The sequence below is a fragment of the Budorcas taxicolor genome, chromosome Y (genome assembly GCF_023091745.1).
Source record: "Budorcas taxicolor isolate Tak-1 chromosome Y, Takin1.1, whole genome shotgun sequence".
Lineage (NCBI taxonomy): Eukaryota > Metazoa > Chordata > Mammalia > Artiodactyla > Bovidae > Budorcas > Budorcas taxicolor.
Window position 1 is genome coordinate 10795694 of NC_068936.1, and position 72089 is coordinate 10867782.

The 72089-nt window shown below is 42.2% G+C and overlaps 1 protein-coding gene and 1 pseudogene across 1 annotated transcript; both read right to left on the reverse strand.

The window, feature by feature from the left end:
- Positions 1-28304: 28304 nt before the first annotated feature.
- On the reverse strand, positions 28305-52125 carry LOC128070992 (zinc finger protein 280B-like; annotated as a pseudogene).
- A 1110-nt stretch (positions 52126-53235) lies between these two features.
- On the reverse strand, positions 53236-53724 carry LOC128070993 (heat shock transcription factor, Y-linked-like; the record flags this gene model as incomplete). The annotated part of the gene is made up of 1 exon (XM_052663989.1): positions 53236-53724. A coding segment is annotated over exon 1 (489 nt), but the record flags the coding sequence as incomplete, so codon positions are not given.
- Between the last annotated feature and the right edge of the window lie 18365 nt (positions 53725-72089).

The window sequence follows — 72089 nt, forward strand, 5'->3', positions numbered from 1 at the left end:
TTGAGAGTCTGAAAGGACCACTGATTTTTCTCAACCCTTTTCTAGTATTTGCCAGCCCCAGACCAGCACTGATCTGAATCCTCTTTCTCCCTGTGTCATTCCCCACTCCCACTTCCCCTTCCTCTTCCTACATTTCACCACTCTTGGATGAATAGATATTTGTGATGCTAGCTGTTTTATTTTGTTATTGCTGTTTTCCTGTGAATCACATACATAAGCATACATATTGCCAACAAATTTTGAAAACTCAGCATTGGCCACAGGATTGAAAAAGGTCAGTTTTCATTCCAATCCAAAGAAAGGCCCACTAGTAAAGTAATGCTCAAAATTCTCCAAGCCAGGCTTCAATAGTACATGAACCATGAATTTACAGATGTTCAAGCTGGATTTAGAAAAGGCAGTAGAACCAACCACAGGTCTAATTGCCAAAATCTGTTGGATCATAGAAAAAGCAAGCGAGTTCCAGAAAAACACCTATTTTTGCTTTATTGACTATGCCAAAGCCTTGAACAGTGTGGATGACAACAAACTCTGGAAAATTCTAAAAGAGATGGGAATGCCAGACCACCGGACCTGCCTCTGGAGAAATCTGTATGCAGGTCAGGAAGCAGCACTTAGAACTGGACATGGGACAACAGACTGGTTCCAAACAGAGAAAGGAGCACATCAAGGCTGTATATTGTCCCCATGCTTATTTAAATTATATGCAGAATACATCATGAGAAACTCTGGACTGGATGAAGCACAAGCTGGAATCAAGGAGATTAGCAGGGAGAAATACCAACCACCACAGGTAAAGAGATGACACCATCCTTATGGAAGAAAGTGAAAATGAACTAAAGAGCTTCTTGATGAAAGTGAAAGAGGAGAGTGAAAAAGTTGGCTTAAAACTCAATAATTAGAAAACTAAGATCATGGCATCTGGTCCCATCATTTCATGGCAAATAGATGAGGAAACAGTGGAAACAGCAACAGACTTTATTTTGGGGAGCTCCAAAACAAATGCAGATGGTGACTGCAACCATGAAGTTAAAAGGCACTTGCATCTTCGAAGAAAAGTTATGGCCAACCTAGACAGAATATTAAAAACCAGAGACATTAAAGGTCTGTCTAGTCAAGTTATGTTTTTGTTTTTGTTTTTTCAGTGCTCATGTATGGATGTGAGGCTTGAACTACAAAGAAAGCTGAGCCCTGAAGATTTTGATGCTTTTGAACTGTGGTGTTGGAGAATACTCTTGAGAGTCCCTTGGACTGCAAGGAGATCCAACCAGTCCATCCTGAAGGAAGTCAGTCCTGAATATTCATTGGAAGGACTGATGTTGAAGCTGAAACTCCAATACTTTGGCCACCTGATGCGAGGAGCTGACTCACTGAAAAAGACCCTAATGCTGGGAATGATTGAAGGCAGGAGAAGAAGGGGATGACAGAGAATGAGATGGTTGGATGGTATCACCGTTTCAGTGGACATGAGACTAAGTAAACTCCAGGAGTTGGTGATGGACAGAAAAGCCTGGCGTGCTGGAGACCATGGGGTCGCAGACTCAGACATGACTGAGCAACTAAACAGCAAAAAATCTGGGATCAGACCCAGGTCTCCCACATTGCAGGCAGATTCATTACAAGCTGAGCCACAAGCAAAGCCCAAGAATACTGGAGTGGGTAGCATATCCCTTCTGCAGTGGATCTTTCCCACCCAGGAATCGAACTGGAGTGTCCTGTATTGCAGGCTGATTCTTACCAACTGAGCTGTGAGGGAAGCACCCCCCCCCCCTTTTTTAAATAAGTCAAAAGCATGAAACTTTTTCCAAAATTATATTTTTTGGATATTTTGCATAAAGTAAATCACCATCGTATATTCATTAACAATATGCATAAAAAGGAATTGGGAACACATGATAAAGCACAAACAATTATACTGTACATTAATAATAGAAATAAATGAAAAAAATAATTGTAAGAAATCTTTAGTACACTATTATAATAGTAATTTGGAAAATGAAATGGCAAGTCATTTAAAAGAAGGTGCTTACCAATAATTATTCAAGATGAAGTAGAAACTACAAACATACTTGATAATGAATTCTAGGGATTGTCTGAAAATTTTGCTGCAAAGCCGCTATCTCGATGGTAAATCTAAATATATAAATAAATGCTATTTTCATATTATTGATGCTTTCATAAAACTCAGATAACGAAAGTTGTCTGACAATGCTGTTTACAGATATAGCCTTTGACGAATGCTAATGAATTAGAAACAGGCAATAATCCCTAAAAGTAATAAACGCTACACACCAACCAGCCAAAAAAAAAAAAAAAAGAAGATACTAATAAATACTTATGTTTCACTAGCAACTTTATCGAGAAGGCAATGGCATCCCACTCCAGTACTCTTGCCTGGAAACTCCCATGGACGGAGAAGCCTGGTGGGCTGCAGTCCATGGGGTCGCTGGGAGTCCGACACGACTGAGCGACTTCCCTTTCACTTTTCACTTTCATGCATTGGAGAAGGAAATGGCAACCCACTCCAATGTTCTTGCCTGGAGAATCCCAGCGATGGCAGAGCCCAATGGGCTGCCATCTATGGGGTCGCACAGAGTCGGACACGACTGAAGCGACTTAGCAGCAGCAACAGCAGCAGCAACTTTATGTAGTGTTTCATCTACTTATGAATTTAATTGTTTCATTTCATTATTGCCACAATTTCACAGTTACATTAAGTGACTTATTCTCATCCTTATTATAAAGAATAAAAATAGTTTTTCTTGTCCATTACTTAACTACTGACTTTGACCAGACTTTAGTCAAGTTTTTCTCCTCACAGTGCCCTAAATTTTGACCTGTGCTCAACTTTTGGCAAGCAATTCCATACTAAGGTCAGAACATCCTCCCTAGCAGCTTATACTGAGAATAAGCTGGCAGAAAGAGATATTTCCTATTAGAAAGACCATATTTTACTCCCTGCTCACCCATTTGCTTGTGCCCTTCTAAGCTTCTTACTAGTTTCTCCTATTGCTCATTCCATATCTTTAAAAAAAACTTACTTTAAGAGTTCCTTTTGATTTTAAAATATTTGCAGATTCTGAGATGGAAATGTTCTTCTATTGAATTCTTTTTTTCCCCCACAATTACCTATGTTTAAATTTTAGTACTATTTTTCATCATGTGATATTTTTGTACCAATTTTGATATCTGTTAAATACTGCATTTAAGAAGTTTTGTGTTGATTACTGATTTTTTTTTTTTTTTGATCCAACAATAACATTTTGCACAGGAGGGAATACCACCCCCTAAAGCAAGCCTGCTGTTGCCGCTGCTAAGTCACTTCAGTCGTGTCTGACTCTGTGCAACATCATAGACAGCAGCCCACCAGGCTCCTCCGTCCCTGGGATTCTGCAGGCAAGAACACTAGAATGGGCTGCCATTTCCTTCTCCTCAATTCTCTTTTTAAATAAACTCCTTACTGATGTCTGTTTGTTTTCCAGTTTTCAAGTGCTATGACACAAATGAGTTTTGACATCCTTTATCCTCCTAATAATAGTGAGAAAAAATAGGGGTTCTAACCCAGGATACCTATCTCTCAATTCAAAGGATATAAACATTATTCTTGAGTACAACTACTTCACCCTATTTGGGCAGACAGGACTATGAGATAGATAGTTCTTTATAGGTTGTTCCTGTTTCCTGGAACTTGGGCCTGAGCAGATGACATCAGGAGAGATGGTCAGCTTCTACCCAAGATATCAGAACAAGACCCTCAGTCTGAGAAATTCCCTGTCTTTTTATCCTTGCCATTTTAATTGTCTTTCTTTGCTGATTTTTCATCTCTATCCACTCCACCACCACTTTTGCTGTTCTTAAAACTTTTCCCATTACAACAGTAGCTGTCAATTGCAAGCTTTACGTTATATTAGCTGTTTTAAAACTAATTTTTATCAAAGTATATTTGACAACAATGTTATGTTAACTTCAGGTGTACAGCAATATGAATCATTTACACATATACATCTATCTGCTCTTCTTCAGATCATTTTCCCATAGCCATGACAGGATATTGAACAGAGCTCCTTGTGATATACACTAGTAAGTCATTATGAGTTATATACATATAGTAGTGTTTATATGTCAGCCCAGTCTCTTAATTTATCCCTTTTCCTTTCTTTCCCTCTTGATATGTTACCTCTTTATCTACCTCTGCACATGAACCATTTCTTCTGTAAGAATTCCTCTGTCCCTCCAATGTACTTGACTCCTTCATTTGATTTTTCTATCCACTTTCCTTCGGAAAACCACAGTTTCTCGAAATTCCTATGCTGAATAAAGGGCATCATTTGTCTTGAAAGTTAGTATGGTGTAGATTTAGATTTCCTCTGTGGATTTCAAAAGGAACGTGTATGAACCTCAATAATTTTTAGAATGAGTAATGTATACTTCCACTGTAACATAATCAAAAGGTGTTTCAGGGATCTTGCTGTTTTTGATTATACTACTTTGCCACAAAGCACATGTTCCTTGTCTTGTGTGAATATAGTATACTGAGATGGTCCTAAATATTTATTGTAAACTTTACTTGGAACTTTTTATTGTCTTGCAATTAAAAACCTGGGAACTTTCATCCTCCAAAATGGATAGCATACTACTTCCATCAAAACAGGTCATATGAACTCTAAAATATGAATCCTTTGGAGAACCATTTTAATGAACCCTAGGTAACTCCTAATGAGAAATATTTATGACAACCATGTGTACGTTTCACTTTAAGCTCACTTGTTGGTTTTATATTACTTTTTGACCTTAAGTAATTGTCCTTTTAATTACATTCCTAAGAAGACTTTTCATCAACAATTATTAGTCCAGAATATGCTCTACTGATGATACACCTAATATTTTGAGGATGACAGTATGAAGATAATTCACATTTTCCTAAAGTGAGTCTGGGAATCTCAGGTTAAATCTGGGTTAGCTGAAGTGGGCTAATGACTTCTTAATTAGGGCTTTCCTAATAGCTCAGCTAGTAAAGAATACACTTGCAATTCAGGAAACCCTGGCTCAATTCCTGGGTTGGCAAGATCCCTTGGAGAAGGGATAGAATGGCTTCCCTTGTAGCACATATTGTAAAGAATCCACATGCAATGTGGGAGACCTGGGTTTGATTCCTGTGTTGGGAAGATCTCCTGGAAGAGAGCATGGCAACACACTCCAGTATTGCTGCCTGGAAAATCTCCATGGACAGGGGAGTCTGGTGGGCTACAGTCCATAGGGTTGTGAAGAGTCAAACACAACTGAGCAACTAAGCACATAGGGCTGAATTGAAGTGAGTTTCAACTAAAGTCAGTTCAGAGTTAAAGGGCTCCACCCACGGCTTCGCAGGTAAAGACTTTGCTTAAAATAAAGGATACATGGGGTACAGGTTTGATCCTTGGGCTGGGAAGATCCCCTTGGGGCAGGAAGTGGAAACCCACCCCTGTATTCTTTCCTGGGAAATTCCAAGGACAGAGAAACCTGATGGGCTACTGTTCATGGTGTCACAAAGAGTCGAACATATCTGAGAAACTAAGCACAAAGCACAGGGTTCCTAAATTGGGATGATATCTTCGGAAGTTAAATAGGATTCTAGAGCCAGTAGAGTGTCTAGTGTACCATGAGTTAAGTTTGAGGTTACTAGAACAGTGTTTGATTCCCCTGAAGTGGATTTATGCTCCTCTGAAGTGGTTCTGGAAAATTGTAAATTGCTTCTGGAATCTTCTCACCTGAGTCTGGCCCACTGAGGATCTGAGATCCCTGATGTGTGACTCAATATGTCTGGAAATAAGCTGGTTCCCTAACACAACTTTCTTGTGCTTAACAGTAGCCCTGTGGATCCTGGGTGTGGGCCTAGAATCCCCTGAAGCAGAACTTGGGTCTCCTATGAGGCTCGGTCTTCTAAGTTTGGTCACAGATCTTCTGAGCTGAGTCTGGATACCATAATGTTTTGGAGTTTAAGGAGGTGGTCTTGAATGCTATGAGGTGAACAGAGATTCCTAGGTGTGATTTGAGGCACCATGGAAAGGAATAGGCCTCCAATTGTCTGGTCTTATGATGTTTGATTGTGTCTGAATACCCATACATGGATCTTGCATTTGGAAACTTAGTCTTGCTGATATACGAGTTCCTGAGTTAGACGGAAATGTCTGGAGATCTAGGTCTCCTGATAGGTATGACCTAATGAAATAGGCCTGAGTCCCTATGTCCTGAATTTTAGTCCACTGTATTGGGTTTGAGGCCTCCTGGTGTATTGTGTAGTGGGCTTGAGCTTTATTTTCATCTCTTGATTAGATATGTCATCCCTAGAGTGTTGTCAGGAAGTGCTGAATCTGTGTGCCCTGACATTGGTTTGGGAACTTAATCAGGGTGCTTTGAATTTTGTACTGGGCCTCCCTGGGTATCGTTTGTGGATACCTGCAGTGTTAGAAACCTAAGATGGGCCTGATGTTTCTCTTCTGATCAGAGTCTGGGTGTGCTGCAGTCTTTTAAGATGGTCTGGGATACCATGAAATGAATCCCGTTATCTTGAGTTGAGAGCTGGTCTGCTGAGATGGCTTGGTAGCTTTGGAGTTCTGGATGTGGAACTGAGCATCCTGAGGTGGATATCTCATTTTTAGCCTTTGATCTTGGACTCTGGGCCCTAAAGTATGTCCAAGAACCTCTGAATATAGTATGTGTCTTCTGCTGTGGTTCTGGGATTCAGTGAGTTAGTTAAGAAATCCCTTTAAAATATTCCAGGGTTCCCTATCCTTAGTCATTGTTTAATATATGTCTCTTGACCCAGTTTGAAGCTACATCCTCTAGTATGAACGAGTGGTCCACCAGTGTGCATTTGAGGCACTCTGAGGTGGGTCTGGTACCTCTTGATGTGCCTTATTGTCTTCAGTAATGCTGGTGCTCCTCTTAGAAGGCTCTAATATCTTTTGAGGTGGGCCTCTCATCTTCTAATTACACCAAACTGGAACTCAGGTCCAGAATGTCACATTCATAAACCTAATGGGGAGCTAGGATTCCATGGAGTATTGTCTGGGGAGTCCTGGATTCATGTTAGACTCTTTATGAGGCCTTTTAGCACTAGATTTGGCTATGGTATAAACTTGAGAGATAGGTCTGTGGCTTCCTAAATTGAATCTGGGTTTTCCTGAGCTGAGCCGATTTTCCGTAGGTAAGTTACCGCTTTTCCAAAATGGCTCTGACATCTCTTAAAGTGATTTTATGATCTCCAGAGCTTAGTAGTCCCCAAGATGGCAGTCTAGGGTCCTAGTATACTTGTAGGGCATTGAGGGTGCCTGGTACTCATAGAAATTGAGGCTTTCTGGACTGGGGCTAGATACCATGGTATAATTTTGGGGTTCCATGATTTGAGACTGGGGCTCCCAAATTGTTCCTTGGGCCCACTGTTACATTATTAAAGATATCCGAGCTGAAATCTGGTTCCCAAGGTGACTCTGGGGTCCACAGAGATAATTCTGTGGTCTGAGATGACCCTGGATTTCCTTGGAAAGTCTGGGGTCTCTTGAGCTGAATGTGTATCATGGATCTTCTTCTTCCTGTTTAGTCACTACGCTGGCTCTGACTACTCTTCGTGAGCCCGTGGACTGTAGCCTGCCATGCTCCTCTGTCCATGGGATTTCCTAGGCAAGAATAGTGGGGAGGGTTGTCATTTCCTCTTCCAGGGGATCACTCTAACTCACGGTTCAAACCCCTATCTCCCGTGTCTTCTTCATTGGCAGGTGGATTCTTCCCCTACCAAGTAAAGAATCCAAGGTGAATATTAGATCTTCACAAATTTTACATGCTTATTTCAGAGAAGATTATGGGTACCCTGAACTAAGTTAGACATCTTTTGAGATTGGATGTGATCCAGGCGGCCTGGATATCTCAAACAGAATTGGGGTTCCTAGGTGGCTTTGGATTGCCAGATTTTATTTTAAGTCACCCTAATATGAATGTAGGAGCCCTTGAAATTAATCAAAACTCCTTTAGGTGTGTCTAGGATTCCTCAGGCTTAGGTGGGCTTAGGGTTTCCACAGAAAGGAGGTAGATTCAGTTGAATCTTAGTCCCATAAAGTTGACTAATTTTCCCAGAAGAGTGTATGGACTCCTTAGGACAATGTGACATTCCCTAAGATGTGTTTTGGATAGATCTGGGATTTTTAAACTGAATATTGTTTTCCACAGCTGAATATCAATTCTCTTGTGGTTCGTTAGAGTCACCTATGCAGGCTGTTGATCATCAGAGGTGTTTATGGAAGTTCTGAGCATGTTGTATGTGCTCCTTGAGCTAGATGTGAATCCTGAAAAGTTTGTCATTGGGTTAGTAGGTAGATCTGATGTCTTCTGAGCAAGTTCACTTAAGTTGTGAGAGACTGACTTATCTTTTGGACTAGGGGATCATTAGGTATTGTATGTGAATCTGGGGTATTGTCTAGGAATGCCTAAGTGTAGCTCTCTTTAGTAAGTTTTAAACATTCTGAGAGCTCAGCAACCAAGGATAGGTATCGGTCCATTGTCTTGGATCTGGAACTCTTAAGTTTGAGATGTTATCTTGGGGATGCCTGATCTGTGTCTCTCCCTGAGATGACTGTCAGTCTCCTGAACTCAGTCTCTGTATCACAAGATGGATATGGGGTTCCTAGACTTGGATATAGTGGCCTGAATTTTGGTCTGAATCGCACTGGGTTGTTGTATTAAAAAGTCCTGAGTTGTATACCTGAGAAAATCTTAGGTCTCTTGAGATGAGTGTATTTGCTTCAAGGTCAGTCTAAGGTCTCTGGATGTGACTAGATCTTATGTTAATAGTATTGCATGAGTTCTTCTGAACTCAGTTTGTCTCACTTGAATTGGACTTGGGTCTACTAAGTGGGACTAGAATACCCTTGGATGTGTCTGGGGTTTCATAATATATAATTTTTATTTTATGGTGAGCTTGTCGCAAGTAAGATTAGTGTGAACCAGAACCCTTCAAAATGGATCTGGGGCACGGAGGTGAATTCGGGGTACAGTGAAATAGATTATCTGTAAATGTCTAAGCCTACTTGGGACTACGTACGGTAGGTCAACGGTGGTAAAACTGGGTTCTTCAGAGTATGGGTCCTTGTGGAGGAACTCGTATTTTCTCCACCAGGAATGTTTGGAGTGTTTTCAGGGTATTTCTAAGCAGCATCTGATACTAGGAGTTCAGTTTGAAGTCTGCTAAACTGAGCCAGATTACTTGGCAAGGTCTAATTTGTGCCTGGGAATGTTTGATCCCTGCTGAAAATATTGGTTTATGAAGTGGCTTATCAGAATCCTTTGATTGTTTCTAGAATTGAGTGAATTTGGTCTAATTCCTATGTTGTCAATCTGGGGTTTACTGGGAATGATTAAGTCACTGAGGAAGGTCTAGTCTCTTTGAGTTGAATTTGATTCCTTGAACTGAGTGTGGATATTTTGCCTTAGTATTAGGAGCCCAAAGAGTGTTTAGGGGTCAACCTAGATATTTTCTGGGGATTCCTAAGCATTTCTGTGATTCATATGAGTAAAGAATCTCCAGAAGTTTGTCTGATTTCTGTAGGAAAAGACTCAGTCTTTTATCTAGAAGTTGACTAAAAGTCAACAGAAGTTGACTGTGCTGTATGCTTAGTTGCTCAGCTGTGTCCAACTCTTTGCAATCCCAAGGACTGTAGCCTGCAAGGCTCCTCTGTTCGTGGGATTCTCCAGGCAAGAATACGGGAGTGAGCTGGCAAGAATACTCACTGATGCTGACTACATATTCCAAAATATAAGGAGCTCTTTGCTCCTGGGATAATAAGAGATCTCATACATTGTTTTCTTGGGATGAATGTGTTAAATCTTAGTCCGCTACTGTGAGTCTTGATTTTTAATGGAGGATTTGTCTTCCTTTGATGAGTCTGGTTTCCCTGACCAATCTCTGTTCATGCATTGACTCTCTGTTCTTGTACTGAATCTGATACCCTGAGAGGGATATGGGTCCCTGAGTGATATTTTGCATTCAAAATATGTTATCTGGTAATAATGGAGTAATCTGAGTCAACATTTCTGAATTACCTGATGTTGGCCAGTAGCCCTCTCAAGTGTTTTATCAGAGACCTGAGCTGACTGTTTAAGTCCTGATCAGGTCTAGAGTCCCTGAATGTTACTAGATCCTTTGACATATGTGTGGAGGTCATTAAGACACCTTTGCAGTCCTTTGAAGTAGATTTCTACTCTTGAATTACTATGTGAACATGATTTATGTTAGTATTTAAACCCCAAATTGTGCTTTTTTCTGTGTGTTTTTATTTAGGTATGTCTGAAAGTAAAATGAAAGTGTGAGTTGTTCAGTGATGTCTGACTCTTTTTGACCCCGTGTTCTGGGGCCTACCAGGCTCCCCTGCCCATGGGATTTTCCAAGCAATAAATCTTCTGTATAACAGGATTTCCCACTGGAGTGGGTTGCCATTTCCTCCTCCAGGGAATCTTGCCAACTTAGGGACTGAACCTTCAGGTCTCCTGCATTACAGTTGGATTCTTGACCATCTGCTACCAGGGATCAGAGTTCGGTGGGTGTTCAGTTCACTTCAGTCGCTCAGTCATGTCCGACTCTTTGCGACCCCATGAGTCGCAGCACACCAGACCTCCCTGTCCATCACCAACTCCCGGATTTCACTCAGGCTCACGTCCGTTGAGTCAGTGATGCCATCCAGCCATCTCATCCTCTGTCGTCCCCTTCTCCTCCTGCCCCCAATACCTCCTAGCACCACAGTCTTTTCCAATGAGTCAACACTTCGCATGAGGCGGCCAAAGTACTAGAGTTTCAGCTTTAGCATCACTCCTTCCAAAGAAATGCCAGGGCTGACCTTCTTCAGAATGGACTGGTTGGATCTCCCTGCAGTCCAAGGGACACTCTCAAGAGTTTTCTCCGACACCACAGTTCAAAAGCTCAGTTCTTTGGCACTCAGATTTCTTCACAGTCCAATGCGCACATCCATACATGACCACTGGAAAAACCAGAGCCTTGACTAGATGGACCTTTGTTGGCAAAGTAATGTCTCTGCTTTTCAATATGCTATCTATGTTGGCCATAACTTTTCTTCCAAGGAGTAAGCATCTTTTAATTTCACGGCTGCAGTCACCATCTGCAGTGATTTTGGAGCCCCCCAAAATAAAATCTGACGCTGTTTCCACTGTTTCTCCATCTACAGGTGGGTGTATATCTGTAGAATTAAGTCTAGTTTTCTTATATAGATCTCTGTTCCTTTGATTACTTCAAATTTGTCTTTCTTATATCTTTCTATCACATGGCTCTGGAATGAGAATTCTTGATCCCTTCTAAGGAAGGGCTCATGCTAAAGCTGAAACTCCAATACTTGGACCACCTGATGCAAAGAACTGACTCACTGGAAAAGACCCTGATGCTGAGAAAGATTGAAGGCAGGAGGAGAAGGGGATGACAGGAGATGAGTTGGTTGGATGGCATCACTGACTCAATGGAGATGAGCTTGGGTAAACTCCAGGAGTTGGTGATGGACAGGGAGGCCTGGCACACTGCAGTCCATGCAGTCACAAAGAGTCAGACACGACTGAGTGACTTGAATTGAACTGAACTATGCATAAATGTTTATAATGGCTATATAATCTGTTAAACTTCTCCCTTGATCATTATGTAGTGTCCTTCCATTTCTCTTTTAATGGTTTATATTTTCAACTCTATTTTGTTTAATGTGAGCATTTCTACTCCTGCTTTCTTTGGATTTCCATTTTCATGGAATAACTTTTTCATATGGAAAAGCCCCTCACTTTCAGACTGAATGTATCCCTTTGTCTGAGGTGGCTTTATTGGAGAGTATGTATGTTTGTTTGTTTGTTTGTATGTTGTTGTTTTTAATCCATTCAGCCAGTCATGTCTTTTGGTAGGAGCATTTAATCCATTTACATTTAATGTAATTATAGGCATATGTGAACCTATTGCCATTTTCTTTATAGTTGTGGGTTTATTTTTTGTAAATCTTTTATTTACCTTGTGTTTCCTGATAGAGAAGATCCTTTAGCATTGTTGAAGTGCTTGTTTGCTGGTAGTGAATTCATTCAGCTCTTGCTTGTCTGAGAAGCTTTTGATTTCTCCTTCTAATCTGAATGAAATCTTTGTTGGGTAGGGTAACCTTGGTAATAGGTTTTTCCTTTTCATCATTTTAAGTATGTCCTGTCATTCCCTTCTTGCCTGCAGAGTTTATGTTGAAAGATCAGCTGATATCCTTATGGGGATCCACTTCTTTGTTATTTGTAACTTTTCTCTTGCTGATTTTAATATTTGCTTTTTTGTGTTTAAGTTTTGCTAGCTTGATTAATACATATCTTAGAATGTTTCTCCTTTGGTTTATCCTGCATGGGACTCTCTGGGCTTCCTGGACTTGGATGACTATTTCCTTTCCCAAGTTAGGGAAGTTTTTGACTATAGTAGCTGTCTCAACTATTGTCTTATAGATTTTCTTTTTCTCATCTTCTTCTGGTACCCCTACAATTTGGATGTTGGTGTGCTTAATATTGTCCCAGGTTTGAGATTTTCCTCATTAGTTTTTATTCATTTTTTAAAAAGAGAGATAAGGTTTATTCAGGGAAGAAACACACTCCTTAGACAGAGTATGAGAGATCTCAAAAGGCAAGAGAGGCACCAGGATTTGGGGTTGTAAGTTTTTATAGGGGTGGGAAATTTATTCTGCTTTGCTTTGGTTATTTCCATCACACTATTCCAACTTATTTATCCATCCTTGTACCTCAGTTATTCTGCTATTGATTCCTTCCAAAGTATTTTTAATTTTACTTTTTATGACTATTATATCTGGTTAATTTTAATTCTGCTAGATGACCTACACCTATGTATGGAAATAGCAAAAACAGTGCTAAGAGGGAAGTTTACAGCAATTCAACCTTACTACAAGAAACAAGTGAAATATCAAATGAACAATCCAAACTACACCTGAAGCAACTACAGCAAGAACAAGAAAACTCAAAGTCAGTAGAAGAAAAGGAATCATAGAAGAGAGAGCAGAGGTAAATGAGCAAGAAATGAAGAATGTGGTAGAAAACATCAGTAAAAGTAACAGTTGGTTCTTTGAGGAGATGAACAAAATTGATAATCACTTAGCCAAACTTCGCAAGATAAAGGGGCAGAGATTTCAGACTAATAAAATTCAAATTGGAAAAGTAGAAATCACAACAGTGTATAAATACAGATAATCATAAAAAGCTATTACAAGTAATCATATAATGATACAATAGACAACAAAGAAGAAATAGACAGATTCAAAGAAAAGTACGTGACTGAAGAAACATTTTAGAAAGGGAAAAGAGATTCATGACAAGTGATGATTTCAGCTGTAAGTAAAAATCTCCCAAAGCACAAAAGCTCAGGTTGCGAGAGCTTCATTAGCAAATTCTATCAAATTTTCAGAGAAAAACTAACACCTATTTTTCTAAGACTTTTCCAGTCATGGAGGGAAGAACATTTTCATATCTATTCTACAAGGCCACCATCACCCTGATAGCAAAACCAGACAAAGATCACAAAATAGGAAATTATATCAATACAATTCATAAATATAGATGTAAAAATTCTCAACAATTCTAGCAAACAAACTCCTACAACACATTAAAAGGGTCATACGCAGTATGATACTGGCACAAAGACAGAAATATAGATGAATGGAACACAATGGCAAGTCCAGAGATAAATCCACGCACCCATGGACACCTTATTTTTGACAAAGAAGGCAAGAATATATAATGGAGAAAAGACAGTCTCTTTAACAAGTGGTGCTGGGAAAACTGGTCAACCACTTGTAAAAGAATGAAACTAGAACACTATAAGACCAGAAACTATACAACTCCTAAGGAGAACATAGTCAAAACACTCTCCAACATAAATTACAGCAGAATCCTCTATGACCCACCTCCCAGAATATTGTAAATAAAAACAAAAATAAACAAATAGGGCCTAATTAAAATGAAAAGTTTCTGCACAACAAAGGAAACTATAAGCAAGGTAAAGACAGCCTTCAGAATGGGAGAAAATAATAGCAAATGAAGCAACTGACAGACTTATTAATCTCAAAAATTATACAAGTAACTCTTTCAGCTCGACTTCAGAAAAATAAGTGACCCAGCCAAAAAATGGGCCAAAGAACTAAACAGACATTTCTCCAAAGAAGACATACAGATGGCTAACAAACACATGAAAAGATGCTCAACATCACTCTTTATCAGAGAAATGCAAATCAAAACCACAATGAGGTACCATTTCACGCCAGTCAGAATAGCTGCTATCCAAAAGTCTACAAGCAACAAATGCTGAAGAGGGTGGGCGGAAAAGGGAACCCTCTTACACTGCTGGTGGGAATGCAAACTAGTACAGCCACTATGGAGAACAGTGTGGAGATTCCTTAAAAATTGGACATAGAACTGCCTTATGACCCAGCAATCCCAATGCTGGGCATACACACCAAGAAAACCAGAATTGAAAGAGACATGTGTGTCCCAGTGTTCATTGCAGCACTGTTTATAATAGCCAGGACATGGAAGCAACCTAGATGTCCATCAGCAGACGAATGGATAAGAAAGCTGTGGTACATATACATTCAGCCATTAAAAAGAATACATTTGAATCAGTCCTAATAAGGTGGATGAAACTGGACCCTACTATACAGAGTGAAGTAAGCCAGAAAGAAAAAACACCAATACAGTATGCTAACACACATATATATGGAATTTAGAAAGATGATAACGATAACCCTATACGTGAGACAGCAAAAGAGACACAGATGTATAGAACAGCCTTTTGGACTCTGTGGGAGAGGGAGAGGGTGGGATGCTTTGGGAGAATGGCATTGAAACATGTATAATATCATATGTGAAATGAATCCCCAGTCCAGGTTCAATGCATGATACAGGATGCTCAGGGCTGGTGCACTCACTGGGATGACCCAGAGGGATAGTATGGGGAGGGAGGTGGGAGTGGGGTTCAGGATGGGGAACCCCTGTACTCCCGTGGTGGATTCACGTATGGCGAAACCAATACAATATTGTAATTAGCCTCCAATTACAATAGATAAATTTATATTAAAAATAAATAACTGTCATCACCCACACAAAAGGTAAAAATATAAATAAATAAATAAAAGGATCATATATTATGATCAAGTGGGGTTTATTCCAGGGATACAAGGATTTTTCAACATATGCATATCAAATAATGTGATATAATATACCGTATTAACAAATTGAAATGTAAAAGTCATATGATCTGCTCAGTAGATGCAGAGAAAACTTTCAGTGAAATTCAACATCCAGTTTTGATAATAATTCTCAAAGAGGGAACCAAATTCAACATTTGTTGTTGTTCTGTTACTAAGTCTTATTCAATTCTTTGCAGCTCCAGGGAGTGCAGCACACCAGGATTCCCTGTCCTTCACTATCTCACAGAAACTTGCACAAACTCCTGTCCATTGAGTCAGAGATGCCATCCAACCATCTCATCCTCTGTCACCCACTTCTCTTCCTGCCCTTGATCTTTCCCAGCATCAGGGTCTTTCCAAAGGTATCATTTCTTTATTTAAGGTAGCCAAAGTATTGGAGCTTCAGTTTTAGCATCAGTCCTTCCAATGAATATTTACGGTTTATTTCCTTTAGGATTGACTGGTTTGATATCCTTGATGTCCACAGGACTCTCAAGAGTCTTCTTTAGCTTCACAGTGCAGAATTATCAATTCTTTAGTGCTCAGCAGTTTTATGGCCCAGTTCTTACATCACTGCATGACTTGAAAAAACTATCTCTGACTATATGAACCTAAAGCGATGTCTCCACTTTTTATACACTGTCTAGGTTTCTCATAACTTTTCTTCCAAGGAGAAAACATCTTTTAATTTCATGGCTTCAGTCACCATACACAGTGGTTTTGAAGCACAAGAAAATAAAATCTGTCACTGTTGCCACTGTTTTCTCCACCTACTTGCCATGAACTGATAGGACTTACATGGTCTTGAATGTTGAATTTAAGCCAGCGTTTTCTCTCTCTTCTTTCATCCTCATCAAGAGGTTCTTTAGTTCCTCTCAACTTTCTGGCATTAGAAACCTATAATCTGTTTATCTTAGGTTCTTTATATTTTCCCCAATAATCTTGATTCCAGCTTGTGCTTCATCTTGCCCAGTATTTCACATGATGTTTTCTGCATATAAGTTAAATAAGCAAGGTGACAATATACAGCCTTGATGTATCATTTTCCGATTTTGAAACAGTCTGCGGTTCCCTGTCTGGTTCTAACTGCTGCTTCTTGACCTCCACCCACATTTCTCAGGAGACAGGTAAAGTGGTCTGGTATTCCCATCTCTTTAAGAACGTTCTACATTTTGTTGTGATACAGTCAAAGGCTTTGACATAGTTAATGAAGCAGAAGTAGATTTTTTTCTGAAATTTCTTTGCTTTCTAAATGATCCAGTGAATGCTGGCAATTCAATCTCTGATTCCTCTGCTTTTTCTAAACCCAGTTTGTATGTCTGGAAGTTCTCAGTTCATATTCTGCTGAGGCCTAGCTTGAAGGATTCCAAGCATAAACTTACCAGTGTGTCAAATGAGCACAAGCGCACTGTAGTTCAAACATTCTTTGGCATTGCCTTTCTTTGGAATTAGACAATTGACATTTTCCAGTTCTGTGGCTACTTCTGAGTTTTCCCAAGTTGATGGCATATTGAGTGCAACACTCTAACAGCATCATCTTTTAGGATTTGTAATAGCTCAGTTGGAATTCCATAAACTTGAGTATATATTGTTCTTTGTAATGCTTCCTAAGGTACACCTGACTTAGCACTCCAGGATGTCTGGCTATAGATGAGTGACCACACCATTATGGTTATCCCCATCATTAGGATAGAACTCTTTTGTATAGTTCTTCCTTGTATTCTTGCCAGCTCTTCTAAATTTCTTCTGCTTCTGTTATGTCCTTATCATTTCAGCCCTTTATCATGCCCATCCTTGATGAATGTTCCCTTGATATTGCTAAGTTTCTTAAAGGGATCTCTAGCCTTTCCCATTCTATTGTTTTCCTCAATTTCTTTGCACTGTTCACTTAAGGAGGTTTTCTCATTTCTCCGTGCTTTTCTCTGGAACTCTGCATTCAGTTGGCTATATCGTTCCCTTTCTCCCCAAACGTTCATTTCTCTTCTCCCCTAAGCTATTTGTAAAGTATTCTGAGACAACCATTTTGCCTTCTTGTGTTTCTTTTTCTTAGGGATGGTTTTGGGTCACTGCTTCCTATACAACGTCGTGAAATTCTTTACATGGTCCCTCTGGCACTCTGTTTACCATTTCTAATTACTTGATTAATCACCTCCACTGTGTAGTCGAAAGGTATTTGAGCATCTTACCTGCATGGCCTAGCGGTTTTCCCTACTTTCTTCAATTTAAGCCTTAAATTTTCCAATAACATGGTCATGACCTGAACCACAATCAGTTCCAGATTTTCTTCTGTTAACTGTATAGAGCTTCTCCATCTTAGGCAGCAAATAATGTAGGCAATCTAATTTTGGTTTTGACCATGTGGTGATATAAATGTGTAGAGTCATCTCTTGTGTTCTTGTTTGTTGAGGGTGGTTCTATGACCAGTGTGTTCTCTTGGAAAAAAATTTGTTAGCTTTTGTCCTGCTTCATTTTGTACTCCAAGGCCAAAATTCCCTGCTTACTTCAAGTTTTTCTTGACTTTTACTTTTGCATCCCAATCCCCTATGATGAAAAGAATGTCTCTTTTTGGGGGAGGGGCAGGGTATTAGTCCTAGAATGTCTCATAGGTCTTTATAGGACCATTGGCATTAGTAGTTGGGGAATACACTTGGATTACTATGATACTGAATTTTTTATCTTGTAATTAAACTGAGATCATTTTATCACTTATGAAATCGCAGCCAAATACTGCATTTCAGACTGTTTTGTTAACTCTGAGGCCTACTTAAAGGCTGTTTATAACAAACCTACTGCTAACATGGTGAAAAATTAAAACACTTCATCTGAAATCAGGAACAAGACAAGGGAGTCAACTCTCACCACTCTTATTCCTCATAGTTGTGGAAGTTGTGGTTCTAGCCACAGCAATCAGAAAAGAGAAAGAAACAGAATCCTGATAGTAAAAGAAGTAAAACCCTCTGTTTGCAGATGACATTTTTTCCCTTTTCGCCGCAAACCTAAATGGTGCCACCAGAAAATTAGTAGCACTAATCAATGAATACACTAAAGCAGCAGAATACAAGCGTAATAACACACAAATCAATGCACTGATATACATTCAGAAATCTAAGATCATGGCATCCAGTCCCATCATTTCATGGCAAACAGATGGGGGAAACAGTGGAACTAGTGACTGATTTTATTTTTCTGGGCTCCAAAATCACTGCAGATGGTGATTGCAGCCATGAAATTAAAAGATGCTTACTCCTTGGAGGTAAAGTTATGACCAAGCTAGACAGCATATTAAAAAGCAGAGACATTACTTTGTCCACAAAGGTCCATCTAGTCAAGGCTCTGGTTTTTCCAGTGGTCATGTATGGATGTGAGAGTTGGACTGTGAAGAAGGCTGAGCGCCAAATAATTGATGCTTTAGAACTGTGGTGTTGGAGAAGACTCTTGAGAGTCCCTTGCACTGCAAGGAGATCCAACCAGTCCAACCTAAAGAAAATCAGTCCTCGGTGTTCATTGGAAGGACTGACGCTAAAGCTGAAAGTCCAACACTTTGGCTACCTCATGTGAAGAGTTGACTGATTTGAAAACCCCTGATGCTGGGAATGATTGAAGGCAGGAGGAGAAGGGGACGACAGAGGATGAGAAGGTTGGATGGCGCCACCAACTCAATGGATATTGGTTTGGGTGAACTCCGGGAGTTGGTGATGACCAGGGAGGCCAGGCATGCTGCAGTTCATGGGGTCGCAAAGAGTCAGATACGACTGAGCGACTGAACTGAACTGAACCTCCTGACTAGTGAGCCACAGAAGCCAATGAGTAAGTTCACTGGGGGTGTCTGGGAATGATTTTCCTCCATGATTAGAGAGGAGTACCTTGAGGCCTCTTTCCTCCTTACTTTCCCTTTTCATTTGAATGCTGGCATGTTAGTATGTGGTGTATGGAGCTGTGGGAACTGTTTGAAATCATGAGGCAATGTAGCAGAAGTGAAAAGCCAAAGATGTATAGAAAAGTAGAGCAAAATGATGGAAAGTGATACTTGGTGAATTTTTGGACCAACTGAAACAATCTAAGGTACACCTACTTCTAATCTTGTTAGGTGAGCGACTGTTTAAGTCTTCGTTACAGCTAAAAGATACTGAGCCTCCTCAAGACAGTCACTGGCCTTCAATTATTAACTGAGTGAACAGAGGGTGCTTGATGAATATATATGAATGCCTCCACTTGGGGGGCATTCCGTGGTATATCTGCTGCCCTGTGAGGTTCTGTGTCTACAGGGTAGAAACTATACAAGTGTCCTTTTGGTTCCAGGAGCACAAAAAACCCTTTCCTGCCTCTGGGGGCTCTATACTTTTGATAGCTGGGTCAGGGCAGGCCTCTCTGGAGGGGTGATATTTAAGTAAGCCCCAGAGAATGGGAAGGCAGGGGCCATGCAAATGTGGGGGGAGGTAGTCAAGGGTGAAGGCACAGAAAGTGCAAAGGCCCTGAGGAGTGTTTGAGCTTGGAAAGTCATGTTCACTGCTGCCTAGTATGCCTCTTGGCCCACAGTGTGCACTTAATATTTGTGGAATGAATGAAAAAAGGAAGGGAGGGAGAAAAAGAGGGAAGGTGAGTTTCTCAAAGCAGTCCTCGGAGGACACAGCTTTTTCTCTTTTGCCCAAACGAAGCAGAAAATTACCCATCATGGGCAACAGATGCTGTCTCTTTCATGCCTTTCAGCTCCCCCACTCTCCGCCCCTCAGCCTGGCTGAGCCTTTCATTCTCTGCAAGGATGGATGTTGGTGGCTGCCTGGCCAATCCAGTCCCTGTTTAAACAACGTAATTTATTTTTCTGGGAGGAAATGAGCAAAGGAGAAAAAACTGTCTCAGCAGCTTCCCTCCCAGGCCTGGTGGTTACAGTGCCCAGGTGGATTTATCAATGGTGGGGAGGTGGAGACAAATAACCTGCTAAACTGGAAATATTAACAACACTGTCAGCTGGAACAGCCAAAGCACCCTGTCCTGTCGTGGCATTTCACACTGCTCAGGTGTCCACAGCCTGGGCTAATGAGGCCCACCCATCAGGCCAGGGGAGATGCTGGAGCCCAGAATTTCTCATTAATGGGCTGAGGCTGCTGCTTCAGACACTGGTAGGAGTTTTCAGGGGAGCTTGCCATATGAGGGTGGTGTATCCTAGTTTTCTTTGGTGGACTCCACTCTCTGCTTATCAGCTCAGGGGTGTGGAACAGCAGTGTTTGAAATTCCTAAGTCCACCTCCTTCCTCCCAGGTGTTTGCAGCAAAACACATAGCAGTTTGCATGTACCAGCTGTGTGACTTTAAGTAAATTAACCTCTCTGAGTCTCAAACATGTCCTCTATAAAATGAGAGGGGATAGTACCCACTTTGTGGGGGGAGGGGTTAGAGGATTAAATAAAATGATGACATCAGTAATCAAGAGTAGTGGGTAAGGCCTGGGATTAGGTAGGGTGGCAGTTACAGCCCCACCACCTGCCTACTGGCTGTGATGGAGACTGCTGGCTGGCTCCCTGCATTTGTTCTTCCCTTCTCTCTCATAAAATGCTCCCATATTTGTTTCTTTCCTTGCTAGGCAGGAGTGGCTGAGAATAAAGTCTACATCTTCCAGCTCCCTTTGTGGCAAGGTGTGATTTTCTGACTCAACAATCTGGCCAAATGGATTTGAGCAGCAGTTATGCTGACCCGTGTCAGCTGTGCTCTTAAAGGGAAGAGGGGTCGGTCCCTCTTCCCTCCCCCTTTACTTTCCTGGTGCAGGGGGAGTGCAGAGGTTGAGGGGGTGAGAGGGCAGCTTAGACTGTGTGGTAAGAGCAGTTCTTGGATTGGAAGAGCAACAAAGACAGAAGCGGCCTGGGTCCCTGGTGCTGTCCCAGCTCTATGGGCAGCGAATGAGACAGAGACAGCTCTCGATTGTTTAAGCTGCTGGTCGGCATCCCGGGCAACACAAACCCCACTGCACAAAACCTGGCCTCGCTGGGGACTACCTCATCCACTCCCATAGCCTGGATTCAGTGATACACTGCTCCTGTGGACTTTGCCGAAACAAGACATTGAGGTGAGTTTTCATTATGTGGGCACTCCCCCCCCGCCTTATTTAAGGTATTTTATTAGGTTCTTGCAAATTTAGCTCAAATGAATACTTTTATACTTCTGAATTTTTAGTAATGATTTTCACCTTAAAATCCATTTCCTTGATATTAATACAGCTGCATCTGCTTTCATTGTTAGTATACACACAAATACTTTTTCTGTATTTTTCAACTGTTCTATGTATTATGAATCTTTCACATTCAGCCAGCTTAAAAAAAATCAAAGGTCAGAAAATCACTGACTTTGAAATTTTCCTTCATTCCCATATATTGTGATGAAACTTGGTTTTATTTTTATATCAGATTACTTTGTGTTTTCTATTTGTCATACGTCTCCTGTTTTCTTTTATAACTTCTCTGCCATATAAAAAAAAAATGTATTTATCTTTGGTTGTGTTGGTCTTCATTGCCATGAGGCTTTTCTCTACTTGAAGGTGGCAGGGGCTACTTTTAGTTGTAGTGTTCAGGCTTCTCGTTGCAGTGACTTCCTTTTTTGTTAATATAAATTCATTTATTTTAATTGGAGGCAAATTACTTTACAATATTGTAGTGGTTTTGCCATACATTGGCATGAATCAGCCACGGGTATACATCTCTCCCAATCCTCATCCCCGCTCCTACCTCCTTCCCCATCCCATCCCTCTGGGTCATCCCAGTGCACCAGCCCAGAGCACCCAGTTTCAGGCATCGAACCTGGACTGGTGATCTGTTTGACACATGGTAATATACATGTTTCAATGCTAGTCTCCCAAATCATCCCACCCTCGCCTTCTCCCACAGAGTCCAAAATACTGTTCTATACGTCCATGCCTCTTTTGGTGTATCGCATGCAGGGTTATCGTGCAGTCGCTTCTATTGTTGTCCAGCACGGACTCAGGCCAAGTGGACACAGAGGTTAAGCCTCTGGTGTTCTAGAACATAGGCTCCGTAGTTGTGATGCATGGGCTCAGCTGCTCCATGGTATGTGGGATCCTCCTGGATCAGGGATCGAACCAGTGTCTCCGGCATCAGCAGGTGAATTCTTTACCACTGAGCCACCAGGGAAATCCCCTCTTCTTTGCTTTATTTTTAATTGGATTCTTTGTTTATTCAGACTTTCCCCTTTGTTCTGTGCAGATTCAGACTCCTGTGTTCTTTCTCTGCTGGCTTCCCTGGAAAGAGACCCTCCTCTAAGTTTCTGAAGATGGGTTTAGCTTTCTCCCTCACTCCCGCATCCCCCACAGTCACAGGGAGTATTAACCACGCCGGCTTTGGGTCACTGAGGGCAAACTCTGCACAGTTCTTCTGCTGCCCTTCTTGGTATCTGTTCTCTGAAGGTGTGACAGATAAAAGGCAGCTCAGAGAGGGCTGACACTGGCTGAAGGCCACACAGCCAACAATGGCAGAGCAGGGATTTACGGCAAAATGTGCTCTCCTGGTCACCTGTTTCTGTGAGAGCCAGGTGGCTGTAGGGTGAGCTGAGGGAGGCACCTGAAACATAAAATTGAAAGAGGCACCTCCGGGACTTCCCTGCAGGCACAGTGGTTAAGACTCTGTGCCTCCACTGCAGGGGGCATGGGTTCAATCTCTGGTTGGAGAACTAAGATATCAATAAAAAAAGAACTCTTGTATTCAGCTTTCCTCATAACTCAGTAGATAAAGAATCCACCTGCAATGCAGGAGACGCCAGTTCCTGGGTTGGGAAGATTCCTGGGTTGGAAGATCCCCTGGAGAAGGGATAGGCTACCCACGTCAGGATTCTTGGGCTTCTCTGGTGGCTCAGCCGGTAAAGAATCTGCCTGCAATGCTGGAGACCTTGGTTTGAACCCTGGGTTGGGAAGATCCCCTGGAAAGGGAAATGCCACCCCCTCCAGTATTCTGGCCTGGAGAATTCCACGCACTGTATAATCTATGGGATCACAAAGAGTCGGACACAACTGAGAGACTCCACTTCACTTCACTTTAGTTTATAAAGAGGCATCTCTGTCAGCTCTACCTCCTCCTGGCTCACTAAGGGAGGGCGACCCTAGACTAGGCGACCCTAGTTCTTGAAGAATGAGTGACTGTGAAAAATTTAGGGGTGTGATTTTTGACTGTTGTCATGATATGGGGGGGCACTACACATGGGGGCAGATGCTTGCTTCATCGCATGCCTTAGGCTTGAATGATTTTCAAATGTTCTGCCAGATAGTTAAATAAGTACAAACCCATTCATAATAACCTGGGTTGTTCATAAAAACCTTTATCTGCACTTTGTCACCTATATTTAATAAAAGTTTTCCAGGGCTGCAATTATTGTATAGACTGGAGAAGTCTATACTTTTTCTTATTCAGAGCCTAACCATGGGCTGCTCTGCAGTTTGTGGCAATCACATGATGGCCACAGTATATCGATGGCTTTGCGAATGGCTGCGGCTGCACACTTGCGTCCTCCTGCATTTGCCAGGCTGAATCCTCAGTGATGGCACATTTGGGTGCAAGGCTGTGTGCTCGTACATTTACCTACTGGAACACATGCTATTGTGAGTATAAATACATGTGTTCTCAGTCGTGTCCAGCTTTTTGTGATCCTATAGACCCCAGGCTCCTCTGTCCACAGGATTCTCCAGGCAGGAATACCAGAGTGGGTTGCCATGGCCTCCTTCAAGGGAGCTTCCTGACCCAGGGATCAAACCTGTGTCTCTTATGTCTCCTGCGTTAGCAGGTGGATTCTTTAGCACTACCGCCACCTGAGGAACCCTTGAGCATAAATGACTTTCTCTTATTTCTTAAAAAAAATTATTTTAATGTGGATCATTTTTTTTCTCCCTGTTATTTTTATTGTCTTACTCTTATTTTTGCAACATAGTTTTATTTTTTTATAAATGTATTCATTTTATTTGGGGGCTAATTACTTTACAAGATTGTTGTGGTTTTGCCATACATTGACATGAATCAGCCACGGGTGTACATGTGTTCCCCATCCTGAACACCCTTCCCACATCCCTCCCCATCCCATCCCTTTGTGTCATCCCAGTGCACCAGCCCTGAGCACCCTGTCTCATGCATCAAACCTGGACTGGCAATCTATTTCACATATGACAACATATATGTTTCAATGCTATTCTCTGAAATCATCCCACCCTCACCTTTTCCCACAGAGTCCTAAAGACACACACGTGTGTGTGTGTTTAAAGTGTTTGAACCAACCACTTGTTTTGGTTTTCTAATGTGTGATACCTGTTACTTAGATTCCTAAGGTCAGTCTCTCAGTTGTCTCTGAGTCTTGGCAACCCCACAGATTGTGTAGCTCTCCAGGCTCCTCTGTCCATGGGATTTTCCAGGCAGGAATACTAGAGTGGGTTGCTGTTTCTTTCTCCATGTTACTTAGATTACTAAGCCCTTCCAAACTAGATAATCATTCTGCACACCTGTCACTTAAAAGGAACCCAGGAATGCAGAATGCAAAAGTGAGAGTCTACACTGGGGGCTCCCCTCCACCCTTCAGTGTCGAAATCTGACCAGATATCTGCTTGCCCCCACCAGCACGCAGACCCCTAGGCCTCATCTCGCTTCTCCCACCATCAGATCTCATGGCTTGTGCTCTGAAAAAAATCAGAGTGTCTTCTTTTCAGACCCTTACATATGTTCCTCGAATTCAGAACAAGCTTCTGAAGATATGGAAGGATGTCCCACCTCACTCCCACAGACAGAAATGTCTATTTCAAACAACAAAAGCATCTGTCACCTATTCCATCCACAAAGGAAGCAAAAACAAACTTCATGAGGCATGTACATTCTGACTCAAAACCTCCCAGGCAAGGAATGGAGCATGATGAGCTACACACATACACAACACACACACACACACACACACACACACACACACACACACACACACGCACGCGCGAACTTGGGTACAAAGGTGTCATAGTGCAGCACTGTCTGCTACACAAATCCTCTAGAAGCACCATAAAAACATCCATGCACAAAGGATCTGTTACATACCCAGTAGACCATCCAGACCACCACAGAGCATCATGGAGTCGCTAAGACAAGTCGTGAGTCAGACCTCAGGGCACTCAACGTGGAACAAATTCCACTTTCATGTTTAAACACACAAGCACCCATCTGTTTCTAAAAGGATACCTAAGAGTATAGTACTGACACAGCCAAGCGAGGGGATGCAGAGAGAGTGGGAGAAAGATTGACGGATTTCATGCAATGAAAATGAATATTGGGACTTGCCTTGTGGCTCAGTGGCTAGGAATCTGTGCTCTGAACGCAAGGCGCTTGGGGATCCATCCCTAGTCAGGGAACTGGATCCCAGGTGCTGCAACTCAGACCCAGCACACCCAAATAAATAAAAATAAGAAATACTTAACAACGACAAGAGAAGTGAATGTTTTCCCATGTCCACATGTCAGTCTCAGTACTGAGAAATGTGGAATAAAAAGACACCTTGGGATAAAACTGTAGCTGGCATTCCAGCATCCACCCCTGAAGAGCAGTTGTTTTGACCACTGTGTAGTAAGCAAATCCTTTGGGGTATTGCTTAGAACCCTTTGGGGTTTAAACCTGCTGCTGACTCCTGTGAACACCCTTCACAAAACTTCAAAAACTTCTCCTCTTTAAAAGTGCAGAGGTTGGTAAAGTGACCCCAAAGAAACGATACATCACGACACTATCTCTCAGATCCCCTCCACCTTAAAAAGCTTGGAAATGGCCATGCGGGGGTACTTGTTTTCGCATTTAGGAGGACAATAATCTATTTCATGGAGCAATGAAACTGCTCCATTAATGTGGCAAAGAATGAAACTTTTTTTTTCCTTTTTGCCATTCTAAACCTCCTTCTTGGATGTTATTTTGGTTCATATATATGTATATGTATATCCTTTGGGATATGTCTTCAACTCCATACTAAACACAGGAGTGCAGGGGATCAATTTACTTTTTAAAATTTACAGCCAATCTTGGAAGACTGGACTAATCCTATTAAAAAGGGCAGGTCAACACTGCACTGTGAGTGAGCCACCTCTGAAATACCAAGTTGAGGATTACTTCTGTATATAAAAGCAATCACGGGTATTTCTTGGCTGTGAGGTGTTTAAGACTCTGGCACTATCATTTTGGGACCTTGAGTTTGATCTCTGGTCAGCGTACTAAGATCTTGCAAAAATTCCATGGACTGCTCCAGGCCAGAACACTGGAGTGGGTTCCCTTCTCCCAGGGATCTTTCCAACCCAGGGATTGAACCCAGGTCTCCCACATTGCAGGTGGATTATTTCCCACCTGAGCCACAAGAGAGGCCCGAGAATACTTCAGTGGGTAGACTATCCCATCTCCATGGGATATTCTCAACCCAGAAATTGAATCCAGGTCTCCTGCATTGCATGGCCTTTCCTGGTGGCTCAGAACATATAGCGTCTGTCTACAATGTGGGAGATCTGGGTTCAATCCCTGGTTTGGGAAGATCCACTGGAGAAGGAAATGGCAATCTGCTCCAATATTATTGCCTGGAAAACCTCATGGACAGAGGAGCTTGGTAGGCTACAGTCCATGAAGTCACAAAGAGTCGGACATGACTGAGCGACTTCACTTAGCCTAACTTCACTCCCGCGTTGCAGGAGGATTCTCTACCAGCTAAGCCACAATGGAAGCCCAAGAATACTGGAGTGGGTAGCCTATCCCTTCTCTAGCAGATCTTCTCAACCCAGGAATAGAACTGGGGTCTGCTGTATTTCAAGCAGATTCTTTATCGGCTGAGCTGCCAATGAAGCCAGCAAGTTTTGTAGCCAGCATAGCCAAAAACAGTTACCAGTATCTCCAAGCTGCCCAGCAGTACTGTTCTAGTTCCTGTGTGTAAAAGCATCACATCCCCAATTTCCCTGACAACCTCAAATTACCCCAACTCCTATTCACAATTTGCTTTCGAATCAAGTATGCTAGCCCACCCCAAAGCGTGGATGTGGATGTCCATGTACATCGCTCCATATTAGCATAAGGCCTGAAAATCCGGTACCCTGCCACCTTGGGTTAAAAATGGCCCATGATATTTTGCTTCATTCAGAGCATCAGCTGTTGCCAGGAATAAGATTTAAGGAATCAAAATCACTTCATAAATCAAAAATTAACACTCAGCAGTAATGAAAGAAGGAGTCTTTTTCAAAACTGACCTTACAGAACCAGGAACTCCACTCAATACTCTGTGACAAGCCAGGAAAAAGTGAACTCACTCAGTCATGTCCAGCTCTTTGCAAACCCATGGACTGAAGCCTACCAGGCTCCTCCATCTATGGAATTTTCCAGGCAAGAATACTGGAGTGAATTGCCATTTCCTTCTCTAGGGGATCTTCATGATCCAGGGATTGAACCTGGGTCTCCTGCATTGCAGGCAGATGCTTTATCATCTGAGCCACCAAACAAGTACAGGAAAAGAATGTAAAAAAAAGAGTGGATATAAATATATAGCTGACTCACTTTGCCGTATACCTGAAACTTACACAATATTAACTATTAACTTAAATATGTTGCTCAGCTGACAACTTGTGTCTGACTCTTTGTGATCCCATGGACTGCAGCACGCCAGGCTTCCCAGTCCTTCACTACCTACCAGAGTTTGCTCAAACTCGCGTCCACTGAGTTGGTGATACCATGCAACCATCTCATCTGCTGCTGTCCCCTTCTCCTCCCACCTTCAGTCTTTCCCGGAATCAGGGTTTTTTCCAATGAGTCAGCCTTTTGCATCAGGTGGCCAAAGGATTGGAGCTTTAACTAAGTTAAATATACTTCAACATAAAACTAATAATAAGAGGTAATCCTTTAAGATTGTGATGTTGGATTCATCCTTAACCAAGAGATGAATCACTCTTGTACTTCCTAAGTGTACATGCTCACACATGTATGCACAGACACACACATGCTGACATTGAGACTGCCACAGTTGACACAGGGCAGCCAAGAGACTGCACACTTTGCTGGCCTGCTCATCTCTGTCTGTCAACAAGGCTTGACACCCAGGTCTTACCTTTTCACCTTCAGCTTCAGGGTCTTATGCAACCCCTTCACCAGGCAGATGGCCTCCTGTCTAAACCTGGACAGACCAATGTCGTTGATGCCCACAGTCTCATGTCCAGCCAGCAGTTTGTCCATGGCTGCAGCTTTGCTCCTTTCTTTGACCTGCAACTCAGAAAGAGGGTCCAGGAACCTTCCCCCACACCAAAAGAGCAAACCAGTCCCCAGAACACAGACAGGAGGATGTGTCGGTGACAGCTCTGTGCCACCTACCAGTTGTCAGACTGGCTTCAGGATAACCCAGAAGTGAAGATATCCAACTTGGGCCAGGATTCCCTGTGGGAGACAAGGGATGCACCCTTTTCCTGGTCTGTACCCATCATCTGGTTTGTATCTGCAAGGCCTACCTCTTATGGAAGGGACCCCAAAATACACCAACACTCAAAAATACACCAGAAACGGGGGATCCAGGGAGATCCCTTCGCTTTCCAGATCTCCTCCCCGCCCCCACCAAAAAAAAAGAAAAAAATACGGGTGTTATAAAATTATTGACTAGTTATTTCTCACTCATCAATCCTGCACCTAGAGCTTTCCTGGGGATCCCATAGTTAAAACTCTGCCTGCCAGCACATCAGACATGGGTGATATCCTTGCTCAGGGAAGAGTCCACATGCCACAGTGCAAGTAAGCCGGTGCACGACAACCACTGAGCCTGGGCTCCAGAGTCCAGGTGCTGCAACTACTGAGCCAACGTGCTGCAACTACTGAAGGTGGTGTGCCCTAGAGCCCATGCTCCACAACGAGAGAAGCCATCACAATGAGAAGGTCACATGCTGCAAGTGGACAGGGGCCCTTGTTTGCCACACTTGGAGAAAGCCCACATGCACCAACAAAGTCCCACCAGAGCCAAATAAATAAATGAATGAATAAACAAATATTTTAGAAAGGTCCTGCACCTAGGACTTTTCCTGTAACAGCTTTCTTTTAATATTTTATTTTTTTTATTTATGTAACAGCTTTACTTAGCTATAACTCAAGTAAACACCAATCCCCTATGTACATATGAATGAACTGTACTCCGAGTGGTCGAACTTTCAACACCCACCCAGTTGAGAACAGGCTTCCTAAGCCCAGAAGAAACCTCATGGCTGTCAGCAGTCACTCCCCAGCCCTCCTGGGCCCTGGAAACCATGTGTGGGTCTTGGATATACCTCCTATGGACACTTGATATACACAGAGTCATACAACAGGTGGCCTTTTGTGTCTGGTTTCTTTCACTCATGATGTGTTTTCCAGGTGCATCCCTGTTGACCTCTGTGTGGGAACTCCATTCCTTCTTATGGTTGAGTGATATTCCATTATACCAATTGACCACATTTGATTTATCTGTTTATCAGGGATGGATATATTTACATTGTTTCTACTGTTTGGCTATTGAGCCAGTTCAGTTCAGTTGCTCAGTCATCTCTGACTCTTTGTAACCCCACAGACTGCAGCATGCCAGCGTCCTTGTCCATCATCAATGCCCAGAACTTACTCAAACTCATGTCCATTGAGTCAGTGATGCCATCCAATCATCTCATCCTCTGGCATCCCCTTCTCCTCCCACCTTCATTCTTTCTCAGTATCAGGGTCTTTTCCAGTGAGTCAGTTCTTTGCATCAGGTGGTCAAAGTATTGGAGTTTCAGCTTCAACATCAGTCTTTCCAATGAATATTCAGGACTGAGTTTCTTTAGGATGGGCTTGTTGGATCTTGCAGTCCGAGGGACTCTTAAGAGCCTTGTCCAACACCTTCTCCAGCACAAAATATTTGCAGGTCAAAAGCATCAATTCTTTCGTGCTCAGCTTTCTTTAGAGTCCAACTCTCATATTCATACATTTGGCTATCAGCACACATGAACACTTGTATACACATGTTTGTGTGTGAATATGCGTCCTTATTCCCCTTGTGTGTAAAACTAGGAGTAGAATGGCGGGGTCATGTGGCAACTAGATTAAACATTTCCATGAACTGCTAGACTGATTTTCTGTCATGGCATAGAGTCTTAGGTCTGGAATGTGGGAACTAGTTCCCTGACCAAGGCATTGAACCCATGTATGTAAAACATTTCCTACTCAGAGTTATACATAGTATGTATACAAGTATATTGGCTGACTCCTTAAAAGGATTTTATGATTTTATGCTGAGAATTTTCAATCTGTAAGTCCTTAACTCAGCTTTTATTATATAGTAATAACCTAACTAAGCATTTAGTAAGCCATCAATTAACCAACCTACTTTCAGTACCAGTGCCCTGGAAACTGAATGCTGTGCTTAGTCTCTCAGTCATCTCTGACACTTTGTGACCCCATGGACTGCAGTATGCCAGGCTCCTCTGTCATGGAGGTCTCCACACAAAAATACTGGAGTGGGTAACTGTTCTCTCCCTCCAGGGGAATCTTCCAAACCCAAGGATTGAACCCAGGGTCCCTGAATTGCAGGCAGTTTCTTTACACCTTGAGGCACCAGGGAACTCCAAAAATACTGGAGTAGGTAGGCGAACCCTTCTCCACTAGATCTCCCCAACCCAGGAATCGAACCTGGGTCTCCTGTACTGCAGGTGGATTCCTTAATAGCTAAACTCTCAGAGAAGCCCTATGGCCCAGGAATCAAATCCAGCCAGCTAGGACTTCCTGGTGGTCCAGTGACCCATGGTGGATTCATGTGGATGTATGGCAAAACCAATACAATATTGTAAAGTAATTAGCTTCCAGTTAAATATATATATATATATATATATATATATATATATATATATATATATATATATATATGTAATGAAGATAATGGAGTTCAAAACAAACAAACAAACAAAAAAGACTCCATGCTCCCAATGTAGGGAGCCTGGGTCCCATCCCTGTCCAGAAAAACCCAACATGCTAGATGGTGTATCCTATCCTCCCCCTGCAAAATATCTACACACCTGTCTTTTTTATTGGGGGGGTGGGGTAAATAAAATTTTACTGCAATACAACTACACCTATTTGATTATTCACTGCTACTGGAGAGAATGGAATAATCTGGGGCCCATAAAGCCAAAAATAATTACTACTTGGTTTGTTACTGAAAAAAAAAATGCCAACCTCTGTTCTACACCAAAAAGCCATTCTTTTTACAAACTGCTAGGAAAAGTAGCAACAAAGATGAATGTTTATGTACAGTTTTGAAAGTTTGCTGTGCTCCTACTATATAACAGGGTTGACCTGAAAATCAATTCCAAACCTTACCAGGCACTAAAGCAAGGAAACATTCCTCCTCTGGGAGTCACAGAGCTGGAAATGCAGCCACTGACAGGCTCATGTATGAAACCACATGGTACTTGGACTTGTTTCTCCGCCTGGACCTGAGAACAACACATTAGGATAACAGAGCCAATTATTTATTGTAAGCTGACACGACAAACAAAATGACTACCCCTAACAGAACCACGAGCAATTCATTTGGCGAACAACTGGTTTTAAATTCTAGACAATTTTCATCCCAACATAATGACAGATCCCAACATTAATAAGCTGCCACCTGGCCAAGATTACATACTCACCCAGAACCAGCCAAGGTTATGGACACGTTGTGGAGAGCTTGTATTTTGACATGCCCCAGCTGGGAGGCCCAGGGGCTGTTTCCAGTCGGAGGGTTGGTGGGCAGTTATCTGGGGGGGTGGGGGGGGGGTGGGAGGTGGAAGTCCCAGAGAAAAAAAATGGAGTGAACAACAGGGGAAGGAACTTAAAGACTGGAAAGGCAGTGATGGAGGCTGCCCACACAGAAAACAGACCCACGAACAGCAAAGGACAGAACCCTTGGGCTTCCTGGAAAAAGAGGGTGAAGGAGCAGGTTCAGTTCAGTCACTAAGTTGTGTCTGACTCTCTGCGACCCCGTGAACGGCAGCACGCCATGCCTTCCTGTCCATCACCAACTCCCGGAGTCCACCCAAACCCATGTCCATTGTGTCGGTGATGCCAGTCAACCATCTCATCCTCTGTCGTCCCCTTCTATTCCTGCCCTCAATCTTTCCCAGCATCAAGGTCTTTTCAAATGAGTCAGCTCTCCATATCAGGTGGCGCAAGTATTAGAGTTTCAGCTTCAACATCATGGAGGAGAAAGAAGGGGCGTGTGTCCCAAAAGAGACAACAACCAGACTCGCACAGAGCTGTTGAATTTGAGCATCACAAGAAAGCCTTTAGGTGAAACCATGATGATGGAGGAACATGCAGGATTTTAGGACAGGTTCTTAAAGTAGCACTCCCTACAGCAACCCATCATCTATAATGACTCAGCCATGACCTGGTGGGCTTTTCTTTCTCATCCCCACAAATCCTTGCACACAAGACTCTCTCAAAGTGCTGTCATTAGCGTTTGGCTAAGGGACTCGCCTGGTGGTCCAGTGGCTAAGACTCCGCGCTCCCTAATGCAGGGTGAGGGGTTCAATCCCTGGTCAGAGAACTAGATCCCACATGCCACAGCTAAAGATTATTTTCTTTAACACAAATTTATTTTAATTGGAGAGTGATTACTTTACAATATTGTATTGGTTTTGCCATACATCAACATGAATGTGTATACGTGTTCTCCATCCTGAACCCCCCCCCCCTTCCACCTCCCTCTTCGTACCATCCTTCTGAGTCATCCCAGTGACCAACCCCAAGCATCCTGTATCCTGCATTGAACCTGGACTGGCAATCCATTTCATATATGATATACATAATTCAATGCCATTCTCCCAAATCATCCCATCCTCACCCTCTCCCACAGAGTCCAAAAGACTGTTCTATACATCTGTGTCTCTTTTGCTCTCTCGCATACAGGGTTATCATTTCCATGTTTCTAAATTCCATATATATGTGTTGGTATACTGTATTGGTGTTTTTCTTTCTGGCTTATTTCACTCTGTATAATAGGCTCCAGTTTCATCTACCTCATTAGAACTGTTCAAATATACACAATGGAGTATTACTCAGTTAAAGATTCTAAATGCTACAGTGAAGACAGAAGAGCTTCGAGGAAGATCTTACTTGGCCAAAAATATGCATATATATGTTTTTGAACGAACATCTGGCTTCACCCTGAAGCCCAGAGCATATTGTGTCGCTTCCCTTCGTCTGCAAAGACTGCCCAGCTCCTCCTCCAGCCACAAAGACTGCATTCCAAGGCAGCCCATCTGCCTCTCCCAAACCATACTCCACCTACACTCCCAGCAAAAATGGCTCCAGGTTTGAGAGACAGAGTAGCTGGGGATCCCTGCCCTCCTTGGCTTCCTCACCAAAACAAAGCATTTATTCAACATTTTTCTCACTCATGGTGAAGAGTGGCAAATAAGGCAGCTTTGAAGACCTCTAGTCTGAAATCTTGACACCATCAAACTTCTCCCATGAGGGAAACGTCGTTAGGCTTGAACCTGGTGAAGCACAGACCTGAAGCTGGACCTAGGGACCCAGGAATATGGCTTTGCCTGCCAGCTCTGTATAGTGTATCATATCTTACATGTGATAAGTCGTGCCTTAAGTGCATCATTCATTCCAGACATGTACATTCCTTTTATCGCCAGTCAAGAGAGTGCTGGGCACTGCCAGTTGCAGAGGGTACTGTCTGCAGGAGCCAACAATGGAGCAATCCTGTCCTACAACCCCCAGGCAAAGTTCTCAGCATCGCTTACTGTAGATCAGAAACAACAACAAACCACCCTGTACAAAAAGGCAAGCAGACAAGGATAAAGGAATCCACACCCCACCCACAATGCCTGTAATATGCACCAGTCAGAAGGAAAGCCCCAAGCTCTCTCGCCAGGTTGAATACTCTGACTTAAGATTATTCACTGGAATTTGGCTTGTAAAACTCCTCTTGAGGTCCCCAGTTCAGTCAGTACATTTCAATCTGTCAGTCGTGTCCAACTCTTCTCGACCGCATGAATCACAGCACGCCAGGCCTCCCTGTCCATCACCAACTCCCGGAGTTCACTCAAACTCACGTCCATCGAGTTGGTGATGCCATCCAGCCATCACATCCTCTGCTGTCCCCTTTTACTCCTGCCCCCAATCCCTCCCAGCATCCCTCCCAAAAATGAGCATACTGCTTTGCTGTCCTTATGCAAAGATTTATCCTGAAAACAGCAAGAGGGAAGAGGGAAAAAAAAAAAAGAAAACCACTCATTGGAAGTCTTTTTGGAAGCAAGCTTTCATATTTCATTCAATGGACTTTACAGATGATGAAAGATGTTTACCCACGAAGGCCACGGGACCCCCAATTCTCATGAGAGTCAGGACCTACTTAGGAAGCGACTGGGTCATGGCAGTGGGGGTAAGAGGGGCAAAGCTTGTGGATGGCGATGAAAGACCTTCCCTGGACAGCAACTTGAAAGGCCCGGCACAAATAGGGGTGTATAGTCCATGAGAAGGGGTCCGAACCCAGGCCCCCGAATGAAGAATTTCAGCCTGAGGAGTGCAGTGCCCTGGCAGGGGAGCTGTTAAAGATAAGTACAGGAAGAGGAAGATGAGGAATTTGACCTTGAGTTTCAGAAACCTGAAGGATACCCTGGAGGCAGTGGTGGGTGGAGTGTGGGGGGCTCCCAGAAGGACAGACATGGAAGCAGGGGAATGATCCTGTATCATGTGAGCAAATGCAGCTTATCCTTTAGGTAGACAGGTAAAAGCATCTCCCCCACCCAGAACAGATCACAGATCGGCAGTGGTTCAAAGCAACACAGGGCAGGGAATACGAATGTAAACAAGGACTAAGTGAGCTGGGAAGGCAGGTCAAGGGACATACTCGATGGACATTAAGGAGTCAACACAGGAAAGGGGTGTTCAGTAGAGCTCAGATGTGGAAAATCACAACCACCAGAGATCAGAACAAAAGGAGCGGAACTTCTGTGCAGAATCAGATTTCAAAGGCCATGAATCACACTCATGACTTATCAGCTATGACTAGGAAGCCATCCAGAGGAGAGCATAAGATAGCACAGGCTTCTACAAAGCCAGGATATTCTTGATATCACCTCCCTGGTGGTCACTCTTCTGAGTTCCCTTGTCTCCAGAGAGCTGAGTCATGCAAAGAGGATGCAATTGCAAAGCAATTGGAGAGTACATCTCTGATAACAGAGAAGCCTGTCAAAGAAATAAAAATTAAAAATAAAAATAAAAAACCTCCACCCCAAGGCGTACAGTGATGTACTCTCATCATTAGTTTCTGTCTCTGTACAATCCCAGGGAGTATTTTACCACTGATCTGTGTAATTCAAGCTTTGCAGGAGCTCTCAGTTCAGTTCACAGAGTCAGTTGTGTCCAACTCTTTGCCACCCCATGGACTTCAGCATGCCAGGCCTCCCTGTCCATCACCAATTCCCAAAGATTGGTCAAACTCATGTCCATTCAGTCAGTGATGCCATGCAACCATCTCATCCTCTGTCACCCCCTTCTCCTCATGGCTTCAATCTTTCCCAACATCCAGGTCTTCTCCAATGAGTCAGCTGTTCGCATCATGTGGCCCAAGTATTTGAGTTTCTGCTTCAGCATTGGTCCTTCCAACGATATTCAGGACTGACCCCTTGTAGGATGTCCTGGTTGGATCTCCTTGCAGTCCAACGGATGCTCTCAAGAGTCTTCTCCAACACCACAGTTCAAATACATCCATTCTTGAGGGTTCAACATTCTTCATGGTCCAACTCTTACATCCACACATGACTACAGGAAAAACCATAGCTTTTACTAGATGAACCTTTGTGTGTCAGGTAACATCTCTATTTTTAGTACACTGTCTAGGTTTGTCATAGCTTTTCTTCCAAGGACTCGCAGCTCTAGAAACATCTTTTAAGAAGGACGGCCCATGTTATTACAATTTTGAAGTGTACTCTTTTTAAATTTTTTTTTTTTTAAAGAGGTGGAACTGTTCACAGATTATTTTTTCAGTGCAATCAGGAAAGAAGAGGGTAATGAATTTGCTATGGCTGACCTGGGCTTCCTAGGTTGGCACTAGTTGAAAGGAACGTGCCTGCCAATGCAGGAGATATAGGAGACATAAGAGACATAAGAGTCATGGGTTTGATCCCTGAGTTGGGAAGACGCCCTAGAGGACGGCACAGCAACTCATTCCAGGATTCTTGACTGGAGAATCCCATGGACAGAAGAGCCTAGTGGGCTATGGTCCACAGGGTCACACAGAGTCATACACAACTGAAGCAACTCAGCACAGCACACATCTTGAGTGTCAGCTGACTGTTTCATGGGGGATGGTGTCATTTTTAACCAAACAACACAAAACATACTCAATGGCAATTTGAGTCACAACTGTGCATGAAATATGTCTTGAACATCTAAGATCACCTCGACTCCCAGGTGTTTTAGTTGAATCATTTTTCAATGATTCAATTTTTCAATGGTTCTTTCTTGTTCCTCATCATGACATTCGTTTCTCATAATGTGCCTTGAACATGCCATGAAAAAATGAAAATCAAGCATACAGTTCTTATGATATCAAACAATGAGTTAATGGGGCCTATGATGGCACAGCCTATCAATGTTTGGTATCCCCTTAAGGTCAGGAAGCAACAGTTAGAACTGGACATGGAACAACAGACTGGTTCCAAATAGGAAAACCAGTACATCAAGGCTGCTTATTTTCACCCTGCTTATTTAACTTATATGCAGAGTACATCACGAGAAACACTGGACTGGAAGAAACACAAGCTGAAATCAAGATTGCTGGGAGAAATATCAATAACCTCAGATATGCAGATGACACCACCCTTATGGCAGAAAGTGAAGAGGATCTAAAAAGCCTCTTGATGAGAGTGAAAGAGGAGAGTGAAAAAGTTGGCTTAAAGTTCACTATTCAGAAAACGAAGATCATGGCATCTGGTCCCATCACTTCATGGGAAATAGATGGGGAACACAGTGGAAACAGTGTCAGACTTTATTTTTGGGGGCTCCAAAATCACTGCAGATGGTGAACATCAGAAAGTTCACGGTTTAAGTATTAGTGACACCTGGCTGGGAGAATTTTGAGCACTACCTTTCTAGTGTGTGAGATGAGAGCCATTGTATAGCAGTTTGAGCATTCTTTGACATTGCCTTTCTTTGGGATTGGAATGAATACTGATATTTTCCAGTCCCCTGGCCGCTGCTGAGGTTTCCAAATTTGCCGGCATAGAATGCAGCACTTTCATAGCATCATCTTTTAGGTTTTGAAATAGCTTAACAGGAATTCCATCACCTCCACTACCTTTGTTCATAGTGATGCTTCCTAAGACCCACTTGACTTCCCATTCCAGGATGTCTGGGTCTAGGTGAGTGAACTTTCTATCGTGATTATCTGGGTCATGAAGATCGTTTTTGTACAATTCTTCTATGTATTGCCACCTCTGCTTAATATCTGCTTCTTAGGTCCATATAATTTCTATCCTTTACTGTGAACATCATTGCATGAAATGTTCCCTTAGTATTTCTAATTTTCTTGACGAGATCTCTAGTCTTTTCCATTCTATTGTTTGCCTCTAATTCTTTGCAGTGATCCCTGAAGATGGCTTTCTTTTCTCTCCTCGCTGTTCTTTGGAACTCTGCGTTCAAACGGGTCTATCTTTCCTTTTCTCCTTTGCCTTTTGATTCCCTTATTTTCAGTTTTGTAAGGCCTCCTCAGAGAGCCATTTTGCTATTTTGCCATTTTATTTTCCCTTGGGTATGGTCTTGATTCCTGTCTCCTGTACAATGTCACAAACCTCTGTCCATAGTTCATCAGGTACTCTATCAGATCTAGTCCCTTAAATCTGTTTCTCACTTCCACTGTATTATCATCAGGGATTTGATTTAGGTCACACCTTAATGGTCAAGGAGCAGGAACTTTTTAATCATGGCTGCAGTGGCTATCACTTTGATGTTAGGCCTTAATACAAAATTTAGTAATGTACCAGTTTTATATTAATTATCTGTTTCTTTCTCTTTATTCTGATGCCCGCTTTTGTCATTTAAGTCAAGAAGACATTGTCCCATACTGGCTAATGCTTATGTCAGTGTTTTCAAGTGACAGAAGAATTAGGTGGTCTCTTGACTATTCTTCGACATAATTGTTTTTAAACATTTCATGCCTTATCTTGAAATACAATTTTAAGCACTTTAGAACAAGCATCAATGTGATCTCAAGCAAAATATTGTTAATGATCAACCTAATTTTAAAATCAGTAGAGTTCATGAGGGAAAGGAAAGCCAAGATTTGATGAATACTGTAAGAAACGCTGTGGGAAGAAACAGCCACCTCTATGGACTGTTGATCAGGGCCTTTATTGGGCGGTCACTCTTGGGCAGCACTCCCGGGGGCGGGTGAGCAAGGAAGCAAAGGGAGTCTGCAAGGTATGAGGGGTGGGGAAAGGTTTTATAGCCAGGGCCGGGCTCCCATATAAGGTAGAAAGCACGGGCTCAGCGGTGATTGGTGTCCAAGGGCTCCGTGTCGGCACCTGATTGGACGGCTTGGTTGTCGGCCCGCCTCCGGGACTTGTGTGCGGCACTTTTCCAGGGCATGCCTCAACACGCCCGGGCAAGCCTCAACATGCCCGGCATTGCCCGACCTTTCAAATACGCAGTGTGAGATGTTGCTAAATCAGCATTTAGCGTGCCATTTGAAATGAGCCGCTTTGATGTCCAAAGGTAGAGCGTGTAGTCATGAAGACCAAGACTGAATTGTTTTTCTCATATTAACGGATAACTTAAATATTTCTAGTAGCAGATAGCTTTCTTGGAAATAGCATTTGTGATTTTGGATTAATAGTTGCACTTTTGTTGATTTTTACTTGCTCTAAAAATAAGGGGGTAAATACATACGTGTAGCTGAAGAGACTATAGACATTGTTTGAGAGAATAAAAGCTTTCTCATTTTCATGGAGAAAATTAATATATGTCACCTTGAGACAGCTCTCATTTGTTATAATCAGTTCAGTTCAGTCGCTCAGTTGTGTCTGACTCTGCGACCCCATGAATCGCAGCACACCAGGCCTCCCTGTCCATCGACAACTCCCCGAGTTCACCCAAACCCATGTCCATCGAGTCGTGATGCCATCCAACCATCTCATCCTCTGTAGTCCCCTTCTCTTTTATTAATAAAATAATTTTACCTGAAAGAACAAGCAAACCAGACAAGGAAATTCACAGAGGGCAATAACAAAATATCTTGACAGATATTCAACATATTTCTAAACAAACCAAAGTGTCATTGTGTGAAAAAGAATATAGAGATATCAATAGAAAAACAGAAGTAGCTTCTGAAAGAACTCAACTCACTATTAACTATCTTTTATTTGAAGGCAAAGAAACTGACTCAAGTTAATTCTAAGAAGCAAAGCCCTGAGGTTATTATCTCTTTTTTTTTTTTAATGAAAATCTAGGAAATTTAGGCTGGAGAGGGAAGAAGAGGATAGAGACTTCAAGTGCCTTGAAGGAGGAGGAGGAAAGAGAGGGGGTTGGAGATTTGATTGTGTTATTTGAACAGCATTGGTGGAGCTCAAACAAGGGAGGTAGCAAGGCATGCAGGCCTACGGGAAGAGCATTTCCAGAAGAACAGCACTTGCAGTCTTTGGATTGGAAAGACATGGAATTTGATGGAGGAAAACCAAGGCCAGTGATGTCAAAAAGAGTACATTACTGGGGAAAATAGCAGAGTAGAAGGACAGAGAATGGAAGAGAGGAAGCAGTCAAGGACCATATCGCTGGAAACTTTTAATTTGGCAATAAATACAACTTGTACTCCTCAGGAGCATACTTCAAAGCAACTAACAATCACAGTGTTGATAATGCTAAGTAACAAAAAAACACATAACTAAAAGATTTCGTATTTTTACTATAGAAATTGAAGAAAGGAGATAAGAATGCAATAGTCTGCACATTTATTTATACATAGAGTTTTCACCTGAGACCAGAACACACACACACTTCTTTATACACCTAAAAGTGGTTTAAGCTGACACTTAGCAAAGTGCTTTGGCCCAAGTAAACTAACTGGAAAGGCCTAGTAAAATATTCAAAGGGCAAATAAACCAAGCAAGCTTTGAGTACATAAATACAATGTATTTGCATTTGAATTTACACTCAGGAAATTACCTAAAATGGAGACTGAAAGGTCGGGCATGTTGAGGCATGCCCCAGAAAAGTGCCGCACACAAGTCCCGGAGGCGGGCCGGCAACCAAGCCGTCCAATCAGGTGCCGACGTGGAGCCCTTGGACACCAACCACCGCTGTAGCCCGTGATTTCTACCTTATATGGGAGCCCGGCCCTGGCTATAAAACCTTTCCCCACCCCTCATACCTCGCAGACTCCCTTTGCTTCCTTGCTCACCCACCCCCGGGAGTTCTGCCCAAGAGCGACCGCCCAATAAAGGCTCTGATCAACGGTCCATAGAGGTGGCTCTTTCTTCCCGCGGCGTTTCTTACAGACACAATAGACTCACTACAGCTTACTCATCTGTAGTCCTTCCTCTTCAGTTCTGAGAGGGATGATAACCCCTTGGTGATTATCACTTTCCAGCATTTTGTGAAAGCTTAGAGGATTTAAATAAATTGAGGAGGGGGGAGAGTGGGGAGAGACAAAGAGGAGGAGAAAGGAAGAGGAAACGGAGAGATTGCTCCTGGCACAGGTCTACAGACAGGATCCCAGCTTCCTTGAATGGTGCACAGAGATTGCTAGCTATCTGTGCCAGAAGTGGAGAAGGGGTGACATTCAACTCCAGGAGGAGACTCAACTCCAAGAACCTACGGAGGCAGCCAAGTGTGCTGATGTTCAGGAACCAATACTTAGAGGGTACCCCACAGGTCTGTGAAAGAGCCCTTGGAGACAGCAAGAAAAAAGATTTTCACACGTATAATCACAGATTAGATAGTTGGATAGATTAGAGGAAGGATAACTCTATGACCTGATAATTACTGAAATAAACGAGATAATTCTTGCACATCGGACTGTGTCAAGTAAGACTGAAACTCAGTTAGTTTGATACAATGGGAAATTACACACGCCAAGAATTAGCTGTTAACGCTACTACATTTGTGTCCAAGGCAAGATAAGATACAAAACTGAAATCTTCACATGCTCAACTAGGGTAAGACACATGTAACTGGAAAAGGTAAGGAAAAGTGCTAAAAAGGGTTTAATCATCCTGGACTATTTTTACCCACTATATTCACTATTCTTGGACAACTCCATTGTAGCTTAAGGGTAAGAGAACTTAATGTAGCCCAGTTCGAAAACTGAACAGATTCCCTGTGTTTGATCCTTTGCAGTTAAAACTATGGGTCCGGCACAAATCAAAGTGGACGTCAAGGCTCTTTTTCCTTTGGGAATTTTAACTTGCTTTACGACTGTGTCTGACACAGATATGCCTACCTCATTGAGATTACAGGCCAGCCAACTGGCAAAGGGGACGCAATGAATCAAATTCCCCTTTTGATCACTCAACAGGAGGTCCACAGGCACCAGGTCTCATTCTATTAACTATCTCTGCTTCTCCAACTGCAGTCAGTGATACACAGGGCCTGCTTGATGCTTGCAAGGGTCTCTCACCAAACACAGGCATTTTAACCGCTGGCTTCCTTGAGATGTCCCTGGGCTAGGTAAACGCACTCTGAGACAGTGTTCCTTCTACCTTGGCTCTATGCCTGGAGTGAATGTATGCCTCTTCCTCAGCTGGGACAAGAAGCCACAGCCCTTCACTGATTAAATCCCGTGTCTGGTCCAAACTCACAACATAGCTTCTCCATCAACTTCTCCACTGCACGCTTTCAGGGCCAGATTATCTTCGATCAGCCCAAGAGGCACTTCAGAGAGTTCAGCAGCACAGGGGTCCATACCATAACAAAGACATTCAAATCTGGCTATATAGTTGATACTGAGATCTTCAAGGCATGGAAACAGTTGAAAATTACGTTGCTAAAACACTCTACAGATTATGTGTATAGTAGAGCCTTCGAACTTACAAGTAACATGAAATACCAGAGTAAGTTGTTACTTCTCCTTTCTCCACTTCTCATTCTCTCTCTCACACACGCACACATTCTTTTAACATGTTGACAATTCTATGAAAAACAGATAATAGATTTTTAAATAACGTCTCAATATGCAGATCAAACAAAACTGTACTTCCTGTATTTAAAACAAAAACACATGAATTACCCATCAGTTTCCCTATATTTGATATTACTGAATAACCCTATAATTTTTTTTGTTTTTAATGGGGTATTCAACTTTGACGGAAATACTTGCTTCAGACTTACTGAAAGTAGAATTAAGTTTTTTTTTTTTTCTTTTTTTGACCTCCTACTTTTAGATTTGGGGGGTGATGATTCAAAATCAGATGTGTTCACAGTAATGGATGCTACTCCCACCAATCCTGGTTGAAGGGCTTCCAGTGACACCTGAATAACAATTTTTGTTTCAGGAGACAATCCTTCTAGCTGCTTAGGCTTAAACATTTGATGACACTGGGTCTTGTGCTCCCTTTCCTCTTTGGAAGTTAAAAACTGCAGCCGACATTTGGAACACTGGTGAAAACTCTTTTCCCAGTGCCTTCTATGATGACGTCCGTAGGCTGTTGCAGTTTTAAAAATTTTGAGACAAAATGGGCAAAGCAAATTCTTAGTGTTACCATGGTATGCTCTGAAATGTGCATCCACATCTGCAAAAAATGATGATCTGTAACTGCAAACCTGGCATACATAGGGCATTTCACCAGGCTTATGATTGTCTTTCATGTGCTCTAAGAGAACCTGATCTGTCTCAAAGGACAACTCACAGATGCGACAGACTGCGGAGGGCCCCTGGGGAGTGTGGACACTTTCAATGTGACACTGCATCTGGAAGGGAGTAGGAAACTGGCAGAGGCAGTGCCGGCAGGTGGTGTGGGTTTTCCAGCTGTCACCTCTCTGCCTCTCAAGTTCCAAATGGTGCTTCATGTGATTCATAAACTTGACATTTTTTAGAACTTTCAAGCAGCTGAGGCATTTAAACGCCGTGTGGGCCTTCAGTTCTGGCTACTCAACTCCTATATGCTCTCCATAGTAGAAGTCACGAAGAAACACAATCAGATTTCCTTCTGTGGGGTCAATAATCTTGTTTGGACTTGCTAAACTTGGAAAATCAGTTTTTGTCAGTCCATTTTCCCCTAAAGGTCTTACAGGTTTGCAATTAACACTGTCCTCTGGAAAAGGTGTTGGACAAGGTTCTCCATTCTGAACATGGCTTAGTGAGGTATGGACACTGTCTGGTGTGCTCTGCTGAGTAGTCACTGTATGAAAAATACCTGAAGGGGACAAAGCTAAAGAATGTTCCCCATCACTGAGCTTAGGCCTTCTGGGATTTCTGCTATTTGTTTCACAAGTGGAAAGTACCTTTGAGACATGAGGACTTTTATTCATATCTCCTGCAGAAACCGCTCTTTCTACTGGATGCTGCAATGAACTTGTGAAGGTAATCAAAGAAGAACATGACTCCTTTGAAAAGCAATTTGGCACTCTTTGTGGTGAAATACTTTTATAACCAGCTTGAGATGGGGGTTCAATAATAATAGGACTATCTGTTGATCTTGATTCAGAGTCAGAAACTGGCAAGACAGTCTTTGCTTCTGATGTAGGAGTCACATGACTAACAGGCTGTAATCTGTGAGTGTTACCTTTCCTGAAGAGACCATACCTTTTTCTCCTTGAACAAGAACCTGGGTTAACTCTGTTCAGTATGTTTGAAACGACTGGTTTCGAAGCTGAGCTCATCCCAACAAAGATCACGTCAGCATCTTCATTTACAAGTTCCACTCCGACCAATATCACTTCATCATCATCATCATCTACTTGTTTGGTTTCTCCCTCCCTTTCCGTACTTCTGGCTCTTGTTCTTCTTCACGTAACATACATGGTAGTTCCATATTTTGAATCCTTTTTTATTCTTAGAGGGTGCGGCCACAAGTCCCAGTGCTTCCTTTATACAAACTGCCACCTAAGTATAAACATATACATATTAGTTAAGCACAGAAAAATGAGCTATTTGATTATCTCCAAAACTCTAGGGTAATTATAAACACCTTTATCTTACAGACAAAGGCACCGAGTGTCAACGAGACTCAATGACAGCTGAAAAACCTATGACTACAAGTCTACATGGCTCTAGAATCATAGCTTTGTCCCATGTTCACTTTAATCTCTTCTACTTAAAAAAATAAAGAAAAAAAACCCAACACTACTGATCATTAGGTAAAATCACATGTAAAGGACGAGTATTTTTACAAAAGCATTATTGTACAGTGTTGAGAAACATGGACTTTGGAGGCAAAGAAGATGAAGTTGGAATTCTAAGTTAACTGCACACCAGCTGCATCTTCTTGGGCAAATTTATAACTTTTAAAGGTGTTTCTGTCTCTTAAAGACAAACATGCTTATTTCTTAGACTTAAGGTTAACAGCTCTTTTTAAAAGGCATCAGCTAGTCAATGGCATCTTGTTTTGTAGTAAAATTCGAAGAAAATGTATCTTAAATGCACATTACACCTGATTCACAAATTCTAATTTCATAAATGTTAACAAAGAAAATAGGTAGCAAATTCAAAGTATAATCTATCTATACCTAGTTAACAAACAGCATAATTCAATGTCAAGCACTTAACACAGGCCTAGGAAATTGACAATGAACTCTCTTGATAATCTCACCCCAATTCCACACTGATATATCCTAAATTTCTCCCTCTAAATCCAACAATGCTTCATCCTTCACGCCACAGGTCTCTTCCCCACATAGCAGGCAAAGTGATGCCAGTATTTCTCTCATACCAATATCAGACAGAGACATCACACACACACCCCTGATATCCCTTATGAATACAAGTGAAAGAGTCCTCAACAAAATACTGGCAAACAAAATCTAACAACATATAAAAAAGACTGTATACCATGATTACATGGGATTTATGGAGGTATGCAAAGTTGATTCATTTTATGAAAGTGAATCAACATTATGCCATTTTAAAACAATAGAACAAAAAACACATCTGCCTGCAGAAGAAGCATTTCCCTGAATCTAGCACCTTTTCATAACAGGGGTTAAAAAAAAAAACACTTAATAATTAAGAACAGAAGAGAACTTTCCCAATCAAAGGGTACCTGTAAAAGACCCACAGCTAACATCATGTTTAATAATGAAAAACTGAAAGCTTTCCCTCTAAGACTGGGAACAACACAAGGAAGTCTACGACACACTTTGGCTCAACATTATACTGGCAGTTCTATAACCAGAGCAATTATGTAAGAAAAAGGAACTGTTGCTGTTGTTTAAAAAAAAAAGAAGAAAAAAAAAAAACAGCCTTCAGAATGGAAAGGAAAAAGTCAAAGTATATTGGAGATAACATACCTTTTTATATAGAAAATCTTGAAGAAACCACAAGTATTAGAATTAATATAAAGCTTGCAGAATACAAGAGAAATATTTTAAAAGTCAATCACATTTCTATACAGTAGCAACAAATGTTCTGAAAATGAAGTTAAGTATATACTTGAATCTACACTAGCATTAAAAATACTACTTAGGAAGTCAGAAAGAGAAAGACAATATATTCTTTATAATGGCTGAGTAATACTCCACTGTGTATATGTACCGCAGCTTTCTGATCCATTCATCTGTTGATGGACATCTAGGTTGTTTCCATGTCCTGGCTCTTACAAACAGTGCTGCGATATACATTCGGGTACATGTGTCTCTTTTAGTTCTGGTTTCCTCAGTGTGTATGCGCAGCAGCGGGATTGCTGGGTCATATGGCAGTTCTATTTGCAATTTTTTAAGGAATCTCCACACTGTTCTCCATAGTGGCTGTACTAGTTTGCATTCCCACCAACAGTGTAAGAGGGTTCCCTTTTCTCTGCACCCTCTCCAGCATTTACTGCTTGCAGACTTTATACAAATCAATTCTAATGAGATAGATGAAACTGGAGCCGATTATACAGAGTGAAGTAAGCCAGAAAGAAAAACATCAATACAGTATACTAACACATATACATGGAATTTAGAAAGATGGTAATGATAACCCTGTATGCAAGACAGCAAAAGAGACACAGATGTATAGAATGGACTTTTGGACTCTGAGGAAGAGGGAGAGGGTGGGATGATTTGGGAGAATGGCACTGAAACATGTACACTATCATGTAAGAAACGAATCGCCAGCCTATGTTCCATGCAGGATACAGGATGCTTGGGGCTGGTGCACAGGGATGATCCAGACAGATGATATGGGGTGAGAGGCGGGAGGAGGGGTCAGGATTGGGAACTGATGTACACCCGTAGCGGATTTATGTCAATGTATGGCAAAACCAATACAGTACTGTAAAATAAAATAAAAATAAAAATTAAAAAAAAAAGAAAGAAAGACAAATATCATATGGTATCACTTACATGGACTCTAAAATATGACACAAATGAACTTATCTACAAAACAGAAACAGACTCACAGACATAGAGAGCCAGCTATGTGATTACCAAGTGGGGAAAAGTCAGGCAGGCATAGATTGGGAGCTGGTGACTAGCAGATGCAAACTATAATATATACAATAGACAAACAAGATCGTACTGGATAGCACAAGGAACTATATTCATAATGTGTGATAAACAATAATGGAAAAGGATATGAAAAAAATTGTGTGTGCATATGTGTGTGTGTTTACATAGGAAGGAAAGGAAAGGGAAAGGGAAGGAAAGGAAAGACAACTGTTGGCAAGCATGTACAGTAATTGGATCCTTGTGTGTTATGAATAGATTTAACATGGTGCAACTGCTACAAAAAACAGTTTAAAGGCTCCTCCAAAAATTAAAAACTAGAACTGATGCATGATTCAGCAATTCCACTTCAGGATATAAATTCAAAAGAAGTTAACATGGGGTCTTGAGATATTTGCGCAGCCGTGCTCACGGCAGCACTAACTGCAACAACTAAGAGGTGGAAGCTTCTAAATGTCCATCAAATGTGATATATACATACAATGAAACATTATTTAGCCATATGAAGAAAATTCTGTCACATGCTACAACATGCATGATCATTGCACACATCAAGCCAAATGAAACAAGCCAGTCATACAAAAAGACAAATACTGTAAGTTTCTACTTGTATGAAATAGCTAACATAGTCAAGCAACATAAAGGAAACAAAAAAGAACGATAGAGTCCATGGTCTAGGTCAACAGTCAAGAAAAGAGGAGTTGTTGTTTAATGGGACAGGTGATGGGTATAGAGTTTCAATTTTGCAAGATGAAAAGGTGTAGAGGTCTGTTTCATAACTATGTGATAAGGAATTCCCTGGTAGTTCAGAGGTTAGGACTCCACAGTTTCCTATCAGGGGCCTGGGTATGATCCTCAACCAGGGAACTGTCATTCAAGCTGCATAGCACAGCTAAAACAACGACAACGACAACAAAACAACACTGTGACTATGTGTGTGTATATGTGTTAGTCACTCAGGTGTGCCCAACTTTGCATCCCCATGGACGAAAGCTCACCAGGTTCCCTTCTCATGGGATTCTCCAGGCAAGAATACTGGAGTGGGTTGCCATTTCTTTCTCCAAAAGGCTGATGAAAGTGTGTGAAATACTTAGCATGCAAAAATGATTAAAATGGTAAAAATTTAAGTTGGATGTTTTCTACAACAATTAAAAAAAGAAAAGCATTTAACAACCAGGAAAAGAATTTGAATAGACATTTCCGACTCTTTGCAACCCCATGGACTGTAGCCTATCAGGCTCCTCCGTTCATGGGATTTTCCAGGCAAGAGTGCTGGAGTGGATTACCATTTTCTTCTCAAGGGGATCTTCCCCACCCAGGCGTTGATCCCAGGTCTCCTACATTGCAGGCAGACACCTTCCCTTCTGAGCCACCAGGGAAGCCCCTAGCAAAATGTAAAGCAGCCTCTCTGAAATACTACTTCACACTCATACTACTTCACACCCAATCAAAATGACGAATAATAACAAGTGCTGCAGAGGATGTGGAGAAAAGGAATCTTCAGATATTGTTGAGGTAACTGCTGTAAAATGGTACAACCACTCTTGCAAAAGTGGTTTGTCAGTATCTCAAAAATTAAATATAGAGGAGCCATATGATGCAGCAATTTCGTCTTTTGTATATATCCACAACACTGAAAATGTTCAGTCCATGCAAAATCAGTGTTCACAGCAACATTACTCACAATAGCCACAAAGAGTACACCATCCACGTATTATCCATTCATTGACGAATGGATAAGCAAACTGTGGTATATGCTCAAAATGGAATGCATGGAAGTCATTTACCATATTCATAATCCATATTCAGCCATAAAAATAAAACAAAAACATTCACTGCTATACAGCCATGAAATGGAGGAATCTTGAAAGTACACAAACGAGGGGACTTTCCTGGAGATCCAGCGTTTAAGACTCTCCACAGGTGCCATCTCTGGGCTGGGAACTAAGATCTCACATGCCACAGAGCTAAATAAATAAATATTGAAAAAGAAAATATGACATCTGAATCAAGCCAGACACAAAGGTCACACTTTGTATGTGGGAGAACTGTAGGTGGAAGAGAAGCAGGAAAGAGAAGCACTCTGTAATCCAAGTGAAACATTTTTTTCAGGGAGGAGGAAATGAGCTAGTCTGATAAACGCTGCCAATAAATTAAATAAAATAACAACTAAAAATTGACCACGGAGTTAAACATTTGAAATTCACTTGTGGCCTTGACAAGAGTGGCTTTAAAGGAAAATGAGAGAACTCGAGATAACAAAGTCTAGGAACAACTCTGCAGAAGTCTATAATAAACAAATATGAAATAAAAGCAGCAGAAGCAGAATGTGTCACCCAAAGATGGATTTTTAACGACAGGTCACATTATAGTCAGTCTGTTTGCTGATGGGAACCATCCAGAGAAACAGAAAACTTAATCCGGGACAAAGAGGAGACTTGCTAGAAGATCAAGAAATGAGTAGGTCTAGAACTGAGTACATCAAGAATTGAGTAGATCAAGCTGGAGAGCACACAAGCTGGAGAAGGCAATGGAAACCCACACCAGTACTCTTGCCTGGAAAATTCCACGGACAGAGGAGCCTGGTAGGCCGCAGTCCATGGGGTTTCGAAGGGTCGGACACGACTGAGAGACTTCAATTTCACTTTTCACTCTCATGCATTGGAGAAGGAAATGGCAACCCACTCCAGCGTTCTTGCCTGGAGAATCCCAGAGAAGGGGGAGCCTTGTGGGCTGCTGTCCATGAGACTGCGGAGTTGGACACGACTGAAGCAGCTTAGCAGCAGTAGCAGCACACAAGAAGAGTACACAAGCCAAATAATTTGCTCACATTGACAGAGCTGAGATCATATGAAAAAAAGGCTGGCATGGTGGATTAATGGGTATGGTAACCAGCCTTCAAGTGAATCGAATCTCCTGATATTCCCACCCCTGTGTAGTTCTCTCTCAATCTATCACAGGGTTGACCTGTGAGACTAAGCAAATACACAAGTGAAGATGTGTAACATCTGAAAGAAGACTCTGCACTTTATCATGGGTGCAAGTGCTTTCCTGAATCACTCATTCTGAGAAAAGAAAGCAGCCTCCAGAAGAGAAGCCCCTTGGAGAGGCCCACAGAAGGAGGAACTGAGGCTTCATGAGTACAGACAAGTGAGAGAGCTTAGATTCAACAAACTAAGTCTTCAGAGGTTGCCAAGCCAGACAAAAGCTTGACTACCTCAGGAGAGATCCTAGGCCAAGAGAAAACAAGTGTTAAGTTCTTTCAAACTACTCAATTTGAGATCATATGTACAACACAAACATTTCAAGTTATTCATACCACTCACATCATACTTACACACAGAAGAGTTCTCCTATAAATATAGCAAAAATTTTAAACACACACACACACACACAAACAAAACAATCCAAAGCACCGAAACACAGGAGTTGCCTGGCAGTCCAGTGGTTTGGTTAGGACTCAGTCCTCTCACTGCCAGGATCCTGTGTTCGATCCCTGGTTGGGGAACTAATATCCTATGAAGCCACATGTTGTGACCAAAACAAAACATGCTGTGAAGTTCAAAGCTGTACCAGCAAGATAAGTATACAACACAGCTGTAGGCACAAGTTGCTGGGCATAGAGCTACCTATGATCTTGTTTACATGCATGAAATGAACTCATGTGGTCCCTCGCCCCCATCCAGTGGAGTTCACTAACTTAATGAAATAAAGCCCTTAAGGGTACAGAAATGAGCAAGTAATCCCACGTGAACATGTTAAACCACACAGATTTTCTCTGAATGAACCACTTGATTCATTTATTCATTTCGCCATGCTGCTTGGCTTGTGGGGTCCCGGTTCCCTGACCAGAGCCTGAATCCAGACCACTGCAGTGAAAGCCCAGAATCCGAATCACCAGGCCACCAGGGAACCCCCACACCTGCATTGTTTTGCTCTGCTAGCTAAAACCTTAGGATATGTGCATTCCCCATTTTAGCCTCACCAAGTGGTAGGAGTCAGCTCTACACAGCTTAAGACCCATGGTGCTCTTACTTTTTTTCTTTCAAGAAGGCAGGAGAAAGCAAGTCACCCTGCCTGTTTTTAAGCTTGCCACTCAGAAAGCTGCAAACCTGAAACCATGATTGCCCTGAAGTCAGCACCCGCAATCAGGGACAGGTAATCCCCAATCAGGAATACTCTCTCTCAACACCAACGTGTCAGCCGACGAATGAAAGGAGAAAAACGGAAAGTAAGAAAGCCACAACTTTGTCCCTTATTGTAAAGATGTCTGTCACCTTACCTCAGGGGCCCATTGAAATCCTGAGCGCTTGAGACCTACCAGGCAGCAAACGGTCACATCCTGGGGACAAGCAGAGGAAAAGCTCAGGGTGAGTCACCTGTTCCGGGAACGTTCTATCCCCCCAGGCCCTACCTGGTCCTACCCTACGGATGCTGACCAGGCGTCTCACACTCAACCAGACCGAGTGATTGAACTCCTTTGCCCTGAGCTTCTTCCTCCCACCTCCCTTCTCTCAGTAACAAACAAAACAAATACCTCATCTGCCAACTTCCGGAACCAAAGGCCTGAATCTCGGGGCCCCCAGGGACGGGGCAGCCCTGGAGTTCGAGGAGACGCAGAGGAAACAGGAAAACGACCAAAGCACCAGGGCAGTGAAGAGGCCACTAGATCGATTTTTTTTTTTTTTTTTTTTTTTTTTTTGCTGCGCCCGCCTGACTGTGCCTGGGTGCAGAACCAGGTTGGGCCGTGAAGATTTGTGTGTGTGTGTGTTTAAATACATTAGGTTCCACAGGAGAGCTGGGGGTGGTGCCGGTGGCCAGGGGCCTAAGAGGCCCTTTCCGTGAGCTGGCCTGTCCCACGCCCTGGGCAGGAAAGCTGCTGGAGAGCACAGCCCGCCCAGACTAGAGAGGGGAGAGGGCGAAAGGAGCCTGAGGCCTGTGGGTCCTGCCGCACGCTCCCTCCTGAGGGCCCGCGGGCCCTCACCGGCCGCCCCGCCGAGCAAGGCCTGGTGCGAGTGGGGACCCGAGAAACCCTCCCTTTAGCCATCAGGCACCGCTTGGGCTGAACCACGCTCCAGTCCTTACCGGTCCCTGTTGGCGGAGGAGACAGAACTGCCTGTGGCTCACCTGTCTTCAGCAGTTCCCGGACCAAGGCTGAGGAGGCGAGCCTGAGGGGATGACGCTTCCTCAGGTCCGGGGCGCCGCCTCAGCTCCCCCTACAGGCGTGCGGGCGTCTCCCATGATTGGCGGCCAGGTGTCGGCGCCTGCAATCTGATTGGCCTCGAGGCCGAGTTGGGCGCATGCGCGGGCGATGAGCCCTCCCCCCACCCCCTCACCCCGTACAATCGCCTGCTGGAGGCGTGGTCAGGCTGAATCTGAATCTCAAGGGTCTTGGGTCAAGATTGCTCAGCTCACCAAACGCGAAGAGAAAACAGATGCACAGGGCTGAGAACGGCCTCCGAGTCTACCAGGGGAGTCCAGTGATGGTGTCCAGCACTCACAGCCCTCAGGGATGACCTCCCTTAAGCAAGTTCTTTGCTTAAGAAACTTGACCATACAGTGGATCTTGACGCCCCTCCTCTTGGAATTACATTTCAATCAAGGCAGGGCAACCTGCCCCTGTTTTTGCACTGTCTGTTGTGAGCTGAGAATGAGCTTTACTTTTTCTTCTTCTTCTTCTTTTTTTTTTTTTTTATTTTATAGCTTTGCACTTTTAATGGCTGAGGAAAACCAAAAAGAATTTTATTTTCTGACATGAGAATTGTGTGAAATTCCGTTTTCGGAGTCCTTAAAGTTGGAACAGGGACTTGCCAGCTTCTTTGGTTATTCTCTATGCCTGAAAACTTAATTAATGCCAATGATGATATTCGCAAAGCCTAAAATATTTCTTTTTTGACCCTTTACAGAGTCTTTTTTAAAGGCCCTGTTCTGCTGGAAGTCTCCTAGCAGTCATATGGGAAAATAAAGTTTTGGTTTTGTTACATTTTCTTCTCTATTATATTCATTTTTCATTCTTTACTAATTTAATTCCTTCATATCTCTATGTTTCCTTTAATGGAAGCAATGAAATAACATCAAATAAAATACCTCTGTTGGTAGTTTTAACAGGTAACATGTTAGAACGTATATGCTCAACTAAAAATACATTGTATATATACAGTAAATACCACTTTAAGTAGCTTCAGAACTTGTATCTGGTTTCAAGTTACTAAGAAGGTTTGTTAAACATCCAATATTCTAACCTCCAGCTGTTCTCAACTTCAAAAAGAAAACGTTTTCAATAATTTGTTACCTCAAGTTTCAACTCCGTTTTAGCTACATATATGAACATGCATTCTAGGTCACATGATTTAATTTGATATATTGCCGATAAGTGAAAATTTTGGAATACCTTACGCAAAAGAGAGATGTTGTTTTCTTCTTCCAGAAAGACAGGTAGTGAAGCCGATCTTTGAACGGTTTGTCGGTTTTTATTAAATCCATAAAGATTAAGCTGTTGAATTAAACTTTTCATGCTCTTGGTTTCAAATATTCTGAAAGGCTCCTTTCTTTCCAAGACTTCTTTCCTAAAGAGTTCTTCACTGATCACTCTACATGTGCCTGTCTCATCCCACCAAATAGATTCAAACTGATCACTTTCAACTATATTCCAAAGCTTTTGTGGAAATGTGAGTGAAAGAAAATCATTCACATCATCTGTTTCAGAGACAGAATATGTGTAGTGTGGCCTTTTGATCACAAGATCCTCAGACAAATCCTGAAAAGCATATTCTTCAATCATAGATCTCAAAACTGAGTCCCCAGGTGTATAATCATACCAATAAGATCTAATGGAGGTTTCTGAACCAGTGGATTCATCTTTAGGAGGTCCATCTTCAATTTCTGAAGAAATATGTGCCATCTCAGGGAAATCTTTCTTCAGATAATTTTCTCATTTGTCTGCTTTTACACAATGCAACTTCAAATGATGTTTGGCTGGCCTACAGAGAGAAACTCTCTGGACAATCACAGAGGTCCTCCCGGTCAAAAAGCTGTGACATCACAAAATCACTGGTCTCCTAGCAATTGAAGAGTAATGTTCAACCAAGTGTTTACTTCAGCATCAACTTCAAATACAGACTGCTGACAGAAATAGTAACCAAAACCATGAAGCATGCAAAATCTCATTACTAAAGTTGTTGGCTTTTTTTTGGTTCCTGTGTTTGGGATGGCCTTTCTCTTTCTGGCAGTTTGTGGTTCCTCTTTCTTGTGGAGGTTCCTCCCTGTGGCTGGGGTTGGACGAGTGGCTTGTCAGGTTTCCTGGTTAGGGAAGCTTGTGTCAGTGTTCCGGTGGGTGCAGCTGCATCTCTTCTCTCTAGAGGGCAATGAAGTGTCCAGTAGTGAGGTTTGAGATGTCTATGGGTTTGCTGTTTGGGCAACCTGTATATTGAAGCTCCGGGCTCTGTTCCTGTGTTGTTGGAGAATTTGCATGGTATGTCTTCCTCTGGAACTTGTTGGCTCTTGGTGGTGTTTGGTTTCAATGTAGGTATGGAGCTTTTTGGATGATTTCTTTTTTTTTTTTAATAAATTTATTTATTTTAATTGTAGGTTAATTACTTTACATTATTGTATTGATTTTGCCATACATTAACATATATCTGCCACAGGTATACACATGTTCCCTTTCCTGAACCCCTTCCCTTCTCCCAACCCGTACCATCCTTCTGGGTCATCCCAGTGCACCAGCCCCAAGCATCCAGTATCATGCATTGAACCTGGGCTGGGGACTCATTTCATATATGATATTATACATGTTTCAATGCCATTATCCCAAATCATCCCACCCTCGCCCTCTCTCACAGAGTCCAAAAGACTGTTCTATACATCTGTGTCTATTTTGCTATCTCACGTACAGGGTTATCGAAAACTCACATCAATAAATCTACTTTATTTCTGAAATAAAAGTGATGTATCATCCTTCTATACACACATTCTTAACATTCAGTCCTGTTACCCTAGCACACTTGGTCTACTTGCTTCTGTGCAAAAAAATTTATGAATTGACTGTGGGTTTCAGTTGGCGGAGTGGGGCGGGGGGGGGCGGCGGGAAAGTGCTTATTGTAGGACCAAGCAAGGTGTCTTAGCAGCTGGTGCTTCAAAGACGCAAATCCCCAAACACTGTCAGGGGAAATATTTTAATGGCTGAGTGAGGGTGGAACATGGGGTCTGTGATCAATATTGGGACATTCTACTAGTGGCCTATTACTGAGGATATTGGGAGTCCACATCATTGACCGTCTAGTTCCAACTATGCACTTAAATTTCAGCCTGGTTTGGGCTTTAGCATCTCTAAAATTGTTCACAGGAGATTGCTCAGAATGTCATCGATGGTCCTTGCTGCTGCTGCTAATTCGCTTCAGTCGTGTCCGACTCTGTGCGACCCCAAAGATGGCAGCCCACCAGGCTCCCCCATCCCTGGGATTCTCCAGGCAGAACACTGGAGTGGGTTGCCATTTCCTTCTCCATGCTGGCCCTTGAGGAGCGACTAAAGACCCTTGAGGTTGACTAGTGGCTAAATCATTATTATTGTCTATCGCTTGATTACTTTCCTTAGTTTCTGTCTTTTCTAGCTTCTCCGATTAAAATTACCGTTGAACATGAGGACGTCTACAATCTCCTACCTCTCTCTCTCGATGTCCATGCTTTTCAGTCTTAAGAAGGGACTGCTTAGTACAATAAAGGAAAACAAGTCTCGGACTTAGAGCTCGATCATAAATATGACACAAAATCTCAGTGCAGGTTCAGTTTCTTTTTCAGGTTTCCCAGCTCTTGGAGTGAGTGAGTCAGCAACAACTTTGGCTCTTTCCTGTTGAGATGGAGCATGGAGTTGGAAATAATTCTAAAATCTAAGCTTGCTATCAATAGTTTATGATATGAAAACATCTCTCTATTTTATATATTATTTATATATATTTCTGTATCAGTATTTTGTCATGAAACTGGACAAACATTTGAAAATGGGTATATATTTATGAAACGGAGAGAGGTGAGTGATATAAAAGAGTCCTCATATTTTACATGCAGCCAAGAAAACATATTTGGAAGTATTTCAACTTACATAATATTCAACAATCGAGTAGAATTTGAATCATTCTACATATGGGTTTTATTTTTTTCCCATTTCTATTACACCTAACATGAATTAAAAGCCATTGCACTTTTTTTCATACACACACTCATGCATAGACAGGTGTATGTATGTATAGATGTCAAAATATAATTTTAGGCAACTTTATGTAGGTGACCACACTCACTGCTAGCTCCCAAGATCGTAATAAACTGTTTGGGAAGCCCTACGTTACTTAGTATCTTTCTGGCTGAAACATTCGTATCTTGTTGCTGAAAAGCTCTCCTTTCATCTAGCTCATTTTCCACTCTTCTTTCTGTAATAAGAGTTAGGGCTCATACTTATGAGGGCACCTTGAACCCAGAAAATTGCAACTCAAGCTTACTTAGTGATATTGTTCAAAAAATGCTGTTGTTTTCCTCACGTTGGACACAATTTTATTTGATTTATTTCTAATATAAATTTGTTTATTTTAAGAGTAGTCTAATTGCTTTACAATATTGTATTGGTTTTGCCATACATTAACATGGATCTGCCACAGGTATACACGTGTCCCCTATCCTGAAAACCCCTGCTACCTCCCTCCTCAAACCATTCCTCATGGTTATCCCAGTGCACCAGCCCCGAGGATCCTGTATCACGCATCGAACTGGCCTGGCGATTCGTTTGACAAACAATATTATACATGTTTCAATGCCATTATCCCAAATCGTCCCACCCTCGCCCTCTCTCACAGAGTCCAAAAGACTGTTCTATACATCTGTGTCTATTTTGCTATCTCACGTACAGGTTTATCATGACCATCTTTCTAAATTCCACATATATGCGCTAGTTTACTCTATTGGTATTTTTCTTTCTGGCTAACTTCACTCTGTATAATAGGCTTCAGTTTCATCCACCTCACTAGAACTGATTGAAATGTATTCTTTTTAGTGGCTGAGTAATACTCCATTGTGTATATGTACCACAGCTTTCTTATCCATTAGTCTGCTGATGGACATCTAGGTTGCATCCATGCCCTGGCTATTAGAAATAGTGCTGTGATGAACATTGGGGTACACGTGTCTCTTTCAATTCTGGTTTCCTTGGTGTGTATGGCCAGCAGTGGGATTGCTGGGTCGTATGACAGTTCTATTTACAGTTTGTTTGTTTGTTTGTTTAAGGAATCTCCACAGTGTTCTCCACAGTGGCTGTACTAGTTTGCAATTCCACTAACAGTGTAAGAGCGTTCCCTTTTCTCCACACCCTCCCCAGCGTTTATTGCTTGCAGACTTTTGGATAGCAGTCATTCTGACTGGCGTGAAATGGTACCTCATTATCGTTTTGATTAGCATTTTTCTGATACTGAGTGATGTTGAGAATCTTTTCATGTGTTTGTTAGCCATCTGTATGTCGTCTTTGGAGAAATGTTTGTTTACTCCTGTCGCCTATTTTATCACGGGGTCATTTATTTTCCTGGAATTGAGGTTCAGGAGTTGTTTGTGTATTTTTGAGATAAATTCTTTGTCAGTTGCTTCAGTTCAGTTCAGTTCAGTTCAGCTCAGTTCAGTCGTGTGTGACTTTTTTGAAACCCCATAAATTGCAGCACACCAGGACTCCCTGACCATCACCAACTCCCGGAGCTCACGCAAACTCACGTCCATCGAGTCAGTGATGCCATCCAGCCATCTCATCCTCTGTCGTCCCCTTCTCCTGCCTCCAATCCCTCCAAGCTTCAGAGTTTCCCAGTGAGTCAACTCTTCATATGAGGTGACCAAAGTACTGGAGTTTCAGCTTTAGCCTCATTTCTTCCACAGAACACCCAGGAATGATCTTCTTTAGAATGGACTGGCTGGACCTCCTTGCAGTCCAAGGGACTCTCAAGAGTCTTTTCCAACACTACAGTTCAAAAGCATCAATTCTGCAGTGCTCAGCTTTCTTCACAGTGCAACTCTCATATCCTAACAAGACTATTGGAAAAACCATAGTCTTGACTAGATGGAACTTTGTTGGCACAATAACGTCTCTGCTTTTGAATATGCAATCTAGGATGGTCATAACTTTCCTGTCATAAGGCAAGCGTCTTTTACAATTTCATGGCTGCAGTCACCACCTGCAGTGATTTTGGAGCCCCCCAAAATAAAATCTGACACTGTTTCCACTGTTTCCCCATCTATTTCCCATGAAGCCATGCGACCAGATGCCATGATCTTAGTTTTCTGAATTTTGAGCTTTCAGCCAACATTCTCACTCTCCTCTTTCAGTTTCATCAAGAAGCTTTTTAGTTCCTCTTCACTTTCTGCCATAAGGGTGGTGTCATCTGCATATCTGAGGTGACTGATATTTCTCCTGGCAGTCTTTGTTCCAGCGTGTGCTTCTTCCAGCCCAGTACTTCTCGTGATATACTCTGCATATAAATTAAACAAGCAGAGTGACCATATATAGCCCTGACGGACTCGTTTTCCTATTTGGAACCAGTCTGTGGTTCCATGTCCTGTTCGAACGGCTGCTTCCTGACCTGCATATAGGTTTCTCAAGAGGCAGGTCAGGTGGTCTGGTATCCCCATCTCTTTCAGAATTTACCACAGTTTATTGTGATCCACACAGTCAAAGACTTTGGCCTAGTCAATAAGGCAGAAATAGATGTTATTCTGGAACTCTCTTGCTTTGTCAATGATCCCGCTAATGTTGGCATTTTGATCTCTGGTGCCTCGGCCTTTTGTAAAACCAGCTCGAACATCTGGAAGTTCATGGTTCATGTATTACTGAAGCCTGACTTGGGGAATTTTGAGCAGTACTTTACTAGCATGAGATGGATGCAACGGCGCCGTGATTTGAGCATTCTTTGGCTCTGCCTTTCTTTGGGACTGGGATGAAAACTGACCTTTTCCAGCCCTTTAGCCACTGCTGAGTTTTCCAAATTTGCTGCCATATCGAGTGAAGCACTTTCACAGCATCACTACAAGGGGGTAAATCCCTCAACGGACATTTCTTTAAAGAAGACATACAGATGGCTAACAAACACATGAAATATGCTGAAAATCATTCATTATGAGAGAAACAAAAATTGAAATTTAATGTGTAGTCATATCACACTGTTCAGAGTGGCCATCACCAGAAATTCTACAAGCACGACATGCTGGGGAGGTTGTGGAGAAAAGCTAACCCTAATACCCTGCTAGTGGTGACACAAACTGGTACAACCTGTATGCAGAACAGTTTGGTGATTCCTTGAGAAACTTGGACTGGAACTGTCATATGACTGAACAACCCCCCTTCTTGGCATATACCCAGAGGGGATTACAATCAAAAGAGACACTTATGCCCCAATGTTTATTACAATTCTCTTTACGAAATCTATGACATGGACGAAATCTAGATACACATCAGCAGATGAAAATATAGGGAAATTGTGCCATATATGCAAATAGAATATTACTTAGCTACAGAAAAACATATATTTGTGTTACTTTTAGTGAGGCAGTTCAACCTGCAGCCTATTATTCAGAGTTAAAAAAAAAAGTTAGAAAGAAAGAGGCAAATATTGTTTATTAATGCATATAAATGGGATTTAGGAAGACAGTAACAATGATTCTGCATGAAGGCTAGTAAAAAAGATCCACATTTTAAAGAACAGACTCTGAGACCCAACGCGAGAGTTCAAGGGTGGGATGATTTGAGAAAATAGCATTTAAACAGGTACATTACCATATATAAAAGAGATGACCAGGGCAAGTTCAATGCATGAAAGATGCATGCAACTCTTGTGCTGTGGAAGAACCCAGAAACATGGGGTAACAAGGGAGGTTTGAGTTGTGTCCAGGATAGGGGGACACATGTATCCATCTGGCTGATTCATGTTGATGTATATGTCAAAAACCATCACAGTAATACACAGTAATTCTATTCCAATTGAAATAAATCATTTTTTAAAAGAAATATGAAGAAATAAAAAAGAATGCATTCAGAAATAGCAGGGACATGCTCCAGAATACAACCTCAACAGTTGTTTCATATCTATTCAAGAAAGTGGGCTTAGGAGGGGCAGAACACGTGTGCTGGTATAAAAGCTGAAAGTCGAAGAAGATAAGCTTGAGACTGCCACTATGCAGTTGCAGCATGACCTCAGTATCATAGTCTAAATAGTGAAAGATGCATGCGGCAGAATGCAAGCTTAGTAGATCGGCATGACTACTGTGGAGCGTAGGCTCAGTAGGAGTTAAATGCATGCACTTGAGCATCCTTTCAGGAGTGACGGCACATATGTTTCAGAGTGAAGATAAACAGGTGCAGCAAAAGTGCTCTAAAATGGTGGACAAATACTTGTAAGAAGGAAGGTTCAGAGTGGAAGCTCAGTATTTGCTATAGACTTAGACTTAAGTTGAAGACAGTAGGGAAGACCACTAGATGATTCAGGTTTGACCTAAATCAGATCCCTTATGATGGTACAGTGGACATGAGAAAATATTTAAGGGATTAGGTATAATAGAGTGTTTGAAGAACTGCATATGGAGGTTCATGAAATTGTACAGGAGGCAGTGATGAAGACCATCCCCAAGAAAATGAACGCAAAAAGGCAAAATGGTTGTCTGAGGAGGCCTTACAAATAATTGAGAAAAGAACAGAAGCAAAAGGCAAAGGAGCAAAGGGAAGATATACCCATGTGAATACAGTGTACCGAAGAAGAGCAAAGAGAGACAAGAAAGCCTTCCTCGGGGATGAGTGCGAAAAATAGAGGAAAACAACAGAATGGGAAAGACTAGAGATCTCTTCAAGAAAATTAGAGATACCAAGGGAACACTGCATGCAAAGGTGGACACAATAAAGGACAGAGATTGTATGGACTGAACAGAAGCAGAAGATATTAAGAAGAGGTAGCAACAATCTATACAGCAAAGATCGAAGAGCTATGCAGAAGAGATCTCCATGATCCAGATAATCATGATGATGTAATCACTCACCTAGAGCCAAACATCCTGGAATGTGAGGTCAAGTGGGCCGCAAGAAGCATCAAGAGAAACAAAGCTAATGGAGAGGGAGAACTGTGTCCTGATCAATATAAATCGCCTAGTACTCAAATCATGCTCCATGCTACTATTATACCATATGAAACAGGCTAAGAAGTATGTAGTTTATTCCCTGTATGCAGTTTATTCCTTCCATGTTCCTAATGAATGTGTGTTTCCCTACAGTTCACAGAAAAAGAAAAAGCAGGTATATACAGAGAAGTGAGAGAGCACAATGTCAGAGGCCATAAATGACAAAAGATAAATAACTTTAGATGTCTTAGTACCCTGTGCTCTTAAAATCATCAGAGGTAATGAAATCTAATCAATTTAAAAGGTGCAATTTCATTGTTCAGTCAATAAATTATGTCCAACTCTTTGTGACCCCATGGACTGCAGCACATCAGCCTTTTCTGTCCCTCACTGTCTTCTGGAGCTTGCTCAAACTCATGTCCATTGAGTCGGTGATGCCATCCTACCATCTCATCGTCTATTGCCCCCTTCTGCTTTTGCTTTCCTTCCTTCCTTCCCACCATCAGGGTCTTTTCCACTGAGCCAGCTCTTTGCGTCAGGTGGCCAAAGGATTGGAACTTCAGCATCGGTCCTTCCAATAATATTCAGGGTTGATTTCCTTTATGATTGATTGGCTTGATCTTGCAGACCAAGGGACTCTCAAGTCTTCTGCAGCACCACAATTTGAAAGCATGCATTCTTTAGCACTCAACCATCTTTATGGTCCAATTCTCATATTCATACATGACTACATAGCTTTGACTCTTTGTACCTTTGCTGACAAAATGATGTCTCTGCTTTTTAATGTACGTCTAGGTTTTTCATGACTTTTCTTCCAAGGAGCAAGCATCTTTTAACTTCATGGCTACAGTCACTGTTCACAGTGATTTTGGAGCCCAAGAAAAGAAAACCTGCCACTGGTTCTACTTTTCCCCCTTTCTATTTGTTATGAAGTGAAGGGACCAGATGCCATACTAGGTTTTTGAATGTTGAGTTTTCACTCTCCTCTTTCACCCTAATCAAGAGGCTCTTTAGTTTCTCTTCACTTTCTGCCATTAGAGTGGTATCATCTGCATATCTGAGGTTGTTGATATTTCTCCCAGCAATCTTGATTCCAGCTTGTGATTCATCCAGCCTGGCATTTCACATAATGTCTCTGTATATATTTCATGGTCAGAGGAGCCTGGTGGGTTATAGTCCATGGGGTTCCAAAGAGTTGGACATGACTGAGTGACTAACACTTTCACTTTCAGCACTACCTGGGAAGCCCTCAAGTGGGATTAGGGCGACTCTAACCACCTCATTTTAACGTAATTAACTCTTTAAGGGTCCTATCTTCAACACCATCGAATTCTGAGGTAGGGGGTTTGGACTTCCAAAACTCTGCATTTAAGTTAAATAAGCAGGGTGACAATATACAACCTTGTCATACTCCTTCTCAATTTTAAACCAGTCCATTGTTCCATGTCTCAAGGATTTTAGCTCTAGCTAAATTTATTTATGGTTTTCTATTAACAATTACCCCAGATCTCTGTTGACTGTTACATTTTTCTTAAAAGCTCAGTACAAAGCAATGTTTGATACTATACATCATATAATGTCCTAAAAATGGAGCTCGTTAAATCGGATGTTATAAAAACAGAAACCGTTTTACTTATTTTACATGAACCTGATTTTAATAACAACCTAATTAACAGACTCACGAAGGCTATGATACTCTAATTTTTAAATATATCCTTTCCCCTGCTCCCATTTCTACCATGAGATAGCTAAGTTGCTCTAAGGTTTTGCTTTATCATACCTGTACTGAAAGTCTGTCGTGTCACTTACTGGGACCTTGGGAAGTTATTTATTCTCTTTTTAGTTTATTCACCGTGAAATCAATGTACAAGGTGTTTTGTGCATTAAAACTCGAGATAATTTCAGAACAGTTTCCAGTATACAGCAACAGTCATGTTAGCTTCTGTGGTAAAAGTTTTGAAAACGTATTTTTGTTTGCTTTTTCTGTAACTTAGATGATAAACTGCCAGAAAATACAGCTTGCTGATCAATGAATAACTATCTCCTACATTCAGAACAGCATTTGTTTTGATGATTACATAATAAAGGCACACTTGTATGCAAAGCAAGACGTTGCTAGGAACCATCTGGCCACAGGTATAATTTTAAGTAGATGGGAACACTGAATTGGGAGAAGTCTGACGACTGCCTCATCTGCCTTGCTCACAAAGTGTGACTGTTCCACAGTGATGCCCATTTTAACCCAGAGTATTCAGTCAAGTGCAAGTATACACAGTGAAAATGGATTAGTTCTTTGCTACTGAAACTGTAGCCAGCGACACTACATCATTTGGAAGCTCATTCCAAATGTGCAATCTCAGCCCCTCCGTCAAGACCTGCATTTTTAACACGATTCCTAGGCAATCAATATTCACTCTGAAGTGGGAGAATTCCTGGGTTACCCTGTAGTCTGGGGGGCGAGGCTGGGGGGCGGGGTTACCGTATGGAGGATTTTTGTATTTCCTAAGTACCTAACTGTGCTCCGTAGCCATTATCTGCATTTAATCCTCAAGAGCTCCAAGACATGGGTGTTTTTACAACCACGCTTGAGATGAAGAAACCGAAGCTCACCCCTAAGTGCAGGGGGCTGGGGGTAGGACTTGATTCTGGGCTGAGAGAGGTCTGCCTCCAACCCCGATTTCAGGGGGAATGGGCCTCCTGGAGCGGCGGTAACAAACTCTGAGTCAACGAGTGCACCTGGGGAGCCCGCACGTAGTGCTTCCTCAGCGGCGAGAGGCCTAGACAGCCTGTGGAGGGGTCGGAGGCAACGCTGACAACCAAGCAGAGGCCCGGGAGCGCGCCCAGGCGCGCCCAGCCGCGACGCCAAACCCACACCTGAGGGGGCCGGGCAGCCGGCGGGCGCCCGCGACGGCGGCCCTTTACCTCTCAGGCTGGCGTCCATGCTCGGGTCCTCCTGCGGCCACAACGCGGGGACTTGCGACGTCTCCTCTGGCCCTTCCAGGGGTCCCGCCTGCTCACCGCCGCATAGGTTCAAGGAGGGGCAGCCGGAGGGCGGGGCTGCACAGCAGGGCAGCGGCGACGGCGGCCGGAGACTGATGCGGGGTGGGCGGCAGAGGGCGGGACCCGAGGCACCGGATTGTGACGTCACCGCGCAGGGACGCGCCCCCGCGGCCCCGCCCCCAGGTCCTTAGAAACCAGCCGAGGACTTGAAGACGCTGGGGTGCTGCGCCGGCCTGCAGCCCTGCGGCTCTCCTGCTCTGCTTCCGGTCCCGACTTCGCCCGGAGCACCAGGCAGCCCTTGTCAATGCGGGAAGAGCGGGAAGGCATGCCGGCCTCATCGGCGTGCATGTGCCCTGGGTCCTGAAAAGACTTATTGGTTGAGTTCAGGGGCTGATCTCCTTGAGCACCGACTGGTTGGATCTCCTTGCAGTCCAAGGAACTCTCAAGAGTCTTCTCCAACACCACAGTTCAAAACCATCAACTCTTTGGCGCTAAGCTTTCTTCACAGTCCAACTCTCACATCCATACATGACCACTGGAAAACTCATAGCCTTGACCAGACGGACCTTTGTTGGCAAAGTAATGTCTCTACTTTTCAATATGCTATCTAGGTTGGTCATAAGTTTTCTTCCAAGGAGTAAGCGTCGTTTATTTCATGGCTGCAGTCACCATCTGCAGTGATTTTGGAGCCCAAAGATATAAAGTCTGACACTGTTTCCACTATTTCCCCATCTATTTCCCATGAAATAACGGGACCAGGTGCCACGATGTTCGTTTTCTGACGTTGCATTTAGCCAACTGTATCACTTTCCAATTTCACTTTCATCAAGAGGATTCTTAGCTCCTCTTCGTTCACTGCCATAAGGGTGGTGTGATCTGCATATCTGAAGTCAGGGTTAGGGCTAGGGCTAGGGTTAGGGCATGTGGGATCTTCCTAGACAAGGATCGTTGGGAAGCTATTAATCGATGGATCCCTAGGGTAGTTCTGAACAAACGCAGACTATATTGGCTGGAAGTTTGATACAGTACATATGAAAGCCAAGAAGTACTTCTTAAGTAGATACTGTGTTGCTTTGGGGTATCCTCCTGGTGGCTCATTGGTAAAGAGTCCACTTCCCAATGTAGACGACCCAGGGTTGAGAAATCCCTGAGTTGGGAAGATAGATCTTCCGGAAGAGAGAATGAAAACCAGCCTCAGTATTCTTGCCTGGGAAATCCCACGGGCAGAGGAGCCTGGTGGTCTATGGTCCATGGAGATGAAAAAGAGACAGAAATGACTTAGCAGCTAATCACGACCACCACCACCATGTTGTTTTGGCAGATAAAGTAGATAGTTGGTTTAAATGACCTTGGCCTGGAATGTCTGAAAAGTAGTCAGTGCTTTTGATTATTAAAACTATGCATAAGTAAAAGGCATTTTTATTTTATTGTGTGTAAACATCCTTTACGATGTTGACTGTAAATTTGTATAATGTATTGCCAGAGAATTTAGCCAGTCATTATGTATATTAATTTGGTTCTTTTTTGAAGCCATGTCTTACAACAGCAAGTGATTTCGATTATGTTCTTGCTTTGGTATCCATCTTGAATTAGATTTCATTTATTTATTTATTTGAAAGCAGCATTTCCATAGGTTTCAATCATTTATTTAATCATTTCATATTTTCTGCTAGAACAACTAGCCTCTAAAAAGGGAAATGACACTCCATTTCTCCTCTGATCTTATAGGGAAAAGAAAGTAGTAAAGTTCATTGCTATGTTGTTGTTTTTTTTTTTTTTCAGGGTTAAAATGCTCTTTCTAAGGAACACTTCCAAATTTCAAGGTTTTCAAGGATTTCTTAAAAATACATGTTGGTTTCTGGTCTGCTCATTCTCACAGTCACGTCTGGTTCTTTATGCGCCTCTGGAATATAGCCCATCAAGCTCCTCTGTCCATGGGGGTTCTTCAGGCAAGAATACTGGAGTGGGTTGTTAGGCCACTCTTCCAGTGGCTCTCTCATAGCAGATGGATTGTTCACTATCTAAATCACCAGGGAAGCCTAAAGAATACTGGGGTGAGTGGCCTATTGCTTCTCCGGAGCATCCTCCCAAACCAGAAATCAGACTGGGGTCTCCTGCATTGCATCAGATTCTTAAGCAGGTTACCTCCCAGGGAAGCCCTGGTTTCTGTTAAAAAGTGCCAACTGTCATTCCTTAGTATGTGGACTCACTGATCGTATGTCATGATTAAATAGGAGGCAACTTTCAGTACGAAGTTGCATACTTGACATGAAAAACAAATTTTTCTTTGAAGAAAACGATGCCATAATGATAAAAATACCCAATAAATTATATATACTAAAATTAGGAAAAAATAAAAATAAACTCAAGGACCATAGCCTGGGAAATGGTCTTCCGTACAGTTTAAAGAGGAGTGTTCTGAAGCTGTAGGGGCAGAGCCAGTACACATAGAGAATTCTTTAAAGTTGAAAGTACATGAATGAAACATATATCGTGGTAAAAGGATCCTGCTAACCACAAAACACAGGTCTGGCAACAGTGATGTTAGTGTTTTCCTAGGCGAGAATCTGGAATCATTACACTTCTTAATTATCTTAACTAACTAGGAACACATAACTCCAAAGCACAGAAATGCACAATCTCATTTTCATATCCTGACTTCCCCAGAGGGTACACTGATGAAAGACAAACTGCAACAGATTTTTACTTTCCCATTCAAGTGAATACCCAGTGACTATTCTCCATGGTTAAAGCCGATGTACAATGTTCGCTTCCCAGGTCAGAAATAGGCTGTCTAGCATAATGTTCAAGCAAAACTATATCTAGCCAGAATGTTCACTAATACTTAATAGGTGAAAAGGTTTTCCATCACTATGAAAATCAATTCTCAACATTTTATTTCTGAAGGGAAACTATTTTCTGTTTCTTTGTTTACAGTAACTTTATTTATTTACATTTTACTTTACAATAGTATATTGGTTTTGTCAGACATCAACAGGAACCCTCCACGGGTGTAGACGTGTTCCCAATCCTAAACCCCTCCCTCCGCCCTCCCCATACCATCCCTCTGGGTCAACCCAGTGCAACAGTCCCAAGCATCCTCTCCTGCATCGAAGCTAGACTGGCGATTCTTTTCTTATATGACATTATACATGTTTCAATGCCGTTCTCGCAAATCATCCCACCCTCTCCCTTTCCCACAGAGTCCCAAAGACTGTTCTATTCATCTGTGTCTCTTTTGCTGTCTCGCATACAGGGTAATCGTTACCATCTTTCTATCTTCCGTATGTTTACCGTAACTTTAAACTGTATTCCCTCACTCCAACATTGGATACACAGACTAGGGCCTCTACCTCTGCCACCAACAGTCCCTAGCTTCAGTTCCGTTCAGTTCCGTTCAGTTCAGTTCAGCCACTCAGTTGTGTCTGACTCTTTGTGACCCCACGAAATGCAGCACGCCAGGCCTCCCTGTCCATCACCAACTCCCGGAGTTCACTCAGACTCACGTCCATCGAGCCAGTGATGCCATCGAGCCATCTCATCCTCTGTCGTCTCCTTCTCCTCCTGCCCCCAATCCCTCCCAGCGTCAAAGTCTTTTCCAATGAGCCCACTCTTCACATGAGGTGGCCAAAGTAGTGGAGTTTCCGCTTTGGCGTCATTCCTTCCAAAGAAGTCCCAGGACTGATCTCCTTCAGAATGGATTGGTTGGATCTCCTAGCAGTCCAAGGCACTCTCAAGAGTCTTCTCCAGCACCATAGTTCAAAAGCATCAATTCTTCGGTGCTCAGCTTTCTTCACAGTCCAACTCACATCCATCCATGACCACAGGAAACACCATAGCCTTGACTAGACGGACCTTAGTCGGCGAAGTGATGTTTCTGCTTTTGAATGTGCTATCTAGGTTGGTCATAACTTTTCTTTCAAGGAGTAAGCGTCTTTTAATTTCATGGCCGCAGTCACCATCTGCAGGGATTTTGGAGCCCCCAAAATAAAGTCTGACACTGTTTCCACTGTTTCCCCATCTATTTCCCACGAAGTGATGGGACCGGAAGCCATGATCTTCATTTTCCGAAAGGTGAGCTGTAAGCCAACTTTTTCACTCTCCTCTTTCACTTGCATCAAGAGACTTTTTAGTTCCTCTTCACTTTCTACCATAAGGGTGGTGTCATCTGCATATCTGAGGTGACTGAAATTTCTCCCGGCAATCTAGATTCCAGCCTGTGTTTCTTCCAGTCTAGCATTTCTCATGATGTACTCTGCATAGAAGTTAAATAAGCAGGGTGACATTATACAGCCTGACGTTCTGCTTTTCCTATTCGGAACCAGTCTGTTTTTCCATGTCCAGTTCTAGCTGTTGCTTCCTGACCTGCACGTAGATTTCTCAAGAGGCAGGTCAGGCATGGTCACCAACAACGATGAAAACCCAAGTTGTTTCAGATTACTCTTACCATGAATTAAAACAGCTGAATATGTGTCTTTAATGGTGAAATTTGTACCAGTATTTTTTTTTTACCATATTTTTATAGATTTTTAAACATATGACATTACTCTACGAAAGTGAACATGAAGTCGCTCAGTCGTGTCTGGCTCTTTGTGACCCCATGGACTGTAGCCTTACAGGCTCCTCCATCTATAGGATTCTCAGGCAGGAATACTGGAATGGGTTGCCGTTTCCTTCTTCAGGGGATCTTCCGAACCCAAGATTGGAACCCAGGTCTCCATTTCAAGCAGACATTTTACCCTCTGAGCCACCAGGGAAGCCCAATACTCTACTGATGTTGTAATGCATTCTAAAGCACATGAGAAATAGGAAATCAAAAAAGATTAGAAAAATGTTGAAATATCACTAAATGTTTTTAAAATGTTTCTGTTCCAGTTTTGCTATCATTTATCAGAGCCTATAAGAATATAACTACATTTTTATTTTATGTATTTCTGATGTTTTTGTCATCATCTTTTATGTATTTGGAGTTATGAATGATGTCAATGTTAAAATGAACACCTTAAAGACATCAGCTAAATCTTGGCTTAAAGCAAAAAAAAAAAAAAAAAAAAAAAAAAGCGCCCGTTTTATTTGAAAAAGTAGACCCCAGGTTTTATGAATCAGTTGCAAATCGGAAAGTATAAAATGATTATATTCAGAGAAATAATCTAATAATGAAATGTGTATTAAGTAGATGTCTATTTCGTGATGACTTTGCAGTTTATAGGTCGTTTGTAAAGCTGACAACATATTTCACAGAAGTGCTGTCGTCTCTCTAACATTTTGTTTAGTTTTGCCAGAGATTCCTTGTGGCTGAGTTAATACTGTGGAGATACAGTTGACAGTTATTTTCTTTGGTTAGAATGTGAAATGCACCAGTTGCATAGTATGTTATTTGAGACCTGAAGGTTGTCAGCACTGAGCTGGGGTTGCAGGCAAGGAATCTAACCAAAGGGAACACTTAAATACCAAGCCCCGCAGATGTAAGCCTGTCCTTAGAAGGAAAGGAGACTAGCTTTCTGGAGCTGTGACTAAGCAGCTCTGTTGAGGAAAAGACTAAAACAATGGTAATGAAAAGAGACTGTGTTAGTTTGGAAATTTTGTCTATGATTCTGTGTTCTACATCAGAATCCCAGTTCTTGCCAGAGTCATTTATCCTGGTGATTTACTAGAGTGCCACTCCTGTGATCAGATTGAGTCAGAAGAATTTGACTGAGTACCACCCTTCTCTCTTTAGGAGGAAATAAGATGCTAAACTCCAATTAAAATGAAGGCTGCTGCTTCTAAGTCGCTTCAGTGGTGTCTGATTCTGTGCGACCACATAGAGGGCAGCCCACCAGGCTCCTCTGTGCCTGGGACTCTCCAGGCAAGAATAATGGAGTGGGTTGCCATTTCCCTCTCCAGTGCATGCATGCATGCTAAGTCGCTTCACTCGTGTCTGACTTTGCAACCCTATGGACAGCAGCCCTCCAGGCTTCTCTGATCACAGGATTCTCCAGGCGAGAATACTGAAGTGGGTTACCATTTTCTTCTCCCATTAAAATGAATGTTAATTTAAAACATTAAAACAAGAATAGCTTGTATAACATGTGATGTTCTCATGGCGATCATAGTGATTCAGTGAAAACAGATAGGAACTGAGAAAACAATCTGGGTTGCGTGCTTAACTTCAGTTCAAAGAGATTCATTTTCTAAGTAGCGTAAAGAAGATCCCTTGTGTATTATTACAAGAATTAATTTTTCTGTAGATCTGATGTTCTTTTCACTTACAGATCTGAATTGAACTCAGAGGTCTGAGGATCGTGCTACAGTTTGAATATTGGTCATCAGCTGTTAAGAAGAGTAAAACTTCAGTATGAATGTAATTTAAAGCACACTGTGCCTTAAATACCCTCTCCGGTGTTCTTGCCTGGAGAGTCCCAGGGATGGGGAAGCCCGGTGAGCTGCCGTCTCTGGGGCTGCGCAGAGTCGGACACGACTGAAGCTACTTAGCAGCAGCAGCAGTGCCTTAAATAAACAACGGTGTGCTTTCATTGTTTTAAAGTATCATATTTCTTTTAAAAACTTATGGAGCTGAATTATTTTGAGGGAAATGTGAACACTTGGTTTCTTCAATATAATGGAACTTAGGGGTAAAGATCACAATCTCTGCTTAAAACACTGGGAAGAAAGAAGGAAGAGAAAATATTCCTCCCCTGTTTTGCCTCCAGTTAACAGATGTTTTGCATAAATTGTCTCATCATCATAAGCCATAGTACGAACTCGTCTGTTTGCAGAGTCTTGCTATATATTCAACTTTTATATATATATATATATATTCTTGAGATTTTTGATAGAAGTTAAGGAAAGCAGAAATACGCGCTTGAAGTTAATAAAAGAGGCTATTTTCTTAAAAACATTGCCCGAGTGTAGTTTTATACCATTTGCTAACATATGTTCTTGTCATCAGTTTGTGTTGCCACTATCATAAGAAGGGCGTTTCCAAAGTAAAGCTTACAGAAGACAGACTGGAGTCATAAGCTTCAATTCATGTGATTAGAAGCTGCAGAAATTCTATACTAAGTAATCCTCACTTTTCTTAACATTGAAAGTTTTGATCTGTTTGTTGAGAGCGTTTTTACCTAGCATTTTAAATATTTCTCAGGTAGAACAGCCATTAAGGATAAAAAAAACCTGAATGATCCTTTACCGATAAAATAGATTGTATGTCATTTTATTCTCAAAAGTCATATGTGTTGTAAGCAAATAGTGCTGAATTTGATGAATCAAATAATTATGTTGTGCAAGTGAAAATCTAATTTCATAACTAACTTCTAGAAACTAAGACTTTCATAAGTTTATCCCTTAGCTGAGGTAAGGGAAAGGAGGGAACATCCACTGAGAAATTCGAGAAAGTTGCACGCAGTGTATTTTGGCCTTATTTTTGTCACTGGTGTATTTTTGCGTGTGTGCGTATTTTCCTGCAAATTTAGATAGTCACCTTGTTTTTTTAACAGTGTGCTTTGAATATATCCTCTGTAGTAAGACGAAATGAAGTTCAGTGCTAGTTCATTAAACTCAATAAAATTATACTCGTGCGTAGTGAGTAGACTATTCATCAAGTAATTTCTGGAACACATTTCTTCTGAGAAATTACAGGGAATACACATTTAGCTGATTTCTGTAATATAAAAAAGGGGGGCATAAACCCTCAGATCGGAGAAGTCAGTGGCACCCCACTCCAGTACTCTTGCCTGGAAAATCCCATGGATGGAGGAGCCTGGTAGGCTACAGTCCATGCTAAGGGTCGGACACGACTGAGTGACTTCCCTTTCACTTTCCACTTCCCTGCACTGGAGAAGGAAATGGCAACCCCCTCCAGTGTTCTTGCCTGGAGAATCCCAGGGACAGGGGAGCCTGCTGGGCTGTTGTCTATGGGGTTACACAGAGTCAGACACGACTGAAGTGTCTTAGCCGCAAACCCTCAGATGGTATCTTTTCACTTCGCTAGAGTTTTCTTTTCCGAGTTGATAAACCGAGTGTATACATAAATAAATCCAAGAAAAAGTTCACCAGTGTGGTTTGTGGTGCTTCATCTGTGGATGTCCGAAACCCTTATATGCTGAATGTATTTGAGATGGAAGATTAGTTTTAGCATGATGAAGAAAAACTTGGAGAAGC